This window comes from Dermacentor albipictus, chromosome 5 (assembly GCF_038994185.2).
Source record: "Dermacentor albipictus isolate Rhodes 1998 colony chromosome 5, USDA_Dalb.pri_finalv2, whole genome shotgun sequence".
Lineage (NCBI taxonomy): Eukaryota > Metazoa > Arthropoda > Arachnida > Ixodida > Ixodidae > Dermacentor > Dermacentor albipictus.
This window is the reverse complement of record NC_091825.1, coordinates 72,531,377-72,603,465: the sequence shown is the minus strand read 5'-3', so window position 1 is coordinate 72,603,465 and position 72,089 is coordinate 72,531,377.

The following is a 72,089-nucleotide window of genomic DNA, read 5'->3' as shown; positions in this document are numbered from 1 at the left end:
AAATGCTTGCCGCATGTCGACATCCAGGATGTTGTCCGGCCGTCCACTACGTGAGTTTCTATTCAGGACCCTCCGAAGCAACCAGAGGTTATTGTTGGATTTCATGTTGGGCCTAAACCCGGCTTCGGACGGGTGTAAGCCTGGTTTGCAATATTCGATGTAGTGGGTTATCCTTGTAAGTGTCATCCGCTATCAGTTTGGTGTGTGTGAGCGTTATGGGGATCGGAGATTCTTGTAATCTTTCCGCGTTTAGGTATCGGATTAATTATTGACAAGCGTATGTGATCCGGGACAAGTCCTCCAAACCACTGCTTGTTTAATACTTCTAGGAAATCGATTTCAGCTTCTCCTGGCAAGTTTCGCCACATTTTCCGGGGAATACCATCATGAGCGGGAGCAGTATTGCTTCTATCCTGTTTAATGACGGCATGAAGTTCTCCCGGTGTTAACGGGGCATCTAGTTCAGTGTTCGTAGAATGTAGTTTTGGCGTTTTGGGGGGCGCAGGTGGTGTAGTGCTTGCGTGAGAGAAGAATGTTTTTATAATTTCCTTTTTGTGCTTGTGGAACCATGTCGAATTGAAAGGGTTTCGAGTCAGGATTGTCATCTGCCTTTGACAAGCATTTTGGGAAGGAATAAACTACCATCCCATAATAAAGCCTGCCGCACAACAATAACATTCAAGAGACACACGAAGAAATATTTACCAATGACACGACTGGCTACAGACTCATTACTACGAACATATATTTGCATGCAAATTTATTTTAGTTTTCAATGCTTGTGTATATGCCTAATGTATCACTTTAATTCTCTATCTGCAATTTCGTTCTCAATTTTTTCTTAGAAATTATATGTTTTTTGTTGCATAGCATACATTTGGCAGGGACTTGGCATATTGTAGGCATGTTCCTGTTTCTAGTTATTTGCTACATTAACCTCGCGCTTCTTTATAGGTGGCCTTCCTATGTTTCCTCAATGTGTCAATTACTACATTATTATTTACTGAAACCCAGTGTCTATTTCAATTGCTGGTTTGACTTGAACTTCAACTATATATTGTAAGCCACTTTCTTGTATTCGATTGTCTGCTTCACGAGCTTCGTGTAATCTGATGTCTGTCACTGCTATTTTGCCATAATGTGACAATTACTATATTGTTAAATTACCGATAGGAGGTCCCCCTGAGAGTTTTTGACTCTCAGCGACCTCTTTCTGTGCTAATGATGAATGATGAAATAAAACAAGAAACGTGGAGAGGGATTCGTTGGGCCGAGCCAGCCCAGTCAAATTGGACAACTGGATGAGGGGGGTGTGGTGCCGGTGCCTGTGGTTGGTCCCTTTCGCTTAATTTAGCTTGCTGCGGCTCGTAGAAAATCGAAAGTTGTCGGTCGCTGCTCGAAATGGAGGGTCAAATACGGGGCTAAAATGAATGTCGTATACGTGCCGAAAGGCCTCGTTACCATTTTACTTCTACGCATTTTTTTTATTATTATAGCATTATTATTTATCATTATTTATCATTTATTATTATCATTCGGAACCACCGCAAATAGGTATACGCACGAAGTGAAAACTAGCTTTACTAGCACCACTTCCGATGTAAATTATATGCTTGAATGTTGCTTTTGTAACAAATGTTATATAGATCAAACGGGGCAATAAATAAACGTTAGGTTAAACAGGCACCACGCGGACACCGGTAAAAATCTTCCCCAAAGGCGTCACCAAGCATTTGAAAGAACCAGGTCCTAACTTTGATGGACTTAAACTCTACATCCTACGATTAAATTTCCGTTCTGCGCGAAACAGAAAATATGAAGAATCATGCCTCATCCATGAGTTCAAGACATTGCAACGAGTGGACATAAACGTTTCAAAGGGAGCCATAGATGAGGATAGCTATAGGGGCTTATTGGTATGGATTATCTTATTTTGTTGTAGCGAAATGGGAACAAGGACAACATAAAGACGCATCTGACCCACACAGCGCTAACTTTCAACAAAATATTTATTTCCCCTTCTGATCACTATATATACACTCTCGAAATGTCATGCAGCACGTGCAATATTTCGGTAAAAATGAAAAAACACTGGGAACCACACGGAAGCAGTTTTTTGACCCACATATTCACAGACATGTGATTAGCGATAGAATCTATTCGGTATGATAAATTTCAAACTACAGGCAAAAGCACTTAGTTATATTTCATTGGCTTGCTAGGTTATTTTGTGTGTGTGTGATTCTTGGTCTGCCCATATTATTCCAACCTCACCACCTCCCTTTTTTTTCGTTCTTTCGTCTCTCTCTCTCTTATGTATATATTGACACGTGTACTTATCTTTATCAGGCGACCACGTTTCGCCGCTTAACAACTGTAATCGCACAGCGAGGGACGCGCCTGCATGCATCCGACGTTTCTGGCAACTTATCGATGCTTCTACCCGGCTGTCTGTTGTCGCCGAACCCTGCGTTATCTGATTTCATCGCGTAACGCGAATGGTGTAGAACTTTGTGGAAGGCACGCGGGTCCGAACGATTAGACTGGAACATTCAACAACTGCCCCCGGAGCACGGACTTTTGCCTGAAACCAGGAAGATCACCACCAAGTCCACCCCAATGGCAGCCCGGCATCTCCCATCGTGCTGCAGCAGCCCAGGGAGCCTCCGACGTTCCGCGGTTCAACGTTCGAGGACGCAGAAAGCTGGCTTGAGACATACCAGAGGGTCGCTGCTTTTAACAACTGGAACAGCGACGACAAACAGCGACATGTCTTGTTCGCATTGGAAGACGCTGCCAGGACGTGGTTCGAGAACCGAAAAGCCACCTTGACGACCTGGGAGCTGTTCCGAAGCGGCTTCCTGCAGACATTCGCAAGCGTCGTACGCCGAGAACGAGCCCAAGCGCTATTAGAAACCCGGGTGCAACTACCAAATGAGACCACCGCAATTTTTACAGAAGAAATGAGCCGCCTATTCCACCACGCCGACCCGGAAATGTCCGAGGAAAAGAAAGTCCGCCTACTCATGCGTGGTGTGAAGGAGGAACTTTTTGCCGGGATGGTACGAAGCCCACCGAAGACCGTCGACGAGTTTCTTCGCGAGGCCACTAGCATCGAGAAGACACTCGAGATGCGAAACCGGCAATTCGACCGCCGCCAGAGCGCGACAAACTACGCCGGACTTCAGTCACTGGCCACCGACGACCTATGCGAGACTATCCGAGCTGTCGTGCGGGAGGAGCTACAAAAGCTGTTCCCATCATCACAGCCTCAAGTGGCTTCGATTGTCGATGCCGTGCGTGAGGAACTCCAACAACAACTTGGAGTAGCCCCTGAATCGCCTCAGCCCGAGCCGCAAGCGATGACCTACGCCGCCGTCGCATGCCGTCAAGGCCCCCCTCCGCGACCGCGCCAGGGCCCTGTCACGCCGCAGTTTCGTCGTCCACTGCCGCCGCCGCCAGCACGACCACCCGTCGCCCAGCGCACCAACCCGAGGAAGACAGACGTTTGGCGCGCTCCTGACCACCGCCCGCTCTGCTACCACTGCGGGGAAGCCGGCCATGCGTACCGCCGATGCCCATACCGGGAGATGGGACTGCGAGGTTTCGCCGTTAACGCGCCGCGGCCACAGATTGGCGAACGACCTGGCGATATCGCCAACTACCTCGCCGCCACTCAGTGGAGCCCTCGACGAGCTTCCCGTTCGCCGTCACCAGGCCGCTACCTGTCGCCGCAGCGCCGACCATACACTGGCCCAGCCCGTGGCCGGTCCGTCAGCCCATATCCGGAAAACTAAACGCAGCAACCGATGGAGGTGCGGTTGCTGTTCGTCGAACTGACGAAGATCCTCCGCCGCCGACGAAGACGACGAAGAGACCATCTCGACGACATAATGACGACACGCCGCCGTCCCGACGAAGTCAGGAAGCCAAGACTACACCGACGAAAGACGACTTGACGACGCGACGTTCAAGCTTCAGTTCAACACGACGCAGCCGTGATCCGACGCCAAGACGCAACTGCAACGCCAGACAAAGAACCACCGACCTCGACGTGCTTCTCGACGGACACGCGGTTACCGCCTTAGTGGACACAGGGGCTGATTACTCCGTCATGATTGGACACATCGCCGCCCAGTTGAAGAAGGTTAAGACTGCATGGGAAGGCTCTCAAATTCGCACCGCAGGAGGACACCTCATCTAGCCGACTGGAGTCTGCACGGCAAGAATAACGATTCATGACCGAACTTACCCTGCCACTTTCATTATCCTCCAACAGTGTTCACGAGACGTCATTCTCGGTGTGGACTTCCTGAACCAACACGGCGCAATCATCAACCTGAAGTCACAGTCAATAAGGCTGTCGGAAGATAAAGAGATACCGCCGGAGAGCCCTCGTAGTCACCACGCCTTGAGTGTGCTCGAAGATCAAGTGAGCATCCCGCCTCACTCCAGCATTGTTATTTTGGTCGGCACCGAAACACCCGCTGACGTAGAAGGCGTCATCGAAGGCGACCAACGTCTTCTGCTCGACCGTGAAATTTGCGTCGCAAGAGGGATCGCTCGACTGCACGAAGGAAACACGAAAGTGTTGCTGACAAACTTCAGCAAGGAGTTCGAGCACATCAACAAGGGCACGACCATCGCATACATCGAGGAAATTGTGGAAACCAGCGATGCCTTTGTCCTCTCGGATTTTGTCGTATCTACACCGACGACTGTAGTTCCCGAGCCAGACTTCGACATAAGTCCAAGTCTCCCCGTGATTAAGCAGCAACAGCTCAGAAGTCTGCTTCGACGATACAAAGGCTGCTTTTCGACATCATCAAGGATTCGACAAACACCAGTCGCAAAGCATCGCATAATAACCGAAGAATGCGCTCGACAACTACGCCAGAGCCCTTACCGAGTTTCGACGCGGGAACGTGAAGCTATAAGAGAACAAGTCGACGAAATGCTGCGCGACGACATCATCCAGCCGTCGAAAAGCCCGTGGGCATCCCCTGTCGTCCTGGTAAAGAAAAAGGACGGAACCCTACGTTTCTGTGTCGATTATTGTCGACTGAACAAGATCATGAAGAACGATGTATACCCCCTCCCACGGATAGACGACGCATTGGATCGGCTCTGCAACGCTAAATACTTCTCGTCGATGGACCTCAAGTCTGGCTATTGGCAAATAGAAGTCGACGAAAGAGATCGCGAAAAGACCGCCTTCATCACCCCAGACGGCCTCTACGAGTTCAAGGTTATGCCACTTGGACTGTGCTCGGCGCTTGCAACGTTCCAGCGCGTGATGGACACGGTTTTAGTAGGATTGAAGTGGCAGACCTGTCTCGTTTACATGGATGACGTCGTTGTCTTCGCCGAAAATTTCAACGACCACCTTAGGCGGCTTGCAACAGTACTCGAGGCCATCAAGTCCTCAGGGCTCACTCTGAAGCCAGAAAAGTGCCGCTTCGCCTACGATGAGCTTCTGTTCCTAGGCAACGTCATCAGCAAGTCTGGAGTCCGCCCCGACCCACAGAAGACAGCTGCCATCGCAAAGTTCCCGCAGCCCACCGACAAGAAGGCAGTGCGTAGATTTCTTGGCATGTGTGCCTACTACAGGCGATTTGTCAAGGACTTTTCACGCATCGCTGAGCCGCTGACACAGCTAACTAAATGTGACATCGAGTTCAATTGGGAAACGCCGCAGGCCGACGCATTTGAAGAACTCAAACGACGCATGCAGTCGCCGCCCGTACTTGCGCACTTCGACGACCACGCCGATACCGAAATCCACACTGACGCCAGTAGCCTAGGCCTCGGTGCCGTCCTAGTCCAGAGAAAAGATGGACATGAACACGTGATAGCTTACGCTAGCCGGTCGTTGTCAAAAGCGGAAGGCAATTATTCCACAACGGAAAAGGAATGCCTCGCCATCGTTTGGGCTACAGCGAAATTTCGCCCCTACCTTTATGGCAGGCCATTCAGAGTGGTCAGCGACCATCACGCGTTGTGTTGGCTAGCTAACTTAAAGGACCCTTCAGGACGGCTGGCACGGTGGAGCCTCAGACTACAAGAATACGACATTACTGTAACATACAAGTCCGGACGAAAACATTCAGATGCCGATTGCCTATCACGCGCCCCCATTGACCCGCCGCCGCAAGATAACGAGGATGACGACGCCTTCCTTGGAATAATAAGCGCGGAAGACTTCGCTGATCAACAACGAGGGGACCCGTAGCTAAAAGCCCTTGTCGAGTATTTGGAAGGGCACACCGACGTCGTCCCTAGGGCCTTTAAGCGTGGATTATCTTCGTTCACGCTTCAAAACAACCTACTCGTGAAGAAAAACTTCTCACCAGTCCGCGCCAACTACCTTATTGTTATTGCGTCGGCGCTGCGTCCAGAAGTACTGCACGCCTTACACGACGATCGAACTGCTGGGCACCTCGGATTCTCCCGGACGCTGTCGAGAATACAGGAAAGGTATTACTGGCCGCGTCTGACCGCCGACGTCGCCCGTTACGTCAAGACATGCCGAGACTGTCAACGACGCAAAACACCACCGACAAGGCCGGCAGGGTTACTACAACCGATCGAACCTCCTCGTCGACCATTCGAGCAGATTGGGATGGATTTGTTGGGGCCGTTTCCGACGTCAACATCCGGGAATAAGTGGATCGTCGTGGGGACGGACTATCTCACCCGCTTCGCTGAAACAAAAGCTCTACCGAAATTTTTCGTCGAGAACATCCTGCTGCGACATGGCGCCCCAGAAGTCCTCCTCACCGACAGAGGAACGGCTTTTACAGCAGAGCTCACCCAAGCCATTCTGCAATATAGCCAGACAAGCCACAGGAGGACAACTGCCTACCATCCGCAAACGAAGGGTCTCACGGAGCGCCTGAATAAGACCCTCGCCGACATGCTAGCGATGTACGTCGACGTTGAGGACAAGACGTGGGACGCAGTCCTGCCGTATGTAACCTTCGCTTACAACACGGTGGTGCAAGAAACAACACAGATCACGCCATTTAGGCTGGTTTACGGCAGGAACCCGACGACGACGCTTGACGCCATGCTGCCGCACGTAACTGACAAAGAGAATGTTGACGTCGCTAGCTACCTCCAGCGCGCCGAAGAAGCCCGACAACTCGCCCGCCTGCGAATAAAGAATCAGCAGAGGACCGACAGCCGACACTATAACCTCCGACGACGCTTTGTCGAGTACCAGCCTGGCGACCGTGTGTGGGTGTGGACCCCGATACACCGACGAGGACTCAGTGAGAAACTACTCCGACGCTATTTCGGACCCTACAAGGTCATCCGACGTATTGGCGCTCTGGACTATGAGGTCGTGCCAGACGGCATTTCGCATTCACAGCGGCGCCGCGCGCGATCTGAAGTGGTCCACGTGGTGCGCCTTAACCCTTTTTTTTTTGCAAGTGCAAGTGCTTTACTTTCTTTACATGGTAATACAGATATCTGGACCGATAGCCAGGGAAGGCTAGTTTGCGGTCCAGTGACAAATTACAAAGACAGGTCAGGCGCAGTTTTGAACAGCACAGTATTCCGGAACATGTCATGAGTTATACAGACAACAAACATTTTGAAAATACTCGTACATAATGAAAGTAAGTTAGAGATTCTGGTTATCAAGAAAAAAGAATTTTCTACATTGCTTGAAATTACGTGCGGTTTTAACTTCTAGGGGTAAAATATTCCAGATTTTTGCACCAGTGAATTCAATTAACCTTTCACCGTATACATTGTAACACTTGGGTAAGTTGAGGTTACCTTTTAAAGCATGTCTTGTACTGCGAGTTGGAAATGAAAAGACGTTTCGAGGAATAGGAAAGTTAGTGCATAAAATATTATTAACTGAAATTGAGATCTTGTGATTACATAGTGCATTAACGGATAACACATGTTGTGTTTCGAAAACATCATTAAATGTATCACTGGCATATTTTTAAGGGCCAATTATTTTCAGGGCCCTTTTCTGTAGTTTTTGTAAAGGTTGTAAGTATGTCATGTAGGTCACACCCCATGATTCTAAACAATAACTAATATGACTATGGCAAAACGCATAGTAAAGGGATTTGAGTACATCGTGGGGGAAATATTGCTTCGCTTTAATTAGGGAGTAACAACCATATGCGACCTTCTTGCATACACTATGAATATGTGCTTCCCAATGTATATGCTGGTCAAATATGACGCCCAGATATTTGAACGAATCAACTTCTTGGATGGGGCTTTTATTTAACATGATATTTATTTGACTGGTGTCGACATTGTTTCTCCTCGATCGAAAAACTACATATTTTGTCTTATTGCTATTTAAAGTCAATTTGTTTTCTAAGAACCATGAAGAAATGTTTGATAACTCGGACGTCACATGCGTTTGCAGTGCAGAAAGTGTGTCTCCTGTGAATAATAAAGCTGTGTCATCTGCGTACATTAGAACGTTTGAGTTCTGAAGAGCATTAGGGAGGTCATTAATGTACAATGAGAATAACACAGGACCGTGCACTGAACCTTGTGGGACTCCGCTGGTGACTGTGCTGTATGTAGAATAATAATCACCCATTACTACCATTTGTTTCCGTGAGGATAAATAGCTGGAAAAAAATTTTAGGCAGTCCTTTGTGACACCATAACATTCAAGTTTTTGCAGTAGTATAGAGTGAGAAACGGTATCAAATGCTTTCTTTATATCCAAAAATATTGCTACAATTATTTTATGATGATGAAGTGCAGAATTTATTAATTGCGAAAGTGTTAGCACTGCTGTTGATGTCGATCTGGAGGGAACAAAACCATGCTGCTGCGGACAAATTACATTGTTTTCAGTTAGAAATTGCTTCAATCTCTTGGAAATAGGTTTTTCAAAAACAGTGTTTATCACACTCAGAACAGAAATTGGCCTATAATTCTCTGGTTGGTTCGAATCTCCGCACTTGTATACGGGAACGACTTTGGCTGTTTTTAATATATCTGGATACGAGCTGGAAGCTATCGCTAGATTGAATACTTTGCATATGGGACTGCAGAGAATGTCGATATTGTCTTTTAAAATCCTAGTGGATATACCATCATGACCAGCCGCTTTCTTTAGATGCAGTTGATTTATTGTTGATATGAGTTCATCATGAGTTATTTCTTCTAGCTGAAAGTCGTTGTCAACTATTCTAGGTAGGGCAGGTACGGGATTACAAGATAAAATCTGGTTAGCCAAATTCGTTCCTACGTTAGCAAAATAATAGTTAAAATCATTAGCTACTTGTGTCGATGGTTTATCAGGTTGAATGCTCTGCGTTTTGCTTTTTCCTATTACTTCTTTTACGATTTCCCATATCCTTTTCGTATTACCACTCTCGTTCTTAATAAGGTTAGTGTAGTATTGCTTTTTCGATTTTCTAATCATACTAACTGAGATATTTCTAAAGTATTTAAAGCTCTCCCTGTAATATGAATTTGATTTGTTGCGTTTCCATTTACGGTAAAAAGAGTCTTTCTGCTTTAATGTTTCCAGTATAGTGTTGTTTATCCAAGGACACAGTGGTCGCTCGTAATTGCGGCGCACATATACCCTTGTAGATTGCTTAATGGCATTGCAGATGCATTGAACAAAATTTTCACATTGAGTGTGAACATCACGCAAATCGAATACTTTCTTAAAGTCTATGCATTGGAGCAATCGTCGTACTTCTGCATAATTTATACAGGAGGATCTTCTATCGCGTGTATTACACAAAGAGGACATGTATTTACGAGGTAAAAAGAGAAACGTGGGGTTGTGATCTGCAATGGTAATATCGTAATCACCAGCTGATACATTAAATTCAAAATTACACAAGATGTGATCAATAAGAGTTTCGGAGTGGTTTGTAATGCGTGTCGGAGAAGAAATGACATTTTTAGATTGAGTGATTCAAGTAAGAACATGTAATCATAACACTTCTGTTTTAAAAGGTCAATATTAAAATCTCCGCAAACGACTATAGTGTCATCTGTGGAAATAAGGGGTACCAATATTTTCTCCATACTTGCAACAAAATCATTCATGTTTGAAGAAGGAGGCCGGTACACGACTCCTACTTTGACACCGCATTTCAATTGAACAAATAGAATTTCAGCATGAGACTGACAGATCGAGCTTTCAGGGAGCTTAACATATTCAATGTCACTTTTAATAAATAGTGCCACCCCTCCACCTCGGGTCGTCCCCAGTCGCGGTTGCGACACAGTAACGTATCCTGGTAGCTGGACTGTTTCACCTGTTTTTAGCCATGTTTCTGTTAGAGCTATAATGTCATAATTAAATGTATGCTGCGATAAGTATGCTGATAGGCTTTCAAAGTTTTTTCCGATACTGCGTACGTTGCAGTGCAAAAGTGAAAAATTATCTTGCTTACGATGTAAGTCTTCAAGTTCGTCAAGGTTATAGGCCATCAAAACCAATTAACGTCATTAGCGAGAGCTGCTAATTCCAAGTGTTTATACAATTTGAGCAAAATCTTCGGTGCTTGTGATATGGACTACACGTGAGTTTTCAGATTTCCTCATTAGAATTTTTCCGTCCGATACCCATGTGAATTTCCAGCCTTTTTCTCGTTTTGCTTTCAGTGCAAGACCCAAAAGAACTTTATTTGCATGACACAAATGTTCATTTATAAAGATCGGGGTGACTTCGCAATCAAAACCCAGGTGACTCGTGTTAATTCTTTGTTTTTTTGCCTTTTTCAGAATTGTGTCCCTAATTTTTCGAGAAGCAAGCTTGACAATGATGTTTGGTGCAGTTGTATTATTCTTCGTAGGAACGCGGTGTATCACATCAAAGTCAGAGTCTTTAATTTCTACGTTCAAGCAGCTAGAGATGGCTTGCATTGTGGTACCGAGGTTCTCTCCAGCCTTAATTGGAACACCTTTAACTTCCAAGTTGCTATTACGACTGTATTGTGCAACGGCAGTCAGCTCTTGTTGAACATTCTTCAGTTCATTTGACAGGCGACTGTTTTCCTTTCTTATTGCAATGTTGTCCGACTTGACTGCAGCGACTTCCAGTTTGATTTCTTCAAAACTCTGATTAATAAAGTTCATTGCTGATTTCACTGATTCCATTTCGCCCTCAATCACTTTGATGAGATCACGTTTTAATTCTTCGTGATTCTTTGCGATTTGTGCAGTCAAATCTGACATTGCCTTAGCCAGCTCCTTTACAGTACTCATTTTGATAAGTTTCACCCAGAGAGCAGTCCAAGAGCTACAGTGCGCGCAAGTTGAACGTTTCAAAATGCTTCAGCACATACCTGCGTGAAGTAAGGTTTGCGGTTAGTAGCCGTCCTATCTTGCAGCTGCCTGGACTGCTCTCGAATGATCCTTTTGCCCGGTCAGTACATCGCTTTTATAGTCCTGGGATGACGTCACGGTTCCGTCCGGGGGCGTTGTCCGCAGCCTCCAGCGTAGTTTCCAACTTGATAAGTGTATCGATGCGCTGACACGTGCGAGACAAGTCACGATGTGACGGCGATATGAAGTGGATGCACTGGCCTCGTTGCAGACGGGTTCCCTAGGTGGTGCCGTGGAATGCACTGCGTGAAGTAAGGTTTGCGGTTAGTAGCCGTCCTATCCTGCAGCTGCCTGGACTGCTCTCGAATGATCCTTTTGCCCGGTCAGTACATCGCTTTTATAGTCCTGGGATGACGTCACGGTTCCGTCCGGGGGCGTTGTCCGCAGCCTCCAGCGTAGTTTCCAACTTGATAAGTGTATCGATGCGCTGACACGTGCGAGACAAGTCACGATGTGACGGCGATATGAAGTGGATGCACTGGCCTCGTTGCAGACGGGTTCCCTAGGTGGTGCCGTGGAATGCACTGCGTGAAGTAAGGTTTGCGGTTAGTAGCCGTCCTATCCTGCAGCTGCCTGGACTGCTCTCGAATGATACGGACGCTGACGAACTTCGCCATTTTTTTCTTTTCTTTGCTACGAGTGCTTTTGTTTATTACCTTCGTTTGTTTGCAGCATCGGGACGATGTTTTTAAGAGGGGGGGTATTGACACGTGTACTTATCTTTATCGGGCGACCATGTTTCGCCGCTTAACAACTGTAATCGCACAGCGAGGGACGCGCCTGCGTGTATCCGACGTTTCTGGAAACTTCTCGATGCTTCTACCCGGCTGTCTGTTGTCGCCGAACCCTGTGTTATCAGATTTCATCGCGTAACGCGAATGGTGTAGAACTTTGTGGAAGGCACGCGGGTCCGAACGATTAGACTGGAACATTCGACGACTGCTCTATAAAAGCCGACGCGTTTGACCCGCTGATCGGATTTTCGACGATTGCCGACCATATTCGCCGCTATCGTTGGGCTTTAAGTGTAGCCTGTGTTGCGGGCACAGGTTCGCCCAATAAAAGCTAGTTTTGTCTTTCACAGTACTGCTACTGTGTTCTCTAACGTCACTACCTACCACGTGACAATATATATATATATATATATATATATATATATATATATATATATATATATATATATATATATATATAACAGAGAGAATTAACGTAGCGGCAGAAAATGGGGCATGTGCAATATGAACATATATATATATATATATATATATATATATATATATATATATATATATATATATATATATATATATTTATATATATATATATTCATTTTCCAATTGCACCTTATTCTACCGCTACTTTTATTCTCTCTTTCAGAGAGCCGATAGTTCACTGACCATAAGTGGAGCACGTAATCCCTCACCGCCATGTCGTCCAGGCCACTTCTACAGAAAGAGGAACGTAGAGTGACCCGTCAACCGGCTGGCACACGACGCTATCTTACATTCCTCCGCCGATGTTGAGTAGCACACCTTTCTTTTCAGTTACATACCCTCGCCGCTAGCACACCCTCAGTCGTTGCGTCGTCCACTCGCCTTACCCCCGGTATTCTTTGGAAGAACCGTAATTATACATACAGCGCCAACAAAGGATATCTTTCCTTCAAAAAGGCAGCTACACTTGTCGAAAACGCTGGCTTCTGCTTTCACCTTCTCGCTTTTCTCATCGTCTTGAACTTCCATCTTGCGCCTTCCCTGTATTTTCCCTGGATTTAACGCGTAGATGTAACTTTGACCCGGTAAGCTTTGGTGTTTTTGTGACGTCGCGTGACAGACAGGCGAAGTGGGCGCAGCCCGAAAATGTTTGATCAATAACAGAGGGCTTTTGGCGAAAAAGGCCTCAAATCAGAGAGTGAGAAAGAAACGTTTATTATACGAAACAGTGTCCTGAGTGAGGATGGGTATCACCCTAAGGTGGGAAGGCTCCTTAGTCCAGGAACCCTCTGGCTTCGACTGCCCTCTTGGCCCTGGTGACGAGTTGTCGTTGGTCTTCCAGGTCCCCGAGGGTTAGCTTGGCCTCCCGCATTTCGAATAGGTCGTTTGCTTCTATTGCTCGTTTTGCGTGCGTCTCTGGTTGCATTTCACTGCCTTCCTGCCACGGGCATTCCAGGAGCAAGTGTGCCAGAGTGTCGGGTACGTTGCAGGGTGGGCAGAGGTAGCCATAGAGCGTCGGGTAGAGGCGATGCATTATCATTCCGTGCGTGTACGTATTGCTTTGCAGGCGTCTGAGGATCAGGCTTTTTTCTCTGTCGAGTGGAGCGTGCGGTGGAGGGTATACTCGATGCTCGAGCCTGTAATGTTGCAATATGGCCGAATAGTTGGTGGGTACGACCTCCACTTCTTCTGTCGCGGGTCCGAAAGCGCGTGGGGAGCGGGGAGCCCGGCTGACATGCTCGCGGGCAGCGGCGTGGGCCGCTTCGTTCCCCTCTAGCCCCTCGTGTCCGGGTACCCACGTTACGGAGGCGTATGGGAGCGGAGTGCTTCATTTTCTTAGTATCTTCAGTGCATCGGCCGAGATGCAGCCCCTCAAGAAGTTTCTGCAGGCGGCCTGAGACTCGGTGAATATAACCGCGGAGTCTGTGCATGTAGTGGTGGCGAGAGCGATTGCCGCTTCTTCAGCCGTTTCCGGGTTGCGTGCCTTGATGGTTGCCCGATGCTAGCTCGGAGACTTCGGTGTCTACGACGCTGAGAGCGTACGCGTTTCGATGCGGATACTTGGCCGTGTCGGCGTAGCGGGCATTCGCGTCATGCTTGAAACTTCGTTTGATGGCGTTGGCTCTAGCCTGTCTTCTACGCTTGTGATATATGGGATGCATGTTGCGCGGGACACGTGCGATGCAAATGCACTCTCGAATGTCCGGTGGTATTCGCTCTTTCTTGTCCGTGTGTGCGACATACGACTCGCTGTATTTTAGGTGTCGCAGTACTGATCTCTCTGTGGGCGTGAGCTTGAGTCGTTCTAGCTGGCTGTTCTTGTGCGCATCGGCGAGCTCTGGCCACGTGTTGTGGACGCCCATCTTAAGGAGACGGGATGTAGAGGCCATGGCGGGGAGTCTCATGGCGACTTTGATTGCCTTCCTTATTATGATGTTGAGCTTTTCTATCACGCCGTTCTTCAAAGCCAGGTACAGCGTGCCGTATGTGACACGGCTGGTGAGCAGTGCTTGTATTATGCTTAGAGTGTCTTGCTCCTTTAGCCCGCTTCTTTGGCTTGAGATCCTCTTGACAAGGTGCGTAAGTTGCGAAAGGGTGCGTTCTAATCTCGGTAGGCTTGCAGCTCCCTATCCGTCCTTGTGAATGTGGAGTCCAAGTATTCGTATGGTGTCGACTTTCGAGATTGTTGTCTCGTTGAGTGTGATGGTGGGGTCGGGCTCTTCGTAGTTGGGTGGTCGGCCTCTCGTTCTTGCTTTCAGGACGAGGTGCTCAGACTTCTCTGGGGCGCAGCGGAGACCACATTTCGGAGACAGCTTTCGATGGTATCGACGGCTTCTTGTAAGCTACTTTCCTGCCTTCCAGGGTTCGTAGCTCTGGTCCAGAGCGTGACGTCATCAGCATACATCGCGTAACGCAGATCTGGTATGGTCTCGAGGAGTGGGGGTAGCTTGATCATAGCGACGTTAAAGAGTAGCGGTGAAACAACCGACCCTTGCGGGGTGCCTAATTATTTTTCTTTAGCTAGGTATAACCAGCGTGTACATATTGTATCAGATGGGAGCTTGTGCTCTTTTTGTGACGTTGAGTGACACAGGCAAAAGTGGGGGTTGCCCGAAAATTTTTTGACGTGTCGTGGCGGTTGATCGCAGAGTTCGAGTAGAAAAGTTAGATATAGCTTTACCTCATAGCGCCCTTAATCAGGTAAACAAGGGGTGTTGCTCGCCTGACGGTTAAGTGAGGCCTGGTTCTCTGTATGCTCAACTATATTATTACTAGTGCATCATACGCTTACTGCTGTATGTTCATAACAAGCTTCTAATATCCAAGCTAAAGAAGACATTGTCCAGCCTACATTTTAGCGAAATCAACCTGCTTCTGATGTTTCGTGTGGTGGGTAAAACGTCCTCACTGACAAGGATACCTTTGGCTTTAGGCTAACTATGCGCGCAAATACATGCTTTTTTTGTAGCTTCAAAATATAGCCACGATGGTGCGGGTTTTCTTAGGCTTAAAGTTTGTACGTATGCACTGAGCTAAACCATACAATACTGACACCTAAGCAAGTAGCCATACTCGCACAAGATTGATTAGGCAGGCTGCACGCATGCGTGATTTCCAGTCTGATTTATCACAGTACACTCCAATACAATAATGAGACACTGCAATCGCAGTTCTATCTGGTGTGCCTTCGCTAATCATAATTGGAATCTCCAGGTTTTTATTACTCTTCATATTGGAAAGACAGTATTCATCCTTGCCTTGCCATTTGTTTTGTTAAAACATTTGGTATCGAAAGCATGCCTCTCCAGGAGACTTTCACAACAAAATATTCTTAGAAATTGGCACGCATTAAGCATGAAGAGGCCCTTAAATGTACCTTGTGACCGTGAGAAAAACGAGCGAGAATTTTCGCGTAAGCTACTCGAGCAAATGACTACAAGCACTGCACACACGTTCAAAGACAGGCGCAAACTGCGCTTTTTTTTGGTGCTGGAAACCAAAACGTTCTGCAAATGCGCTTGGAAATGGGCGCACACCCGTTGAAGTTTTGGTCGCCATTATTCGCACTTCCACGTTGGCACGACGTGCTGTCCGGAGTGCCGAGGTAACAATGTGTCCCTTTCACCTAGCATCTGTGTCAGAACGCAACAACGGCAACAAAGGTTCATACAAATAGAATGGAAGGTACGAGCGGACAACATTACTGGCAAAAAAAAGGCGCGTTGTGTCTCTTCCTGGGCTGGGTTCAGTTCGTGCACTTTCTTTCGCAATTGTCTGGCCCGCGGAAGCATTCGTTCCGCGGTTATGTTGGACCATTTACGGGTGTATCCTGTTTCATTTTCCTTTTTGTTATTTTATCTGTAAAGTGCTGGCATGTTCTGACACAGTGACTGCAGTAGAAAGCAAAAAAAACACTGGTGTTCTTTTTCAATAGAGCACAAAGGGCGAGCCAGGAAAATGCTACGACAGAGCTCTCACTGCTCACATCGAGGAGGTGCGTAATACAATAGACCTGTTCTGTCTTCTATTTGGAAGTGTGCGAGTGCTCTACATAAAAAACAAAAAGAGCGAGGAGGAGGGATGAAGATATAAGCTTCTACATTTGTATACTTGTATATACAGGAGGAGTTTAAGCGGTATTACTGCGTTCTGCTGCCCAACATATATATTAGACATCGTGAGGATTCACCTATCAAATGCCGTCCGTCTTGAATTTTGCCCAGTTGGTGCGTATCTCTGTCCTTCAGTACCCTGGAAACAATGCCATAATTATTGTGACTGTGAATGAAGGCAAAGTATAATGCTAATAATGCGTCTTTATAGAAATATGTTCTTGATTCAATTAATGATCTAATACCGAAGTAACTTTCACCGTCTAAATACCTTCATCTACTTGGTCTTCTTCCACTTGCAGAGCGTCGCAAACTTCAATGCGTAAAATTTCGTGACACGTTAATCAATTCTCCTCACTTCTCCTCTCCAGATAACTGTTTCACTTTTTCCAAGCCCTCATGTGCGAGAAGTCATCAACGGCTAAATATCCCATCCCTTATTGCCCACACCGATTCCTTTAAGAACAGTTTTTTCTTTCATCAACTGAAGTCTCGAATTCATTACCGGACAGCATCCGTTCACTACCACTGAAAAAATTCACGCAAACTTGTTTATAATTGTTTGTATGTTTGTTGTTCATCCCACTCCTGCAATAGCCTCATTGAGGCTATGTATGTATGTATGTATGTATGTATGTATGTATGTATGTATGTATGTATGTATGTGTGTGTGTATGTATGTATGTATGTATGTATGTATGTATGTATGTATAAATAAATACATAAATAAATAAATAAAATAAAATAAATAAATAGATATCTGTAGTGGATCCGTATTTACTACCGGGGTTACATACATGTGTGACAGCGTACCGGTGCTCGTAACGCTATAGGAAAACCAAAACATTGAAGACAAATTTTCCCCCGCAATCGAAGTGTGAACATGAAACTGTGCATTTTGTGTTTTCCTTACGAGCAAGTATAATGACCACAAAATATAGAAACAGTCCTCAAAATATATCAGTAGATATAGCAATCAGAATAAAAAGTCGACGCCTTCTTGGTCTCACAAAGATGCCAGTAACATCGAACATCCGCAGAGGAAGCTCCTGATTAGGGAACTTTACCTGCATTAAACCTTAGGAAAAAAAGCAGCACGAAATTGTGGATTTATTTCTGCTCACAGAAGGCATAGGTAACACTATATAAATACAGAAATGCTCACCCACTGAATTTCGGGTGCACTTCGAAGAGCTACAGATAATGAGATATCAGTGGGTACTCTTTCACTATGATATTTGTGACAGCCCCTGTGCTCCTTCACGACGTTTAGAAACGTAAATATATCAATGAGGCACACCAAATCATGTGCAGTTGCGTGCAGGCATAGCATAACCACGTCTGGCAAGATTATTAGAGGTTCATGAGTATGCGCGAAAAATTTGATGTAGATGCTTCGTTCGTTAAAAGCTTCTCTGTGTGAAGTCGCTGAAGTTTATACCTCTGACTACACATGAGTGGAGCATAACTTTGGGGGAACTACAGCTAAAATCGAAACAATGTACGCCTTGCATGGGAACCAAATGAACAAAAAACTGGCGATCACGCCAAGCATTTATCAGCCCACTAAAACATAAGAAACGAGAAACTGGTGAAATCGTCGACGTCTATTGTCAATGTAATCGAATAGTCAAACGCTTCTAGAAAGCTTTTCACTTCATGAAAGCAAGGACGTGCTTGAAGGCACATATCTGTAGCAGTGACGCTATTTAGGTAGCGTTTGTTGTTTCACTTCGTTATTCCGTAGAGAACAGGGCTCGCTTTCACAAAACGCTTTTAAGCTAAGAGCGTCTGTGGCGGCCAATAGTGATGTAAAACATATTACGGGCGAAGGCAATCAGCCAAGGAAAAACAGCACTTAGAAGCTAAAAGCTTTGTGAATTAAGCCCCAGACCCATTGATGAGCGTAACTGTAGTTGTAATATAGGTAGCTATACGTAAAATCCGATTCGTTACATTTGTGTTGTCTCCAGCATGACGAGTGACTTAGTGGAAGGTGACTGCCATTCTCCTTTCCGGATGGAACCCACTTCGGCCACGTCCACCATTGCTTCGCCACAGGGGGAGAGTCCGGTAGTAGGAGAGGAAGGACTGTATTCCGCATTCCCCCGCAGCCTCTAAATAATCAGACACCCCGAGAGTCCCGTGATGCAATTTCTCTTTCCCTGGCGGCACCGAAGGTCCGCATTGAAATGCCTATTTAGGTTCCTGGAAGACACAGGGCTTGTGTCTAAGCTGAAGAAGCACCACCGGCATGCCGCTGTGTGTTGTCTGTACTGCCAACGGAACGACCGTCATTCTCACTGATGATTTTTGGTCGTGTTCATGTCCATCTCCCAAATATTATGCGCTCCTCCACAACGCTCTGAGACGTTGTGGAGCGTTGTGGAGGAGCGGCGAAAATCAACTTCACCAAGGCACTGGTTAAGGCTAGTTGGTCGATCTCATTGGGAACCTCAGTAGCGCTTAAAAGTCAGAGACATGCATAACCGACAGCACGCGGCGTTGTCGTTTCTATGTATGTCCTTCTAGCGCTATTTAGGTTCCCAGTACGGCAGCAGAAGGGAGCGCCCCTTCCTTTATACAGTTTCTCTCTCACATTCGCAGTTCACATTCGCAGTTCTGCTGCGAATGTGCCCCGGAACTTGGTTGTGCGGGAGCACGCGCCCTTTGCAAGGGCGCCTTTGTATCGGCGATGAACGGTCTGCCAACAGCAACCACAGAAACGGGCGAAAGAGCCAAATAAAGCTATTCGCAGTAAACTATCTTGATCCGCGTTGCAGGCGGACAGCGTAGATGTCAGAGAGCCGTGTACTGGCAACACAGTGGAACTCCACGTGCTGCAAATTAGCCGAGAAAGAGCCGCTCGTTGCGGTAGTGCACAATTCGCCGTCGTGTGCCCAGGAGTATACATTTGGTAATGACGCCGCGCCGCTCCCGTACCTCTCTGCAGGGCTCTCTCCTACCGCTCACTTTCGCTCTTGTTCACGCATTCGTCACGAGCTCTCCCTCGCTACTTCCATCATCATCATCATCATCATCATCATCATCATCATCATTATCATCATCATCAGCATCATCATCATGTCTACGCCAACTGCAGGGCAAAGACTTCTCCCATACTTCTCGAACTACCCCCATCACGTGCTAACTGTGGCTACATTGTCGCTGCAAACTTATTAATCACATCCACCTACCTAACTTTCTGCCGCCCCCTGCAACGCTTTACTTCTCTTGGAATCGAGTCCGTAACCCTTAATGTGCGCTGCACGGTACATACATAAAAACGTACGTACGTACATAAAAAGGTGCGGCCATTGCTAGTGGGAACACGGGAGCTCGTACCATCGGTCCGAGGAGCGTCACCAACGGCGCCTCGTGAAGTCTTGGCAGACGACTTACCATAGGGGACGACTCGGCGGGATTTTCGACGAACACTTTGGTTGCGACTTCGCCGCAAGAATTCATGAGGCGCCGGTGGCCGGGCTCGCCACGGAACGATGCCACGACACCCGTGTTTCCGCTATAGCAGTACATCGTCCACTCCTGTACATCGTCCAGCTTGAGCATGTCCGTATATCGTGAAGAGCAACGGTGAGCACGTGGAACGCTACGCTTCATTTGTAGGTGGAGGGTACAGGCGTCGCGCTCCCCATATTTTGCTAAGTAGCAGTCGTGAGAAGCTTTCATATGCAGACATGAAGGCTCCGCTCTCTACAGGGATGGGATGGATGGATGTTATGAGCGTCCCCCTTGGAACGGGGTGGTGGGTTTCTCCACCAAGCTCTTGCTATTATACTGTCTAATGTCCTACCTAGGTTAAACAATAAAAAAGGAAAACACCCACTATGAACTCACACAACCAAATTTTCTAATCCCCTATTGCGAACTGGGCTTTTGCATGTCTGTGTTTTTTGTTGTTTCCCTACTTTTATTCCACCAATCCTCCATTGAACTCTTACTAATACATACTGCGGACATGTTTACTTTACCACTGCTCTCGCTGAACCCAGGGGCTTCAAGGAGGCCAGTGGGGACTAAATCGGCCACTGGGGAGACGTCTTCCCATTCTAATAAAACATGCTCCATAGTTTCCCTAGCTTTACCACAGCAAGCACATGCTTCTTCTTCCTTCTTATATCTCGCTTTATAGGTGCGTGTTCTAAGGTATACTGATCTCGCATCGAGATCGTAAGTAACTTAAGACTTTAGGCGGCTGATTTTACAAGACAATAAAAATGTTCATTAGCTCTTTATCCTGCGTATAAGTCGACTTAGAGCGCAGTGCTCACCCATGCATAGACTAAATTTAAGGGCCACCTATAGGCACCACCGAGCACAGCTAGAATTGGCAGCACATAATTTGAAACGTTTTATCAGCCGAGTTTACATTTCTGCCTGTGTTTCTTCACGGCCAAAATCTCGAGCGTTGTTAGTTACTTACAAATCTCTACCCAGGGTCCCGGTAAATACTTCTGTAGCTAAGTGCCTTTTACAAATTTCATATGTAAGCAGAGAAAGTGTGCAAGCTCTTTACTGGAAAGTGGAATGGTATTGTGGTGTATTAACTCACCCTACAGTGGCTTTATAGTGAAAAGTTATTTTATAGTGCCGTAATTCATTATAAAGCCATCGTTGCTGTATTGGTGGTGGACACCACATACGTACTAAAATTCTCTTAAGAACTTAGGCGGGTGATGTTACAAGAAAATAAAAATGTTCATTAGCTCTTTATCCTGCGCATAAGTCGGCTTAGAGCGTAGTGCTCACCCATTTGCATGGTTGCAAAATCGAGTGGTCCCGCGCCCCTCTGTCCCGCACCCTTTGAATGGGGGGAGAAAAACTATTTTATTATCTGGTGCTGTACCGCGTATACTTCCACTGCTGTTTTCTTGTTTCCGCGATTACGTCAAACCTTATTTTCCTCCACGCCACATCGGACAATAAAGTTGCAAATTTATTTGTGGCCCACTCCGTTACAATCTGCCTCTTGAGTCCCTACTTTGTTATTCTACATCGCGTTTCTCTCCCAATTTCGTACAGAATGATTTGCCCAACGTGGTTACAGGTCACGCCTCTGTACTTTCACAAACAGTTATTGTTAGCTGTGCCACAATCATCCTGTGTAGGGCCGCGGTCCTTTTGTTACGCTGTAGCACTGCCACTAGGCGACAACCTCGCCCCAGGTACAAAGCCGAAACCTGTTTACTAAACCGAGTTCGCAACGGCAGCCTAGGACTCCATTGTCACCTTCCTATGCATAGTGTTGCAACTAAGACGTTACTTCGGCAGGGAAAGCGGCGGTCGCCGAGCAAGCTCCTACAAATTATCCCGCCTCTTGTGCGGTACATTACCCTACCTGCACGTACTGTACTCTGCTATGCGTACTGCCTATTTGTTGCCTGGTCTATTGTTATAAAGGGAATGGAAATTGAGTGAAGGCGATATATTCCTACCCTTTCGAACATCACCCACTATTCCTTGCAGAGCTCCCCATTGCCTCGCTGTAATGCGCTCGATAAGCTGCACTTAGAATTTGGTGCCAGCTGATATTCTATATTTTTTGCCGGCGGCAGTATTAGCACTTATACATTAGAAACTTCTCGCTGAGTTTTCTCAGATCACTTATGCCGCGATGTAGTTGGATTTTTTTTAGGGAGGTGACAGGTGCCTTCTGATTCCTTATGTCGCAAAGCTGTCTTCTATATTACATAGACAATTACATTTCCTAGTCGTAATTTTCACAAATGTTCTATGGGATCACAACAAATTATGTGAACACCATATGCGGCTTATAAACCAAAGACACTACGCACACATATTCTCCCTGAACTCGTCCGCGTTAACTTCGCAGCTGTTTGGGGGTGTAGCTTCAGTTCGTGCCCTAACTGTGTGAGATCGCCCTCGTTAATGCGCTTTCACACGTTGCGATTTTCACAGCACCGGAAGTGCGATTTCCATCGCACGTACGGAAAATTCAGTCGCGCACGTCGCACGGGGCCTCCAGCGTGTAACCGCCAGGTTTGTTGCATGTCGCACCGACTGCAGCGATTGTGGCAAACACACACAAAAATATCAAAATAGACGAGGGGAGCAGATTCTTTGAAACTGTGTCTTGAGCTATTGCGCGCTTTGGTTTGGTTACGCTGGTGGTTGGCGAATGTCGACTCTCGTTCAAAAAATCCTAGAAGTGGCAAATATATACTTTTGCCGGGACGTGGATTACCGAATCCATTGCGTACCATCAGCCATCACACACGAATAGGTAGCGTTACCGCGTGAATAGCTAAAAATAAAAACTCATACTTCAGCTATTTTCTCATTTTGATGTGTTTGTTCATATGATATACGTAGCAGATGATATACGTAGCTTCGGGCCCTCCTAATTGCTGATAGTACGTCGTACCTCTGCGTGGATTATTCTCAGACGCAGCGAGCCGCCAATATTACAATGAGATGTTACCTGCGAGACGAGATGGCTCTCTCGAATTTCGTCGCAATTCATTATTTGTGGCATGTCGCTACTCCCTATACAACAACGCAGAAGTTGCAGTCCGTTTACTTTCTTCGGGCACATGTTTTACGATGACATTGCGCAAATGGAGCAGATTAAAGAATTGCAGCAACAGCCAAGTCCGATATCAAAGGCATTATACGGAAGCTAAGCAACTGAGTTTTTGAGGTTGTACTGAACGCGAGACTGTTTAGCTGCATTCTCTTCGTGTCGATATTACAGGTGTAATTTTACCGGTGGATTAAACGCGTCATTGAAACGTTTGATTACCTCAGCTGCGAAAAGTGAGTCCTCACTACTGAAGCTCACCGCATGGTGGGTTGCATACGACGTAATTTTTCGCGATCACCTTCTTCAGTAAAATAACGTCTACACAAAGAGCTTGTTTGCCCTAAGCTATACCAAGCGTGCTCCTCCTGGGATGCCGAAAACACACCTTTAGCAATCAATAAATCGGTACAGAATCGCGCAGCTCATTTCATTCTATAAAATTACTCTCGGCATGCCAGCTTATCATCAATGAATAGAAAACTGGGCTTACCTCAATTACGTCTGCGGCCTGAATGCTTTTGCCAATGTTTGTTGCACAAACCGATTCTTAAAGGCGTTCTTTTTACGCTCTCGTCTTTGTACCGTCACGTTCAGACCAAAACTACAAAGTTGGTGTGCCATCTTGCCGGACTATTACCAACAGCGAATCTTTCATTCCCGAAAGTGGTTGTGAATGAAACCACCTTCCCGCTTTCATCACCGCAATCACCGAAACGGGCAGACTCAAGACTACCTCTCATGAAGCCTTTTGTTAATATGTTTTTTTTTGCTTGCTATACCTGTATTTTTTTCTTTTACTGTGGAAACATTTCTTATTTATCACTCTTTCCGGTAATTTTCTCGGGTCTTAGAAGCATGCTAAATAAATAAACAAATAAATAATTAGGTAAATAAATAAACCAAACGTGCCTACTATATCGTAATACGCTTTGTACAATCGCATAATTAACGCTATCACTTAAATTAAACATTATCGTCAGTTTACATGGAAGCGTTGCTGCAGGACAAGCATTGTTTCAATGGTTTTAAGTTTTCGCAGCGAAAGCTGTATATGGCTCACCTTGAGTCGTTTTTTTCGGCATCCGCCAACAGAAAAAAAAAAACATCATGTGGGCCGATACAGGTTATAGTGCAGGAAGGGCCCAAGCTCAATGGCACACACACCCGTGGGCTCGGGAGCCTGTAACCTGCCCTTCAACTATTCTTGTCAAACGTGGGTCCTAAAGAGGTCCCAGGCACGCTGCAGGTGTTGCTATATAGGTAAACAACGACACTTAAGTGCAACCGTTCGATCTTGGAATGAATAGAATCGTCACCCACTGTGCGGATGTTTGTGCTATACAAACGGAAGAAGTAATCGTGATCTTGACAGTGTAAATCACGCGCGCTACTTCCAAGTACGAACTCAAGGAGTTTATGACCACATATTTCCAGTGGGTTAGAAAGGATAATACCACACCTGTGATCATCAACGGAGACTTCACCGTGGACATTTCTAAGCCAGCGAAGAACTCTTCCATGCAATACATGTTAGAAGAGCTTGACCTGTAATGTTACTCCAACCCCATTATACCTACCACGCGTCACAGCACGTGCGTTGACTGGATTCTAGCCAAGAGCATATTTAGGGTGGCACTCAAACAAGTTAGCGTATATTTTGTGTTTCATAATTGAGTGTTTCACATACATACATACATACATACATATATATATATATATATATATATATATATATATATATATATATATTTTTTCTTTTTTTCTCGTGTTTCAGTCCCGTGAATGTTACTTTGCATTGTATACGCGTGACAAGAACATTTTACTGTTACATACTCTTTTTTTTGTTATTGTTCTCTTTTGTCCAAAAAAAATTTCTTTCTCTTTTACCTTGATTTTGCTCCCCCCTTATGTAATGCCTTCGGGCCTTTAAGGGAAAATGAAATGAAATGAAATATAATAGTGATCATAAAGCAATCGCGACTACCCTGAAGAAATAAAGAGTCTCAATCGAACACCAACCAATTTCTTTACTAAATCATCTCCCATCTAAATAAACTATCATCATCAGACTCTTAAACCCCTTGGCAATTATTCCGCTATATTAAGATGGAATGGCAGCGAAAGCTGACGACAGTCAAAGCTCTAAAACGAATACGAAAATGTATTCGCTGCCATCCCATTCTTACACTGTTATTGGTTGTCATTTTTATTCGGATGCAGTATCGTTCTTTTCGCGTGTGTATGTGAGCACTGAAACAAATAATCTTACTACACTTCAGGAATTGCGCATCCCTACACCGCAGAAATTTCCTTCACATTAAAGGCAATTGCCACACTTATACAGCCAGCGACGTCACGGACTCCTTATTGTGCGTTTTGTATTGTTAAGTATGTGTTATGTATGTTATGCTGTACACCATTTCTGGCACACCACAACTACACCAAATTGTCACGGGGACTCAAGGGTACACGGGGAAACGATGAAACTGCATATTACAATATTTACAGGCTGTTCCTACCGCAGAATGGCTGACAGCATCTCACGCGGCATGTCCCGTCTTCTTTCTCGTCGCGCAGCGAAGTGGTCCTTTAACGGCACGCTCATACGCGATGTCTCGTAACAGTATTATTGAACATTTATTATTAAAGATAGGACCGCGCTGACAAAATAACGTCAATAGAGCTGATCGCTCCGAAACTGAAGAGTTACGAATAGCCGCAACGTCTTCTCCCACTGTGTTTCAGCAACAGCTGTTGCACACTCCAAAACAAACTCAAAACTCGTAAGCATATCTTTATAAAAAGCCGTTCATTATTTGTCCTCATTAAGGAAAATTTAAGCAATATATAGACGCATATATTTTCGCATTATATTTGAGGAATTATTTCGTGCGTCCATCTATCGCTCGCCATGCAGGAGAAACCCCAGCCATCGTAGCAGCAATATCGCGGGCATGTTACAAAGGCCTTCATCGACACTTTCGACCGCGCCGATTTTTAAATTTTTTTTATGCAGTAGTGGTATGAGAAACGGCCTTTTTACGTCTACACGTCGAGACACCGACACCAAACCCTGAGAAAGTGGCAAAGAAGCTGAGCGACTGCAATTCTACAGCATTATACAGATCAAAGGCCTGTACGCAGGCCTTTGACTGCGCTTCCTCCAAGACATGCGTGCCCTATAAGCTAGGTGTCCTTCTGAAGAATTACCATATCGTATTCTGGTGTCAGAAATGGCCCGCCAAGCCACCATCCTTGATTACACATTCTCCGCAGTCAGCCCACCTCACTTGGTTAAATACACAACGACACGGGAGATTCTGGAGATGTAGACAAAGAAAGCCCTTGAATAAATTCGCATCAAACCAGAACTACGCTCTAAAAACTAGGAAGGGTATCGCAGGAGTGAAACGGCCGGTTCACTCTTCAAAGCGTCGTTTTACTCTCGCAAAATGTCGAGGAGAGTGAAATGCATTGTTCACTCTCTCACCAAGGAGAGAGTAAAATGTGCTTTTCACTCCCCCCTTCAGAGAGAGAGTAGAATGCCCGTTCTACTCTTGCGGCAATAGAGAACAATATATTTCGCTAGAATAGCAGCTTGGGCTTGTTGGTTTTCCATCCTGCTAGTAACAGCGCAAAATGTAGACAAGGGATGAGACAAGAAAACACCACAAGCGCTGGAAATGTATTTCGCTAGAATAGCAGCTTGGGCTTGTTGGTTTTCCATCCTGCTAGTAACAGCGCAAAATGTAGACAAGGGACGAGGCAAGAAGACACCACAAGCGCTTGTGGTGTCTTCTTGTCTCGTCCCTTTTCTACATTTTGCGCTGTTACTAGCAGAATAGAGAACAAAACGTAGCGTAATCTTCTGCTTCAACTGTAGGTGGCTGGCCCCGAACATGGCAATGTTTCATTCATGCACGCTGAGCAAAGAACACATCGTTTTGCTTCTAAGAGAACAGGCCGCCGCAGTTCAAATGGAACGCGTAGCGAGCGCTCTACTTTTTCACTCAGATTTGCTCCACCGCGCGCGCGCGCGCGCGCGCTCAAGATCGCGGAACAACACAGCACCGGAGAAAGGTGATCCGCAGCATAGGAGCTGCGATTGCCAGCCAACAAAGATCGTGTGGCAGCCATCTCGCGTCGCCACGAAAACACGACAGTCGTTCGTCATGCCTTAGATATAACAGCAAATCCTCCACGGTAAGTGAATTCTAACTTAGGTGCACATTCTCCGTATATGTCATGCTATCGCCAGGAAGTCGTCGCTGCGCTTAGCCGACGCGATTCACAAAGGACGGCATACGCGCTGTGTCTCTCGATGTCAATCGAAAAAGCCAGTCGTCGCGATAACTGCATGTGATTTTATCACTTTGCCGTTGTCCGTAAGAGCTTTAAAAATCTCAAACGCTGCCAGAACTATGGTATGTTCAATAAGACACCAGGCGAGAGGACGCTTAAAATGGTTCGTTCACCAGCCCGTGATTCCGAGCCTGTGCGGAGCGTGATTAGCGTGCGTTTTGTGTGTTTGAATTTATTCAGTTTGGCAGTCTACTGTGTACGGAACGCTGTTGAACTAAGGAATCACATAACAGAAGGCGTCGTTTTGCTGGCAGCATGCTTTTTTATAATTAAACCGCGCGCCTGACGGTGTCTCGCGCAGGGGGAATCTGCGACCACTGAAGTTACGTGCAGCACCAGTGCTAGTTAGAAACTTTGCCGCAGGCATTCAGCTGCATGCTGCAAGAGGTCAGTTGGGCGCGTTAGCTTGAGCTTACTGAAAACGCATGAGGAATCCATTTTTTATGCTGAAAAAAGTATAAACCCCATATAAGCGATCTTGCGCGCGGCTGCTACAAGCGACGCGATGGAGATCGCTGTCGCGTTCGCTTGTCGCCTACAAGTCGTACTCCGTGCGAGCGACGATATTGAGCGACGCCTCCCCAGTGTTGCCGGCATGAGGGCTGCAATCATGCGTGACGCGTGCTTTAGTAATTTACGTTGATGTATTTTACGATAAAAAGTAGCATAAAATATTTCCGGAGGTATTGCCGTAGGTTCTCATCCTTGCACGTATAAAAATTGAATCATTTGCTCGTTCCGCACGACAATCGGTAGTATTTGAGCGATGTACTACATCCAGTTCCGGCTTCGCGCTATTGGCTAGTCGCTCATAGCACTTTCGGGCGACGAGCGATGATTTATAGATTTCCAGAACCGTGCCATCTGTTCAAGCGACGGCCCGTTTTGTCGCTCGAAGCCGTCGCTCGTCGCCGTCGCGCACTAAATCGCTCTCATTGTTTATCCCTAAGACTGAACTGTTCTTGCTCATGTATTGAAATGGTGTGATTATAGGTGGGTCTGGTTTTGTCTCCTGTTGCGGTTTTCGTGCACGGTGCGAAACTGAAAGGATGCTTATGTCTACGAACTCGGTGAATTGTCGAGCTGCTAGTTATGCATCGGCATCGAATATAGCGGCTGCTGTGTGGAATTACAATTGCAAGGGCGCTTTGCATACGCTTATTGTTTTGGACATGCCTGTGCATTTGCTAATATGAGTTGGCGTGTCAGAGTTATGTCATTTGAATAGCTAAATCAGCCTTCCTCTGGGGGCTACAAGCGTAATGTGTACATTTTGCTATTGCATGGCAGATCACAATGTGTTTATCGCTTGAAAATTTTAGTATAGAAATAAAATATCAAAATAAAATTTTGCTTTAATTCCATGTTACCAGTCTGTCGTACACAGAACAATAGGTTGGTCTAATAAACTAATAACTGCGGTTTAACTGCAACTTTTACATGCCTTCAAGAATCTAAAATGCTAGATTTCAAACTGCAGCAGTAGTCGGCTCTGTCAAAAATGAACTCCATTGCGCACCTCGTACATGAAAATAAGTTCACGCCTTTTAGTAAGCTTAGATGCAGGCCGCAGTGAACTTTCTTGTTAGTATTGAAATGTGGGTAAGCTTGCCATAATAAGCCTTGTTGCCCTTTTTTATAGGCACATCCATATATCCATTGAACTGAAAAACAATATTTTCATCCCTACTCAGCATCATGTTTGCAGCTATAATCCTCAAATTATGGCTTCAGCAGTGGCACAACCAGGGATGGTGCGGGAGGCACACTGGGCGCGTTCTTAGGATGTGTCACAAGTAGTGTTTGTGATACACCAGACTCATGACAGACCTATGATGTCTGAAAATGACCAATATTCTATTCATTAGCAGGAGTATTCTAACATTCGTGCTGAACGAGGATGAACTGTCCGTTATTTCTTTTTTGTGTAAATCTAAAATTGAAGTTAATTTAGCAGTTGACTGTTGCAGTCATTTGGATGTTTTGCATGCATTTCACTAAGAAGACTAAGAGCTAAGACTTTTTTTTATTGCCATGGCCTTGACTGTCTTGATGTTGTTTTGCACCATGCCCTTGTGTTGACTTTTGCGTACGATATTTTTCAGGCACCCGCTTTATAGAACACAAGAAGGCAGCTGCAAGGACACGAGGATGTGAAAGAGCCAGTGCAGCATGACTTCACGTAGTGCAGAGGAGCCAATGCCAAAAAATCTAAATACATTGGCATGCAATTTGGACAAGAAAACTAGTATGTGGGTATATTGGGTGTACCATTTGACCAAATGTAAACAAAATCAAGATACAGTATGTTACACCAAGATGAAAATTCTCACGTGCTCCAGGCAGTTATCTTAACATGGTACACTTATGTAATGTCTCCGATTGGAAAGTCAAATCAAGTATGCTCTCTGGAGACAAACACATAGCAGCAAGTGTCATTGAAAAGTTAGAGATGTGTTTTAAAAAGCTGATTAGTTCTGAGAAGTGACTGCTTTTTGTCTTGCCTCTCAACAGATAGATCCATGTGATAAAAAAATAGTTGTACAATGAAATTGCATATTTGCTTAGTGACATGATACATACTTGCAATGAGCACGGTGCCTGTGTTTACTATAAAAAGCAACAGCCCATGCTTGGTTAGGTTAGGCCCACTGCAACATACAGGCATGGGTGATTGGCGCTTTTTTTTTATTTCGGTGTCGTGAGGTTTATTGACATGCGTATAGGTGCAATGGCACGCAGTATGGCTAGTACAGAAGGGGGGGGGGGGCAGATATATGTAGCTCACTATACACGACACAGGGCAAAGGAAATCCGTGTTCAGCAACTATGTTAAATGCCATGTGCATAAATTTTACAACGCTACTTATTCGAAGGGTGCACAGGTGCATATTGAAGAAAAGTTTTCCAGGGTACATAATTTAGTGCGTAATTTACACTGATTTTGCTCTAACCACAAGACATAATAATTTGAATATACTGCACGGAAAAACCTAGAGCGAATTAAATTGTGTGTCAGCTTCGTGTGTATACATATAGTCTTTCCTATGCGTTAGGTTTTTCGTGTAATGCATTACTAGTTGACAGCCTATCTTATGTGTACTCTGTTTACATTACAGTTGTTTATTAGTTTACTCATAGTTTTGCAACTTATGAAATGCCGGTGTATATATATTTTCAACATTTGACATAACCCTGTATGTTTTGTAGGGACAACCCAGGACGTGCATTTCTCAGCACCCCGTCAACTGCCAGAAGTGACTCGAACACAGGCCACCAGTAAGTGGACATCAGTTGCAATTTCACATTATGCAGTTGGCTGCTGCCTTGTACTGAGGCTTTTTTTTAATGAGATGGTGGTGTCGTTCTAATGTACATTTTGACCGCAAAGGTGCGATCATGTCTCACAGAGGCATATATGGTTGCTATTCTCTGCGAGGGACGTGTTCTCATGTTCGTGAAATATTTGTGTTTGGCAGTATTGTCGCCCAATGAGTCAGATATAAACACTGTAACTCGCCACTGCCGGCAAGTAGTTGCGAGAAACACAATATATTATGACGCTGTAAAGTTATTTCATTCATTCGAAGGAAAATTTTGCAGCAGGAAGAAAGGTTGCTATTCCAAGTAAGCATGTCTTTTTCTCACAAGTTATTTAACCAAACTGTGGATGCGTGAAATTCGTGACTTATGAATAGATTTTAATTCATCCTTTAGTAATGCTTCTAAAAGGGACTAGAAATAGCATGTTACTACCTCTCCAATCAGCAGATCCTACACTTACAGTCATAAGTGGTAGTTCCATGCAGTCTCGCACTGTATATAACCTTTCCTTTCAGCAGCATTGGAACTGGCGGCTGCGTTTTCAGAAGGAGTGCACTTGGCACTGTATATGTATGTGTGTATTCAGTTTTCTTTGTATGTGTCGGCTCACTGACACAAACAGTACAGGAATCAGTTGTACTATGAGGCTGACGACGCCTTCTGGTGCTAGAAATGCGGCACTTCATATTTTATAGTACTGCATGACATTTAAATCAAAGCTAGCACATCAAATGATCAAGAAAACTAACCGCTGTTATAGCTGTTTTCCTCAAAGAAAGCTTGTCGTTTATGGGCTGTGTTAATCTGAGCTCTCCACCGATGTTTCAGTAGTATTTTCCCTCAGTGAGTGAGAGATTGGGGGAATTAATCGTGTTAGTCTTTAAATGGTGTCCTAATTATGTGTATTTGTTCCAACAAAGTTGTCTAGATTACTTTATTGTGTAGTGTAAAGCTTATGAAACCATCAGCAACTAGTGAGTTGCTAACATGCTTATGCATTTGTCACTATACAGGTGGCACTCGGCTGTACAACTGCAGTGCTGCGGAAATTGCCAGCACCAGCGGCTTTGCAACAGCTGTTTCACAGCATGTCGGTATGTGCTGATATATAGTTATGTTGGAATGGGTTAGTAATATGGACCACTGCTACTCTGTATTGTGACAGATCCATGTGATAAGTGATGTAATGGGCTCAGTGAAAACCTGTGAATGTTTTACTATGGTACATAAAAAGGCTCTCCTTTTCGTCACTGGAGCAGGGGAGAAGAGCATGCAGGCACTCCTGAATGTACATATATTTCAAAACATGAGAGAGACATATATATATATATATATATATATATATATATACATACAATTAAACTAAAATCAGGGACATTCTATCTTTTATTTCGAATTGACTTGTACAGCGCAAAAATACAACACAGACCACAGAGAAGCCCGCATGTTAACAGGTATGATACACACAATAATTCAACAGGTTTGATACTTCAGGTGTGCTATTTTCTGCAAGGGGGAAGGGAAAGGGGATAAAACCAGAAAAAAGAGTGGAGTGGAAAATAAAGGAATCGTGCCAAAAAGCATGAGAAACATTGTGCAGCCAGGATTGCCAGCAGGACATCTAAAAAGCACTGATAAAATTACATACAGGGCAACCTTACGTATTGTTTGTTTCAATAAACTCAGATCACATGCAGCCATTACTGCAATCAAGTTGTTTCCTTATGTCATGAGGGAATGATGTGGGCCCAAAAAACTGTTTCGAGCTGAAGGATTATGTTCCATGCTAGCCTCATTACCTGCTTTTTATCATATTGTTATCAGCTGCTTATGTTAGGGACAAAAAGTAAGAGTACGAGCTTTTTCCTGATTCGCCATTCCACACAACATGTCTTTGTGACTAATGTACATGCAGATGATCCATAGATGAAAAATATTCAGTACAATAGAATCTCATTACAAGATACACTTGGTTGTAAGAGACATCTGAAAATGGTTTGGTTGGTTTTCCAATGCTTCCCACTTTAACAACACTGTACACAAGAGACACCTTTGTTACCAACGACTTTTTAAGTATTCCCTACTTCGAAGGGACACAACCCAGACACATTCACTTCATGCACCTTGTGTGCTGTGAAGGGCCTAAAGATCACGCAATTCTCACTCAAGTCAATTGCGCATGTCTCTTAAGCATGAACTAGAAAAGGAGGGCAACGAGGACAGTGCAGGGCAGAAAGTGTCGACAGTTGAAGCTGACGAGCGTCTAAGAGCACCTCAAAGGCACTGCGAGCAACAAGGCTTGCAAAGTGAAGTGTTTAACTTCCAGAAGTTAGGAAGGAAGCTAACACAATCTACAGTCACTACAAAGCTGTGAATGTTTTCTTTAAAGGGCCCCTAAACCACCCAGGTTGAAATTTAGTTGCGGTGTTGCAGTTGTACATGTTAAGGCAACGAACACGTAGCCACGAGAATTTTTCGAAACGGTGCAGTAAGAGTGGAGCTACGTGTTTGATTATCGAAAAGTAGTCCCCGCTCATTTTACTCTTTCATCTGGTACACGCCATCTGGACAGTATCGTCTTTTCCTCGCCTTAGTACACCTCCAAATGTTACGGGACAGGCCATCACCAACGAGCTCTGTTGCTGCCACGCAGGCCCGTCGTCCTGCGAGGGGTGGCGCTAATTACCTCGCCAATACAATGGATCTGTATGGTGACTATAGCTGAAGAGCCTCATAGGGAGACCCTCCTGTTGGCGTTTCTGTTCTTTGCCCCCATTGGCTGCCCACAATAGCATCGCGAGCAACGCGACGAGGAAGAAGGAGTGTGTATTTGCTTGCAGGCCTTGCCGGCAGTCGTACACTTTCGTTGGACCACTCGACAGCACCGGAAACTGGTGACATCATCAGAGACAGCCTGGTGATGTCAGGACAAATTGGGGGTGCAGGATAGGTCCAGAGATGCGCACGGGGTCGTTTTCTTCATTTTGTGGTGCTCCCACAGGTGCTAAACACTGTGGCGTTTGGCATCGTCAATTGTGACGGCATTCTGATTTTGATGCGTGTGTTTACTTGAAATGTTCAAAAAATGTCGAGAAGTGGTTTAGGGGCCCTTTAAGCCACCCTGAGCAATTATTCCTTCAGATATATCTAAACATACTTTAGTGATGATGCATAATAAAGTGATCTAGTCTGGCTCCTCCGTGTTTTAAAATTTTTGGTTTCAAGAGACATGTTTCCCGTGCCTCTTGAGTATCTCTTCTAATGAGGCTTAACTGTAATGTACACACACAATTGTGTAACTCCTCCTGCAAGTATTATTCAATAAGCCTGGTCACTGATGTGCAAAGCTTGTGGTTAAGTTTTGATGTCCATACTGTTTAGAGCTATGTTTATTAATTCAGGCTGTTCTTATTGATTCTTCGATGCAGGAGACAATGCCTACGAAATTATTGGCCCTGATGACGAGAGCCCTGAAGGGGCAACCGACATCTCTGTTGCAGAAGAGAGCCCGATACCACCTGAAGTTACCATGACAGGTGGCACGGCAGCAATAGATACAGAGACGGCCATGTCTACTGCAGCTGCAACAGTGTACGAGGCAAGCAGCAGTGTGTCAGCATCAGCAGCAGTGTCAGAAGGAACCGCACCAGGCCTGGTAGAGCAACATGTGTGTTATCAATGTGACTTTTTGCTAGTGCATACAACTCATTTGCTCAACATACAAAAGCTTTTCACCACGACTGTGAGCCAGTGTTCTTGTGCAGCAAGTGCAAGACTAAGTTAAGTGTTATAACACAGTACAAGCATCACTTTCAGATATGCAAACATATTACAGTTGGCTCCCCAGCCAGCCCACATAGCGACAACAATGTGGAACACATGGTGGGACACACCTCTTCCCCATTAGAAGATAGTAGAGACTGTCAGTGTTCTTGCTAGATTAACTGGTCTTTGTAGGCAACTAGAAGGAGAACACAGGTGTCATAAGATTGTTGTTTATGTTGTTGTTGAAGAGGTAAAATAGAAGTTTGATGCAGCTGAAGTGCCAACTGATATTGAGCAAATCAAAAACAACCGCCTGAGAAATCAACACTATCTGAATTTGAGTATCTATGTGCCGCCAACTCTGGTAAGGATGGCATAGGACAGAAGTGTGATGAAAATCACACAGACACTGCTGTTCCAGCACTGGTCACAGTGAGCAGTGACTTGTAGGGCAAGAGAGTGAACTGAAACGAACATTATGGCATAGTGTCATGCTCCCATGTGACCACTTTCCATGTTATTTTGCATGATACAGCTCAACCTTCAGAAACGAGACTGCAACTTGTCTGTAAAAAGCTTTCACAAAAAATTATTCACAGCACTATTAACACAGCAGTATCTTCTTTTTTGTGGGTTCGAGGTTCCCGGGTGTCCATTAATGCAACAATTCTGGAAAAAAAGAACATGTGTCGTACTTGCACCTTTTTAACAAGTACAAGGGGGACAGAACTTTTGTAGTCATGCATCTTCATCATACTATCAAGTTTTTAAATGACTTTTATAATTATTATTACCAGTTATACCTGAGTGCATTCTATGCATTTAGCAGGTGTAAAATCAGGTCAGTTGGATCAGATGCCTTATCTGCAAGGGAGCCCTATATTCAAGAAATGTGAATTAAAATAGGTACGTTAGAGACGCAGTCTTTCAGCACTTTATTGCGTGTGGTTTAAGCATTGCTCAATACTTTTGTGGATGGCAGTTTCAACCGGCACAGCACTGCGATTTGTCACGGTCACGTGTCTTCAAAGCGGTGTTTACCATTTGTGTTGATCTGTTTGTGTGTTCATAGAGCAAGTTTTTAATTTATTTTTTTTCCGCATTCTTGTGCTTGCACTAAGCTTGTATAAGGCAGTTACAAAATGGGCATCACTATAACGAACTGTTCTGTTGAGCTTACACTTGCAAATAATAGTGTTCAGATGGCCGCACTTCTATGTAGGTGCACCGATAAAGCTTATATAATCTAGTTACAAAATGTATGTCACTAAGCATTGTGATATTCTTTAAAGACCTGCTTGGTTGGTTTTACACTTGCGAATTAGTATTGAGGCGATGGTATTTCCATGTAGGCCCACTGCTAGCTTTCTGTGTGCTCACGTGTTTGCATTAAGCTTTTACAAGGGAGTTACAGCATGTACGTCACTAAGCGCTGTGATATTTTTAAAGAACTGCTTTGTTGGTTTTACACCTGTGAGTAATAGTACTCGGGTGGCACTAGTCATGTGTAGGTACACAGGGACCATTTGTATATATTATGCTCATGTAAAGCCGTTACAAAGTGTATGTCACTAATCACTGTGATAATTTTTGAAGAATTGCTGTGATGGTTTTACACATGTGAATAATAGTGGTCAGGACACAGTACTTGCGATGTATAGTTGAATTTATACAGTGCCAAGACATGGGCTGTATACGTACCAAAAGAAATGTATGTCATTATATTGTTGTGATCATTACTGTTTGGATTTTATTAAACTCTAATAACGTTTTTTTTCTTGTATCTATTGAGGTATGGCAATTTGTCATGCAACCAAACTGAGGACCTGAACTTGTGCATACAAATAAACAGCTAATTTAAGAGTATACTGCTCATATTCTGCGAAACCAGTTTAACAAATCTTGTACTACAATGCTGGAAAAATGACAGAGCTGACAGGGATGTACAGAAAGAGTTCTGCACTGGCTGAAGGACTGCCCCACATTGGAGTTGGTAATGTTGCGTTTATTGGAGTAGAACAGTAAGTGCACTTCTATTAAAAATGGGACAGTCAATGCAGAAACATAAGGCAGACGAGCAGATGTGGCACATTTTTTTCAGGGCCCTCCATGCCTACTATTGCATTTCTAGTCTTCCTGTGCTCTTCGTATAAGCCCCTGTTCAGCCAAGGTTTTTACTCCATGACAGTTGTTCTACTGGGTTCGTAGCAATATTGAAAAAAAAATGCAATGGTTTTCATGAACTTTCGACGCCCCGACACAGTAACTTCAAGGACCTCGTGCGATTTTTTTAGTAGTTTGGACAGGCAATAACTTGTTCAACAAAATCGTTAACTTTAATGCAAACAAAAGAATACAAAACAAATCGCATTTCACTGATTTCAAACATTTGAAAGACTGCTAATTTGCCTTTCACCGCCCATCACTAAACGCACACAAGGAAGCATTTCAAGAAATTGCTCAAAGTTTTTCTGCAATAGCACAATTAACTACTTGGACCTGCAACATTTGCAGTTTTTGAATACTGTTTGGTTTGACAGTGTATGTGATATCATCTGTTGCCTCAACTTTTCACCACCAAATAAGCAATACTCATTTGTAAATTCCTTTTATTGTGTCTGTAGCTCTCGATTTACTCATCACGGCTTTTATTTGAATGCCTCAACTGTTGAGCTTCCTGCTTCTGCTGCTCCAAGTACATTTGTCGCCGGTTCCATGTGCCTAAAACTGGTATCTGCAGCTCCTTTGTAATTTCAACTTTAAGGATGTCGCTTTCCTTCTATTACCTCCACAGACAATTCTCTGTGACATGCCAAGAGTGTCACAGAAAAGGAAAAAAAAAAACGCTTGGCAATGTCTGCTAAGTCTAGCCAAGTGTACAAATTTAGGGACTTTCCAGTACTTCTAAAAATTCCAGGGTTTTCAATGCCTTGAATATGGCATTTTACAAATTAGGGGTTTTCAAGGATCGCTACAAACCCTGGATTCTAGCACCTAAATAATTTTACAAGCTTATTTTGGCATGGAGTTCGGAAATTCATGCTTTTTAGCTAACGCTGCACTATCTCTGTGCATTGAAGCCACGAGAGCGCAACCATTTTGGAGTAAAGAAAAATACTGAAACCTTTTAATACCACTTTTTCTATGGAGCTTCGCATTGCCTAGTTAAGTTTACGAATGTGCCTGGTTTTGGTTGGCGTTTCTTCGACATTTTTTTTAGAAGTAGATGACTAACCCCCGTATTCAGGAATGTATCTTAATACAAAGCTCATGCTTGACTTTATATAAACGACGCCTGGTGCGAACGTCCCCTAGACGCTCACTGCCTTTCTTTTGGTGCGTTCACGACTTGCGTCATTTAGATCAAGTCAAGCATGGGCTTCAAGTTATGATGCATTTCTGAATATGGGGGTAAGCGTGCGCAATTCCGGGCAGCGCATTGTGCCATTGACAATGAGAGGAAACGGGGAAAGCAAAGTTAACGCCCTATACTCCTAAACTTTCGCCTACCTGTGGTGTGCGTGTATCGTGGAAGAAAAAACAGCGCAAACACCAGGACGAAAAAAAGCATCAACCACACCAGCGCTTCGTGGTGTTGTCCATGTTTTTGCGTCGTCCTTGTGTTGCGCTGTTTCTTCTAAAATGCTCAACCAACTAGCCGGCAAGTCTATCCTGTGCATATATATTGAACACACGTATGAATGTAGATGGTCTTCGAAGCTTTTAGAACGAGCACTGCCACAGGATACGAGCAGTGCACGCGTAACAAGTGGACACATTAGTCATTTAAACATGCGTGCCAATGCATGTGACGCGGCTATCGGCATAAGCAGTCTCCAAATGCTGGAATACATGCTCTTCAAAACGCTAACGATCCGCTGCTAATGCAGGACAACAGCTCACAGCGGACTGAACCAAACTCTAAACTAATGCACTTGAAAAGAACGCCTACACGGCAGCGTGAGGCACGTCGAAATGCCTGGTACTGGCGTCGCAGTTGACCACATACGAATGGAACTGGCGGAAAAAATAAACAGAAATGCTCACCAGTATACGCGCGACTTAAATTCACATACGTGGATGGTTGGCACGATACTTTGTATCCGCGTATTTTCGGAGAACATATAATGCATGAACTGGAAAAGCACTCGATCGTGAGCTGAACGGCACATTTGTTATGTTCCTGGGGTGACGACAAGCCGTGAATAGTTCTCACGTCGTCGTCTACGTTGTATTCCTCCGTTAGTCGTAGCAAGGAATGGAAATGATGCAAACGCAAACGTATTCCAGTACACAACAGCACAGCACACTGCAGAGAAACTCCACCCACTGCAGCATTCCTCAAATACATTTGTTGTGTACATAAGATCTAAAACAACACGACTGAGCGTGGTGGCTTTGTGGTGTAATGGTTAGGATGTGTGCTTTGAATTGTATAGATGCGAGTGTACGCGGGTTCGAATCCACGTGATGTATAGAGCAGTATGGTTCACCAGGTAAGTGTGTGATTCCCTCGGCTACTGGGTTCTAATTAGACTATGTGTCTCCTGATTGTGAAATATGCGAAGATATTTGCGGATTGAATATGCATTCGCTTTTGTTTCTCCGCAGTGGCGTTCGGGACGCATACGCATAGGCCGATTCCGAGCAGTCACGCCTCATGGTAGGCAGCAAAATAGCCAGCAAAAATGACTTTAAAATCCTGCATAACTTTGCCCACGCCTATTCTGAAGGCCGCTTGGAATTGGGCCACTGACTCTGAGGAGCCGCCTTCGGAAGGTGTATCAGCGGTCCTAATTTGATCTGATTTCCTGCCTGCATGCGTGGCCAGGACTTCGCTACGAGGGTATTGGGAAGAGTACTAGCACTCTGTTTGGGGGAGTAGAAGTACTCGGTCTGGTGGAGTGCCATTACCCCTGCGGTGAGAGTATTAGCACTCTGCGGAAGAGTACTAGCACTCCCTGTGGGAAGAGTATTATCACTCTGTGGAAGAGTACTAGCAATCTCTTGCGGTGGAGTAACAAAACTCTGTCAACAGGAGTTGACCTACTCTCTCTCAAAGAGGGTCGATCTACTCTGGAAAAGAGAGTGAAATATGGGACAAGCCGCTACTCCCTCAAAGGGAGTGCCCGGCACTCTCTTAGTTTTTAGAGTGTAGGAGGCTGATAATGCATCAGCCGATATCTGGGTTTCGATAGTAGCACGTGCCCTGGATGTGAGAATAAAACAAGTCATCTAAATACTGTCTGCAGTTGCGCCCATCATGTGTTTCGTTACTCCTACTTTAGACACAACTTCTTTCCGTGTTCTGACATTCATATTTCTCGATATATTTCCCTTTCTCGCATTTTAGTTTTGAAACTAACATGTAATTTTTCATCTACGTTAATTTCATTCAAGTTTATTGTGTTGGACAAGTTTACATTGATTACTACGAGGGAGCACAATATTCCATGTAAAGCAGCACTAAGCAAACAAGAAATAATTAATGCGACCTTGACATTCGTTATCGTTTGCTATGTGATTAGCGAATTGTCAGGATACGCGCGTAGTAATAATGTCTACATCTGCTGACATATACAGCATAGTGTAGTGTCTGTAAGTACCGTTTTTCACACTGCGCAGAGAAAATCTACTTTTGTAGGTATTGTAAACGCCTTTTAAACTGCACGTGATGAAACCTAAATTGAACAAGTGCATCCCAATCTTCTGCAGTATCTTTTCAGTTCTTTTGTCTGACTTCAATGCTCTAGTACGCAGCACTTAACTTCACATTCATTCCTTTAGAAGGGGGCCCCCTCCTGGACCACATCTTCAGCTGCCAATGACTGCGTGCTCATTTCACACATGTTCTGTTCCTCGCATGCAAATAGTGTGATCTGAAGAAGTAGTTTTATTTTTCGACTCGTATTGATGTAATTGTATATTTAAATACCGGCCCATTTAAAAATGCCGTGTAAACCCATGAAAAAATGAAATAATCTATCCTATAAATAGGTTTGGCGTGTAGACATGGAAAGAAGAAGACGAAAACGGACGACACATTCTCCTCACGAAGTAATCTAGCACTCTGCCTACAATCACCATAAAGCGTTTACGCTCTTCTGGATGTCTATTTCACTAATGACTAATGCCATTGCCATTAAGGCTGTAAATAATGATCGTACACGACAACGAACTCAACAGCTGCAATAAGAGAATTACTATTTGTAACCTACGTTACCCTGATTATCTTGTGCACACTGAAACATCTAACGTAAGGGTCTGACAGCGATACCTATTAAAATTGATTTCATGCAGCTTTCTTCTCTGTCTCATCCATCGTAAGGTTCATCTAGCACACACAAAAAAATGCCCCTTATCCCTACCCCCCACCCTCCGCCGACACAACAAAGCGTCATTTCTATGTATAGGCTATAGGATCTTACGGGCTCAAGTGTGCATACATGCCATAGGAAAAAAAGTAAGCACGCTTTACGCACACATAAATGTGTTAAACAATGTAGAAAACACTGCACTGAATACTTCTTTCGATGACAGAGGTGGAAAAAGCGAACGTCGCCAGCTTATGATCCCAAAGACTCAACATGTAGTGATACATTGCGTTACTCCATTCTTCGCGCCATCGAAACTTTTCCTTTCGGTTCAGCGACTTTCTGCAGCAGCATTTCCTTTCTTGTCGACACCAGCTTGGTCGTCTCGCCGTCTGGAGTACTTATTCTTTGTACTCTGAATTTCATACTTTTTTTTTCAAGATTCTCGTCGCCTTCCACTTGACCCTTCGTGGCCACTGACCTCTTCACTGCGACACTCCACTTCTTTGGAATGATAGAAACTGCATTTCTACAATGAACAAAAAAGCTCACTTTTACAATGAACAGGAAGAAAGGCTCTCAATGCAGCCCCTGTTTCGTCAGTGCTATTTCTGCAAACCTCTATTGACTGCATGGGTCAGGCGGTCAACGCGGGCCGATGCTCTCACTGTAGCACCAGCGCGCAGTAGCGCATCTCTGCGTCATCATGTCAGTTTCTCCGCATTGCAGTAACATTTTTCTTGCTGCATATGATCTTCAATTTGATAGATACATAACAGTAGCAATAAACTTCATACTCTTCACCTTCATCTCTCCTTGTTGGCGTTCTTTGTTTTGGTTCACGCAGACAGTCTTCCTCTCTTACAGGTCGTTACATCTGAGCTTGACGGTTACTTTATGCGCAGTCACAGAACAAGTTTAGATATGTCGTTTGTTGTAAGCAGCAAACTTTCTAATCAGGTAGATTTGGTTTATTTTGGTGTCTGTCTGGACACCACTGATATTCGCAGGCGTCGTAGACACAGTGGTCTGTGGTGATACAAAGTGGCTGAATTAGTGCGACTTGGATGTGAGCTGTTCACCATGTTTATTTGTATTATCCACACGGGAAAGTGGTTCAAAAGAGATGGAGGCTCCTGAAGCACGTATTGGCGCTGGAGCCATAGTTTCAAGAAAGGCAGTTGTGTTCACCAGGCAATCTAACCTTGTCGAAACATTGGCTTCGGTTGCATTTATTGTTCGACCAGTGTTGGTTTTTGTTTATTACATGCCACGATGACGGTGTACATATTTACCCGTTACCAAACAAACAAGAGGCGTGCTGCGTTGAAGTCGTTGATTTGCTGCTTACACAACGAATGAAATGATAGCGCATGCATTTATTTATCCTTAACGTGCCCGCACATAAAAAAAAAATATACAGCGGCATCATTTATACACAAGGCTGACAGAAGAAGTAAAAGCACGCAGTTATCCCATTCACTCGCAGTTTCAGCTAGCTTGTAAAGCAGTCACCGTCATATTAAGGAATATTGAAGAAAAAGAAAGATACTTAAAAAAAACGAAAGTCATTATGTCGCTGACTCGCATTCTGCGAAAGATAATGCATATCATGAAGAAATTTACATGGATCTTCAGAAACAAGTTCATGTAGGTTCTCTGCAAGTCAACTTTGAAAGTCCGAAGCATGACCAATTGTACATGAATGTATACGTATCTATAATTCACTATGATCCCCGCGACTTCCTAACCAATGATAAATTTGGGCTACAGTTGTAGTTGAACTAGTTTTGGGTATCAAGACTAAGTCTCAGTATTTGTTATCACTTCAGAAATTATTCATTTCCAATCTAATTCATTACACGCACTCTTCGTGTAAACTGAATGCATCTTCTATGCGTTCGTAGTAAGATACTGTACTGTTAGGTGTGTACAAGTCGGATATCATTTAAAAAAACAACCAATGTGCCCCGGTGCGGTACTAGATGTTCCGCCTGCAGTGTGGTCATTCTCTTTCAAAGTTTTCAAATGCTGCAACGATGCCTACCTCATGCTACGCTGAAATGAGATGATGTCTTGCTAATATGAGTTGCGTGGACAAGGGAAAAAAAGGGGGAGGGGGAAGAGGGGGCTCAGCCTAAAGGAACTAAAGCGACTGACATGCAACGACTGGAGAGAAAGTTTAATTCATGGAGGCGGAAACATTCGTCGTTAGCCCTCTCTGAGTTCTTAAGAAATCAAGTTAGGCTCACATTAAGTCCGGACGAAATATTGGGGAGCGTTTAGCGTTTAATAATTTCGGTGCTCGTTCTAGCACCCCGCTCGAAGGGTGGAAAGCAGGCTAGCGTATTTGCTTTGTTTTTCTTCGCACAATTCGAGCGATTCCGTGGCGCAAACGAGTCTGACTGTCCTTTTTTCTGATGGGAGTTCAACGCGTGACAGCTGGTGGCTCTTTAACGGCCCAGAAAAGCAGCCAATATTAGACGGACCGCTGGCACGCTCGTAAAACGGTCTGGCCCGAGGAGCCATCTGGCCTCTTCGTCGCCTACGCTGCGTAGGCGCCCCCTAATAAAGTTGCTGCTCTCGCGAGGCCCAACGGCTACTGCAAACGAGTCAAGCATTGCTGCGTGGACTGAATGTCATTTGGCTGCAGTTTCCCGGCCTTCGTGGAATGTCAAGCATGCACAGCACTGTAGGCAATATCAGGCGACACAGTTGGCAGTCGGCGAAACTGAGACTCGAGAGCACATTATCTAAACCACTGGGAGTCTTGTCCCAGCAGCTATGCAGTTTGCCTTCGCGCTTTGGATAGCGCGCTAATGGTCAGTGCTTGACGACTGTGGGCGAAGGCAGAAAACGTCTACAATAAGAGAAAGAAAGGCGTAAATTTATATCACCAGCATGGTGATATTCTCACCAAGTGCCCGTTATCCTCTATTGAGACAAGTAAAGGAACTCATGCGGCGATAGTTACCACCCAGAAGACTTCGCGACATGTGCATAAAGATTTGTGTAAAGTACACGCACGTAAGTCATTTGGTACATTCCAACATAAGAGCATGCCTTCACTGCAAAATTCCAAAGTCAAAGCTAGCGGATATTGTTCTGCTTACGAAGACACCTTGTATTGTTTCTATCGAGCATCATACAACGATAAAGTACAAGAAAATCATCATCCAACTTAGAAGAAATGAATCGCTGCGACTTTGACGAAGATAGCGCAGCGGAAGAAAAGTTCTGAAGTGAGATTCAAGAAGGATTCCTTCAACGAGCTTATGGAAGCTGATTCCAAGCCACAAAAGAAAAAAAAGGAGAAAAAGAACATGGAAAACCAAATAAAAAATATAGAGAATCCAACACAGCATACCATTCGATGTTTTTAACATCGTATCTGAGCCTCGATAGCTCAGGTACTGTTTTTGCTTTCTTTATCTGGCGGGATATGTTGGTGGGCTTTCCTCGCGAGACTACAGATTTAAGCTCGAATCTCCAATATCTACGCATACATTAGACATTATCTTGCTTTCGCCGATCCTAGTCACCTTATTCGCTTCTGGATTTTGTTTCTCAGCAATTCTGTGGGATATGGCGCAGATGAGAACTGCTGAATAAAGCCAAATGGTCGCTCATATGTAGAAAAGTACAATAAAGTAGCACAGGTTGTGCCCTGCGATTGGCAGCTACGTGATATCATTTTGCTCACCCATGTTTGTTTCATAACACGTGGCATCACGGTATTCCGGTCATCGTCTACATCAGGAATGTGATTTTCTCCCACAGTGTTGTTTCGCCTCCTAGAGACCGTGAACATCTGCGTAGTTCACTTGTTGTCCAAGCTCACACAGAAACGAGCGTGTAGAACGCGAATATATATTTCCTCGCTGAAAATTAACGCTAATCTGAGAGGAAGTCGAAATGCCTCGAATGCTTGAAACACAACTGCACACCGCATTCTGATAGATGTCTTTACCCCTAATTAAATCGCAGGACCACAAAGACAACGTACGGCATCTTAACTGTGCTTTAGCCAACGTTTATTCAGAGAATGTTCAGAAGATGTTATTTAATTCAAACGAACAAATTCAGGCTATCGCGTGGAAGTGCTGTTACTTCTTGAAAATAGTTCACCGCCAGTATTGTTGCAGGATAAAATTTAATTTTTCGAGCTCATATCAACTGTTACTTTGTTCGCTTTCTCTTCCCGCGTTGGTGTAGAAGTTACAGCGTTTAGGCGGCGCTGGCAGTCCCTAAAGATAAAATCTAGCGTAATGCTGCAAATGATGCGGAGATCAAGATTATGGCTAACATATTGCACTTGCAATGTTTCAAATACTTAAATTTACTACGGCAAACATAACACGATGTGCTCAAGCTTAGGTGAGCAAGGCACCCAGAGCCCACGCGTGCTGCGTCGTTAATCGGTGCATGCTACTAGGCGTAGTAAATCATTCAAAAAAGGTATAATTCCCTAAATACCTGCACGCTCTGTACACCGAAACTACAAACTCTTGATATTCATTAAATAAAACACAAAAAAATGCAAAGATCACGTGTAGCTGGACATAACTAAGGTAAGGTTGTTTGTCGTCGCTTGGAGATATATACTCAGATTATGTTTCTTTTGCATTCCGCCTAATTACGCATTCAGTCTTAATGAACTTCTCAAATATTGTAATTAGATGTTAAGTGTCGGTTGGAAATTTGTAGAGCAACATCAGAAATTCCCGATAGAACTTTCTGTTGCTGAATACGCGCCAAATTCAAAAGTGTTTTTCTGAGCGTGAAAGAAGCCCGCGAATACACGCACAGTGCCCCGAGCGGCCAGTCGCACGGAAATTTTGCGCGCATATGCGAGCTTCTTTCACTCTCGGAAAAATACTTTTGATTTAACGCATATTCAGCAACAGAAATTTGTATCTGGAGTTTTCAATGTTGCTCTATAAGGTTATAATTGAAACCTTTCATCTAATTGTAATATTTGAGAATTTAATTATTAAGACTAGATGTGTCATTAGGCGCAATGAAAAAACAAAACAATCCGGATATCTCCAAGCGAAGGCAAACAAAATTACCTGGGTTAGGTACTGCTACGTGGCATTTGAATATTTTAAGGGTTTGGCTCAAGTCACGTTAAACACCATTTATTGAAAAAAAAGCTTCAAATTCAGGCTGAACATTACATCATGCTATGAATATCCGCTTGTTTGATACGAATTACCAAGTAAATGACTTCCCATTATTTGGAGACCAGTTCGAGCTAGTTTGTCAGTACTTTCAAATGTGTCTACAAAACAGGCTGGTTTATGTACACAGCTTGGGTGATATCATCATCATCTTTCTATAAAGCATGAAATTAACACTTTGTTGCTATTTCCTTTCTGCATCATGTAAATAAAAGCAAATTACTCTCCAAAACGTTTCGTTGAGGGTATTTGCGCGAGGCGAGATTCATGCTATCATGCGGTACGATAGTAAAGACTCTCCACGCAAATTCAAAAAATATCGGGTAGTGTGTATATAAGGAATGTAATCCTTCTTACATTATTTTCAGACCACGCCACGTTGCACTTCTATTCAGACAAGTAATACATTCTCCGTATGCAATTGATTGCTCATTTGAGTGGATCTTAACAAAAATATGTATGTCGCCGATCTCAGATCTGCAGAAAAACCATTTCATGTTTGCAGTGCCGGTCTACACACAGCAGTTGCACATTACTGATGATGCTGCTCGTGGAAACACCGGGGTCACCACGGCGTGCCGCCAAGAGCGGTCTCACCATCATGGCATTCAAATTTTGGGTGGGACCATCGGTGTACTTATAAGAGGCATTACTTCCTTCTGTCCCCTTACGGTATCCTATGTGCAGTTTCAAACGCGCTACTTTAAACCAAAGGAGAAAGAAAGCCGCTCATTGGTCTGACAACTACGTCATACTTCACTTGTGCTTGAAGGATACGCAAATTGTCGCGGCAGGAGATTCGTGAGGTGAGGAAATTTAACAGGCACGTCATCCTATTATTGCTTAGAAAAGTGTTTAAAGGCTACTTTAACCTCCAAGGTTCTGGCGACTATAGAGGACTCGGAACAGTTTATTGGTTAACTTAGCCCGACGAAGCTTGAAAGAAATCGCGAAGATGGGAATGCAGAAAACTGGGGTAATTTTAAATAATCTAGCAACAGAATGAGAAATCGTGGTTTGCGACAAAACTATGAAATTTTCACGAGACTATTTATCCAGGTCAATTTGTCACAGCCCACCGACATCACGAGAAGCAAATACGCCGAAGAATAAAAATGGGTTCCAACGCATTTGGTAGGTATCACCTAGCCGTGTCAGGCAGCTTAACGTTGACCTTGAAAATAAAAGCGTACAATCATGGTTATCGTGTACCTCTAGACCATTTCAATAGAATGCGACCCTCTTCTTCCTCCTGAGGTGGTAAGTACACAGACGGGAGATCGTACCAGCATACAGGAAAGAAACAATATTACTACGACAAGCACCGCATTATATTAGGACGTACATTTTTGCAATGACGCGTATCATGCATGAATTAGCCTAAGGTACATCTTTGTGGGTTCTGCTGGCTTGATATAATTTGCACCTTGACATTTTTCACACATACATACATACATACATACATACATACATACATACATACATACATACATACATACATACATACATACATACATACATACATACATACATACATACATACATACATACATACATACATACATACATACATACATACATACATACATACATACATACATACATACATACATACATACATGCATACATACACACATACATACATACATACATACATACATACATACATACATACATACATACATACATACATACATACATACATACATACATACATACATACATACATACATACATACATACATACATACATACATACACACATACAAACATTTTTATTTCAGTAGCTCACATTTTAGAAAGCTATTACACTATAAGTGCATGAAATTCGCAATGAATGTGCACGCATGTGCCCAGACTTAACTTGCCTTCAGTGTAGAGAAAAAAAGAAAAAGGAAAAAAGACTGCCGCGCAATGCGAAATATTGCAGCACAAGAACGTAAACTGCGCCGCAAAGACGTCCGAAAGCACAAGAACGTACATTAGAGAAAACGGTGCAACGTCCATCCTTCTAACGATACCTGAACGATCGCTTGGCCACAGTTTCCTGTAGTCATTTTTGTGAGGCTGTGCGCAGCAAAAAAGCAAGGGCACGTAAAAGGCACGTTATCGGTTTAAGTTAACCATGAACACTTGCAGCTAACGTACATATATAGGTATATCACATCGCGTTACATGCAAGGGACGACCGCTGAAAGGAAGCCCACAGGGCGCTGTGCGCCTTGTTTCTGCTATCGTCACTCGTCTATGTTGCGTTGTTATTTACCTGTAGTAATGCAAGATCGCCTAGACCTGACTGCGGTTATAGTCAAACACACTATACGACAGACACATTGGCACCGCCAATTGCCGTAGGCGGTTTTGACCGTTCGCGCGAACATTCCACGAAAGCCGTGGTGCAGAATGTCGGCGCCTGCTCGCGACAGCTCCCAAAGTATAGAGAGAGGGAGAACTTAGAGACCAGGAAGGCAGAGAGGGGGACCTGAACTCGAAAACTAAATGTGCAAGCAAGTGGAATTCTACGTGGCCAGCGTGTCTGCCGTTAAATATAATTGAAGTATTTATAGAATTTGAATGCGCAGTGACTCTTTCTATCGTATAGTATTATGGACGGTTACTGCATAGGATGACAGAAATTGTTCTATTGTTTTGTAAAAGAAATGCACTTCTAAGGTATATATAAAGAAAACATAGGTTTGAGGCCGCGCACCTAGATGGCATATACATCCGCTGGGGTAGTTATATTGCAACATATGCGACTGAAATATATGTGTATTTCGATAATTCTAACGGACTCATGTGAGAAAATACATTGCAGCTGAGTAATACTGGCATTCACGTAAACGCTAGAGCATCATTTATTACGCTCGATACAGATACCACTTCTAAATGAAGCATTAACTGTCAGACTAGCATGCTGCTTTTTGTAAGCAATGTTCGCCCGCGTGAAGCACGCGCTGCATCCCCACACACTCCATCCTTTTCGCCGCGATGGGCACGTTCCAAGCAATCCTCCAGAGCGAGATGGCGTTATTTTTCAGCCACATTAACTGATTGCGCGTACGCTATACTTCTGACTGATTTATTCTTCCTAGCGTACCTGAATTCGCGAACCTTTTCACCATCAGCGAGAGTTTTTGCAAGTTTCCTGCTTCCAGCGCTTGAGAGCGTTCTCCAATTAGGCGCTAGAGTTACGCCCAACTTGGGCCCTGCATACTTACGCTCTAAAGCATGGGCAGTAACTGGTTAAGCGTGATGAAATACCGCGACCAAAACGTGAACTCGACGAAAACGAAGAAAGCATGCGCTACCACGAACGCTTTATGTGACAGGCGTACTACCTGTGGAGCTATGTATCATCGTAGTTGAGCACACACGCAGGGCCGAGAATTACGTGAGAGGCGTGAGGTCGCGCAGCGTTCGTTGCTGCCTTTATTTTCTCTTTGACTTCTGCCGCAGAAGAGCGTCTGGTTTCCACAGGTCAGAATGGAGAGATATATATAGAGCTCTGGCGTAATCATGCTCGCTAGCGTGGACGAGGCACGTTACAATTTATCTCGCAGGCTTTCAAGCCTGGCAGCCAGAGCTATCTTACGTCTCCTCTAGTTTGCTCTGCGGCTTCGCCGATTGCCACCGGCTGCTGAGGTTGCAGATGGCCGAAAAAAATAAACCATTAAAGTTTGCCACAAGGCCAAAAATATCCTAAGTACTTTCTAACGTACCCCTCGAGTTATACTATTTATGAATGTTAACGCCCATCGGTTCTCTTTATGCAGCGATACCGAGTGAGGCAATGCTTCCACCAGCACATCCAGGATGGCCTTGCTGTGTTCCTGCATTCCCGCTCAGTAATGAGCTTTGAACACGGGCGCGACGGATGCCCTCCTGTGCGACTACAAAAAATAAATGTGTGGCGTCGTCATCATCACCGCTGTCATCATCATAAGTATTATTGGTCGCGCTGCTGTTCCTTGTGAGCATAGGCAATTTCGTTGCTTTGTACCGTAAGACTTACGTGGCCATTGTACCATTTATTTGGGCGCTGTTTTGGCGTATGGATCCATTGTAGGCAACCTGCGCATTTCACACCTCTTACTTCAACCTCTACGTACATTTAAAAATCAAAGTGGTTTGCAACTCTTTTCGCGCTTGCACATAGCCCTAGCTAAGCTTCCGATGGACAGAGTAGAGAAACAAATACCCTACTATGCCTCTTGTGCTTATGGCACGCTGCCTGGTTAGGTTTTGGGCAAATAAATGATGGCGTTCTACACGCCAAAATTTTGGAGGATGCTTAAGCTTCGCCTTTACGAGTGGAACCTGATAGCATTAAAATATCCCTCACTGCTTCTCACGCTTCCCGGCGATAACGAGCGTAATACCGAGCGTGATAACGAGCGTGATAAACTAGGGTGTAAAATTTAGGCGCAATATTGAAAAATAATGCAGTATGTTTTTTCCTTTATTCTACAGCTGAGCAGTAAATGAAATACTTTGGCCGTTTTGATTGTTCTACTAGGTGATTGATCTATTTGCGTACCAACAATTGAAAATTCTTGTAAGTGATTGGCATTTTCAACAACATATTGCTTTGTTCTGCATTTATGATGAGTTCCACCGTAATGTATAATTAAGTTATTTGTACTCTATTTACGATGAGTTCCACTGTGAAATATAGTTAGGTTGTTGGTTCCTCTGTGATTGGTCTGTCGTACGAGTTACCGAGGGGAGTACGTTTATATCATACCTGCTCCTTTGTGCGGTGGCTCATTGGATTTGAAGTTAGCTGCATATAATATTGAAACGATACAAATTTCCCAGCTTTGTAGCTCGGTTTCTCGGACACGTCGTATGGCAAACATAAGCGATTGTTTTATCACTTTTAGTCTCACTTGCGAACAAGGGTCCGGTGTGGGAGCTGAAACGTCAACTCTACTTAAATATATTGTGGTCGCTGTTTTGTTTTATTTCACCATAACTTATACTATATAATACAAATATGGCTAAGCTTACAAAGCAACTACATTTGAGTGCACTAAATTTCAAAGGGACAAGGTAAAAAGATGAAAGAAGAGACAGCTGAGGAACGGGCGAACGAAAACGCAATGGCGACTTTGAGTGACTCTAGCAGCGCTTACTCGTGGGTGCATCTTGCCTCTACTGTACGTTGGAACTTCCCGGTATTGTACCAAATATGGTGTGCCAAAAAGTAATCTAGACATTTTTCTCGCGCTATGGAAATGCAGTTACGAGAAGCAGAACATTTTCACTTGCATTTATTACGTATGTAGAAAATTCTAAAAGAGGATTGGTGAATAAACACACTTACAGACCACTTTCATGACGCTTGTTTTTTTTTCTATGTCGCTTACTACTAAGCCTATAGCGAATTTTCATATTTAAGGTATATCAACTCTTAGACTGTACAGCGAACACCCAGCCTACTACCTAACACAAGCGCCTAGTTATATCGGTGATAAGATTCATCAAGCGGGGTTTTGGAATCATCGTAACGCAGGTTAGGTAGACGAGATCAATGAAGCTCTATGTCCACTCCTTTGTTCACAAGGCTTGAATGGATGGTACACAATGTTTTCGACTGCCATTCTTTAGAAAAAAAGGTTTGCAATAATAATATTCACTTCTCATTTCTCGTTGTTATTTTCTCATTTATCGAGCTTGAGATCACCTGGTACGTAACAGTGTAGAATATAGCATAGAAGAAGAATGAAAAAAAGCACTCATTTTTCGATACCACTGCCACAGTATTTAGGATATCGGAACTGGGTGTAATGTGTTCACTCAACGAGATGTTCGAATACATTCCCTTAGGTTCTCGTGGCTGTCTTCTCGTCATTATTTTTCCATAGACGTCAGGCCACGATTCATTGTCACGTCAGCCTTTACAGCATGCCTTCAGTGGTGGGCATAGCCTCCCAGCATAGTAGAATGTTACGCACCACTCTTTACACTACACCCATCATACTGTTCGCTGCTTCCCAGCACTGCCCACCATCGTGGGCACAGCCTCCCAGCACTGCCCACTGTTTTCACCCCTATTTCCTTCATGCTGCATGTGATTTACACCATACCCACTATGATTACCAGCGCCCAACATGCTATATTTTCCCACAGGGACATCATAGTCCTCATCGTCATCGTCATCATTACCATCATCATTATCATCGTATTTATGTTTACTGCGCGACGATGGCCTCTTTCAGCAATCTTAAGTTATCCGTGTCCTGCGTTAGCTAACCTAGCCTTATAGACACGAATTTCTTGATTTCATTACATCGTCTAGTTCCCTGCATTCTCCACAACCAATCACTAACTACAATGTAGCTCCGATTACCAGCCTTACGCATTACACGTGCATTACACATTCATATTATATGAAAAAAAACAGATAGTTGTCTTTTCCTATCACTAGCGGCCAAACTCCTTCCTCATTATCATAGAGGAAAGAAACAAAATAAGCGAGAGATTTAGGTCACGTTTTTGAAGCCACTGACACTCACAGACAATAACCACAACTTTAATCACAACACACCGCACTCCAAAGCCAACTTGTCTAGCGAACAGAATGTGCTGCGAGAAAAACAGGGACAAAAACCTCATCTTACTCTTCAGAGGCCGAAAGCAGCAGCGAGAGCTTCAGAAACCCGGTTACTACGGCAACGTTGATGCTTGGGGTACCAGTTCGCGTGCTCCTTTGCGAAAAACAGCTCGTGACTTTCGGCATTCCTTTTCCAACACGTCCATACTGGTAGGGGCTTGTCCTACACATTCTTTCCTCCATGACCAGCATCAATGTGAATTTGGGAGCCATACATGCGAAGCACAGAGTTAATGAGCTTTTACCATTTGTCAAATTCAGCGCGGTTGTACAGTTCATTAGGTGTACCTGCCAACCTCTGAACTTTCCTGCAGAAAGGAGAAGAAAAAAAAAGTGGGGGGAACAAAAGCTGGACTCAGAATTATCTTTCAATGCGCAAGCAGTCACCGTTTAACGTATACATACGCATTTCACTAACAATCATTAAACTTTAGCCTAGAAACACAAGCAGAAGCAAATTCGAAACAACAGAGACTGACAAGAAACACCATATTTTTTTAAAATTTTTAGATCAGTGATTTTTTCCCGCGAATTAGCCATTTACTATCTCGCATGCTTCAGGAAATTGTCCGCATAGTCTTGCTGTAAGCAACCATACTGCTGGCATTCTTTCACTATCAAAGCTCTTTCAATGGAAAGTTGGGACACTGAGGAGCAAAAGTATTACTTCGTTAATTATTTTTACCAATGAAGTTTATTTTCATTTATTTTTCGCAAAACTTGACGCAACATTCAAAAAATCGTAAAACCAGTCAAGATTTGTTAATTTAAAAAATAGGCAGCGTTGGCAGTAATAAACTGATCCTCTTTGGAGAAACAGTATATGCACGCACTTCAGTGGTCATTGCCTGGAATAACTAAGCTGAAGAAAGAGATGCTTGCATTGCAAATAAGTTCTCGAGAAGATTCGAACGTTTGCTGTGAGAACCCGCTGCGGTCGCAGTAAACAAGCTCACAGCCGGAGAAATGGCTGAAGTGTATTTTTTATTTTGTTACCTACTTATGCAAGGCATCCAATGCTGCGGCCACAATGCACCATCTGCGCTCTGCTTACACGTTAGAAATTTCTGTTTATCCGCGCAGCACCTCCTGCGAAGAGGAAATCTGCAGGACGGTGTGGAGAAACCAAATTTTTCTCTGCGCTCCTGGTGTGCGCTGAGCCATTTAAGATCTCCTAGCCGGCTCAGCCCTTTTCCTTCAAGCTTAATTAGCTGCCTCCTGGCTGGAAAGTTCAGCTTTGCGTATGGCTGTTAACGCAGCAGTGTTGATTGCCCGAGTACGAGAGGAACATAACGCAGGCGAATATATGCTGGTTCCGCAAGTATACTGCCAACGCGGCAAAAGGAAGCAGGAACTTTATCTTACCCTTTCTCTCCTGTATCTTGATTCACGAAACCCATGCCGACTCAAGACAAAATTGCTGATATTTCAATGTTTCCCAAGTCCACAGGAAATTATTTGCCATTTCCATTGCTTGAGTGTCGCTTTCAAAGCTGCTCACATGGCGAGATACTTTTCACTTGAAGGCAAAGTTTTTGTTACCTGTTTTACTCTAGCGGAAGAACACGCGAGCACAATGTTAAAAGTGTCAACCTTGTGCATTGCGAGAACATGTACTCAAGCTTCTCGGACACGCGGTAAGCGTATTTGAATATTTAGGCCTATCTTTAAATTTTTAAATTTTTTATAATGCCGGTTCAGTACACAGTAGATGAACTGAAATAAATGTAGTAGTAAGTACCTTATCTAATAAAAAAAAGCATTTATATACAACCGATGACAGTGACTATTGGTAAAATATGATAAAATACGCCCATAAGGCTGTTTATTTTCTACTGAAACCTTTATTTTATAAAGACTAATCTATGTCAGGGGCCTTATAACGTAAAGCTTATCCAATGTGCTTTTATTGCAATTTCCTGACGCCAAATATACGTAACTGCCGACGCAAGCATGGGGTGGTTATCTGTGCTTTGTCGGAACAGCCCAATCAAACGCTCTCCTCGGTTAAAGAAGGTCACTTTTGGTCGCTTTCAGAACGCATAACATTGCCTACATCGAGCGCTTTTTCTTATCTAATTGGCTGACAAAAGGCGAGGAGCACTCTCAAGTAGAGAGGTGTTGCATCTGGGTCGCAAGCCCCAAGGGTAGCGTTGGCCTGGCGGCCTGGGGCACAGCTGGAAGCATCCGAAGGTCCTGGGAAAGGATGAGTGGACTGCTAACAGAACAACTTATTTATTATAGCATCGCAAAAGAGCGGCCAGTCAAGTCGACCGAAGTGGAGAGACGGGAGAGCACGTTACTCGACGGAAGAAATCGAAGCCGGTCTTGGTGTCCGGGGGCAGCTGCTTTTATACTCTCCGAGTTGAGGGCAAGAAGGAACGGCTCTGGATGGAGGCGCACGTGACGGCGCCGCTCGGGCACGTCGAGACGAGTAGTGACGCATCCTCCCGGCCGGCGCTGGTCAGACCTCCTCGCTTCACAGTTGGGGAGCTCCTCTCCCCGGCTGCCCCACTTTGACAAGTGTGGGCACCAACATGCACGCACAAACACACGCACGCACGAAGACACGTGACATTGAAACATGCCTGGACACGTTTGAAGGGGAGGCGCTGCGGCAGCGCTGAACGAGCGAAATTGTCCGCCGCTTTGAACGAAGCCCCAGCGTCCGTTGCATCCGCACCGGCTATACCGCGCGTCGTAGGCGAAAGGTAACAGACCACCCCGCCGGGAGAAGGAGATCCCGATGGTCCGGGGACTGCATCAGCTGTCCGGAGGGATGCCACTCGATGATGCTCATAACCGAAGTCAGTCATCCCTCGGCGTTTCTTGACCGCGGCGTACAGAGAAGGGCTCCTTCTCACGTTCAGGTTCACACAGGACATTGCAAAGTGACTTCGGGAGAGTTGCCATTTTTGTTTCTCGTTCCCAGCAAGCGTTAGAACTACGCCGAAACTCAACCGCTCAGTCAGCAAGCACGGCACAACCCTCACTAAGCCATGCCAGGCTCTTTCCCCTTTTATACTACTGCCTAGTTCCTTACAGTAGCATAGCAGCAGTCAGAACGCGTCCACAAATTGGAAAATTGCACTTGAAAGCACGTCAAGACTTTGAAACATTAAACAAAAGCAATATGTTAAATATCCTGCCTCAGGAAGAAAACACCAGTAACAAACGACTTTGAGCCTGATTCCTACGTTAGCGGCCTCGACTCAAGTTATCGGCATTACCGTTGAGACTCCCCTTTTTGTAACGCACCTAAAAGGAATATTGTTGCAAAGCGAGGCTCCAGCGCAGGAGGCGGATATTTTTGGAAGACATGGTCTGCAGCCATTGGAGAGGGTAGTGATTTGTCTCGAAGCATGCGAAGCGGAGACCACAGCGAGCGACTGTACACCAGGTCAGCTGGCGAAAACCCCGTAGCCGCATGCGGCGCGGTCCTCAATGCAAACATCACCCCAGGCAGACACAGCTCCCAGTCAGTTTGTTGTTCGAACCACAATGCTCTCAACACGCGCTTCATGACGGAGTGGAGCTTCTCAAAGGAATTCGACTGTGGGTGGTACACTGAGCTGTGTAACAGCTTTACCCCGCACCTTTCGAGAAAGCCTGTCGTCAAAGCGCTCCTAAACACTGTGCCCTGATCTGACTGGATTTCCGCAGGAAAACCAACTCGCGCAAATATGGACAGTAGTGCATCGACTATCTCAACTGAGCTGAGTTCTTTAAGCGGCACTGCTTCAGGGAACTTTGTCGCTGGGCAGATCACAGTCAAAATGTGTCTGTACCCCGTGGTTGTTACCTGCAGAGGTCCCACTGTATCAATACCAAGCCGTCTAAAGGGCTCCGTAATGATGGGTAGCAACTTCAACGGCGCCCTCGATTTGTCCCCTGGTTAGCCCACCCGCTGACAGGTGTCACATGTCCTCACGAAAACATCCTCGCCAATAGTACTCTTGCAAGAGACGGTCCTTAGTCTTCTTAACTCCTAGGTGTCCGGACCACGAACCTCCATGCGACAAGCGCAACAGATCCTGACGGTAGCACTGAGGCACGATCAGCTGATCGAACTCCACTCCCCTGGGGTTTAGATACTTCCGGCACAGGACCCCACCTCTTTCCACAAAACGAGAATTTTTCTTGCCGATACCTTCCTTGACATTGTAGCGTATGTTTTCTAGGCTGCCATCCTTTTTATTGCTCGGATATCAAAGCCGACCGACTGACTTTTAGCAACCTATTGAGTTCATCTGACGTAGGCGTGATGAGCAAATCTGCAGATAGGTCTTCTAACTTTCCCGTGTCGGGCATTTCCTCTCCAGTATCTGGTGCCTTCAACGCTACAGGCTGAATTTTATTCAGTTTGGACGTGCTCTGAATATCACCTTGCTGCGCCTCCGACTCTTTCTCATTGTTCGGCAACGACGGCCCCGCAACTGCCGCCTTTGCCGCGAGCTCCCGAACTCTCGGTCTGGTTAAGGCCTGAACGCTAGCCTCAGCAAACAAAAGCCCCTTCTCGCGCAGGAGGTGATCGGACTTGTTCGAAAATAGGTACGGGGACTGGGGGGGGGGGGGAGGGGGCAGCATAGATGACATGGGAGCCTCCGTCTCAAGTGCTCCGAAAGGCCCTTCAATAAGCACTTTTGCTACGGGCAGACACACGCTATGAGCTTCCACGGCTTGCTTGATCCATGCGCACTCGCCCATGAACATATCGGGTTCTACGTAACAGGGGTGAACTACATCCATGGTAGCTGCGGAATCACGAAGCACTCGGCCCTCTTTCCCGTTCACGAACAGGTCTCGCATGTAAGCCTCGAGAAGCTTCATGTTCTCGTCAGTGCTGCATAATGACAAAAACACGACTTTTCTTTTTGTTTCTGGACACTGCGCCGAAAAGTGACCCGGCTTCTGGCACGTATAACACACGCGCGCTTGCCTCGTCTCGAACCACTTTCTGCGTTCGGCTTCGGCTGCCGCCGTCTCCTTACGTTCGGTCGGACTGCTTTCACTCGCATCCGCACTACGTGCGTCGCCCCTTGCTCAGATCGGTGTGAACTTTGGCCTCTCAAACTTGGAGCCAAATTCACCCTTTTGACCGTCCTTTGCTCCGCGAGCCCAACGCGTCACAAACTCTTCGGCTAGCTCAGCGGCTTTAGCCACCGTACTAACGTCTGGCCTATCCACGAGCCAGTACCGCACGTTCTTAGGTAACTGACTATAAAACTGTTCCAGCCCGAAACACTGCAGAACTTTTTCATGGTCACTAAACGCTTTCTCCGCTTTGAGCCACTCCTGCATGTTTGACATAAGCCTGAAGGCAAACTCTGTATATGACTCACTTCTGCCCTTCTCATTTTGCCGAAACTTCCGACGGAACGCCTCCACTGACTGCCTGTACTTTTTTTGCAGACTCGATTTCACTTTGTCGAAATCCTCTGCCTCCTCTCTCTTCAAGCGAGTGACTACGTCGGCCGCCTCACCGGGTAACAAAGTGAGCAAGCGCTGTGACCACGTTTCCCGAGAGAACCCCTGCTTCTCGCACGTTCGCTCAAAGTTAACCAGGAACAAACCAATGTCCTCTCCAAGCTTAAACGGCCGCATCAGGTCAGTCATTTTGAACGATACTCGTTCTCCTGCACCGTGTGCCTGACTTCCATAACGGGCGCGCTCCATCTCTACCTCGAGATGCTTCATTTCCAAAGCGTGTTGATGGTCGCGCTCTTCTTTCTCTTTATCTCTTTGTTCCTTACGTTCGCGCTCGTGTTTCTCTTTTTGCTCTTTAAGTTCGCGCTCGTGTCTTTTTGCCCGCTCCTCAATGGTCTCAAGGCATTCCGACAGCTCGTCATCCTGAGCTTCTAACTTAAGAATAGCCCTTAGCAGTTCTGGTTTTCTGAGTTTGTCTGAGACATCCAGACCCAACTCTCTTGCAAGCTCCAGCAATTTCGGTTTGCGCAACGACTTCAAATGCATGGCTGCTCTGAATGCTGCTTTCTCTACTGCCTACTATTGTCTTGCCGCAAACTAACCCGGCAGGAACGACAACCACAATTACCAGCTCTGTTTCTGACACTAACAAAAGCCTGGCAAAACTCAGAAGAAGAAAGTCGTGCACTCACCATACCTCGCAGCCAAGAATTCAACGCAGTCGTTCCGCTGCAGGCAACCAGTCACCACACAGGGCTCGTTGCACTGCTCCCGGATGGTCGTTGTGCTGCTCAGCATACAGTCGACCACATATCTTTGCTGCTGGCCTCCGTTGTCGCGATCTCACCGCTGGCAAACAGTTGTTGCAATTGTTGATCTCACCGCTGGCAAACTTGTTGCAGCCCCAAGGGTAGCGTTGGCCTGGCGGCCTGGGGTACAGCTGGAAGCATCCGAAGGTTCTGGCAAAGGATAAGTCGACTGCTAACAGAACAACTTGTTTATTAAAGCATCGCAAAAGAGCGGCAGGTCAGGTCGACCGAAGCGGAGAGACAGGAGAGCACGTTACTCGACGGAAGAAATTGGAGCCTCTCTTGGCGTCCGGAGGCAGCTGCTTTTATACTCTCGGAGTTGAGGGCAAGATGAATGGCTCTGGATGGGGCGCACGTGACGGCGCCGCTCGGGCACGTCGAGACGAGTAGTGACGCATCCGCTGGGCCGGCGCCAGTCAGAACTCCTCAATTCACAGTTGGGGAGCTCCTCTCCCCGGCTGCCGCGCTTTGACAAGCGTGGGCACCAACATGCACACACACACACACACGAAGACACGTGGCATTGAAACTTGCCTGAACGCGCTTGGCGGGGAGGCGTTGCGGCAGCGCAGAACGGGCCAAAATGTCCACCGCTTTGAACAAAGCCCCGGCATCCGTTGCATCCGCGCCGGCTATGCCACGCGTCGTAGTCGAAACGTAACAGAGGGTTTTGATGGGGCCGAGCCAACAGAGTGAAAATAGATAATAGGATAAAGAGGGTGGTACCGGCGTCTGCGATTGGTCCGCTTCTGCCTGCCCTTTTCGACCAGCTTGCGGTGGCTTGTGGAAAATCGGGGCGGCGTGCAACGGAAGGGTATGAATGCTGCTAAAACGAATCCTCAGCAAAGAATAGTTGGCAGAGCGGCGTCGTAAATTACCGAAAAGGGACGATAGCGTTACACGGCCACGCAAGAAGTTTTGTTGTACCGAAATAGACCCATGCTCTCCGGCAGTAGCGAGTAGCCAGTGCCTGAGCGATCGGCACAAAAGCATGTTCTATTCCTTTTGGAATGGGTCAGTATCCATCTATTCTGAAAGAAATTCAGTTTTGTTCGGCAGAATAATTCATTATAATACGCGCACGTTACTTTGACGCGGTGACGTTTCGCGGTTTTGTCACGTGGCGTGATAGACAGGCGAAGTTGGCACAGCCCTAGGATTTTAGACGAATAGCAGAGTGCCAATGGCGAAAAGGTGTTGAATCGGAAATAATTATTTTTCTTTTGTTTGCTCTAATCATGCATAATCAGTGTGCACATGCCATATCAGATGTGGAGCTGTCGTGGTTTTCGTGACCACGAGGGACAGACAGGCAATGTGGGGGTGGCTCACAGAAGCATTTGATTGCAGAAATGAAAGAGAAAAGTTTACAATAGCTTTACGGTACATCACCCAGTTCACACCTTAATATGTGCGCATATAACCTCAAACGCAAGATGAACCGTAAAAATAATTGTGCACATCCCATGCACATTGGGAATCTGTTACATGTACAGCATGTTGCAGGTACTTGGCTATGCAGTATTGCACCGGGTTCCTCGAAATGACGCTCGATGGGCCAACGTGTTCCTGTAAGTTGAGTAGTTGTATAAATGCATCGCGAGCGTAGGTGCCTGTGACGGCAGCAGCATGGGCACGTTGAGGAAGATCAAGTGGAGGCTACGGAATGATCTCTACGCCGGCCAGCGAACGCGTGTTGACGACATGGCAGTTGTTGGTTATTGCAAATGAGAGTAAAGAAGGGTTATGTCATCAGGAACTGTGCGTTACGCAATCGTACATATTGTTTTGGGATAGCCAAGTGTGACGCCAAAGTCAGAAAAATATACGAGAGTGGTTTGTTGGGCTAGTTGATACGCCTTCCTGTCGCTTTGTCTATGTCTGCTTCTCGATTTTTTCGACTTTCAAGTTTGCTGGCATTCTCCTAGTATAACCAGACGACGATTTGACGTGTCGAGTTGAAATCAGTCTCAGCAGCCATCGTGTTTGTGTACCTTTTCCTTTCTCGTAAATATTGCAAATACATATTTATAGATGATTTCCGCAACTTAACAAATTGGTCAAAAGTGCTGGGATACCATGAGAGACAACAACGGAGCTGCGCAGTGGGCGTCACCTTGAACTATACAACATCACGGACGAGAGATGGCCCGAAACATGGCTGCCCACATCAATGCCATCAACCCTGATGGTTGCCCTGACTCAGCCGCGGGATTCAAGAGCGTTCTTTGGCACCGACAACATCTACATGGAAAACAGGATTGCCACATATAAGCGTGTGAGTGCCCACAACAAATGGGATCTAATGGGGTTGCTGGCGAACTTGTGTTCTACTTACAAGGCATGGTGAAGGTGTGGTGTGATAACCACGAGGAAGAGCTTAACGACTTGAACACGTGCAGACAGGAGCTCAGAACTAGCGAACCGCGTCACACGTCCGAAGATTCATGCGTCTCTAACATCCAGGACGTGCTGCCTCTATGCCGTAAAGCCGACATCTATATGCCTGAGTCAGTCAGGTTGGAAATCTGCTGAAAGGGATCGCTGTTCGTGTGGAAAAATCGTGAGACAGTACAGGACATCATAAGAGAGTGTCAACACTTTCAGCAGGCCAAGAGACGCCGCCCTGCAGCGCTGTTCGCACGCCTGCGGAACACAGCTACGACATCGTCTTTTGATGACTGGTTAAGAATGAAGCGGCCATCATCATCAGGTGACCTGACGCGGATAGTGCCGCAAGAACTTAATTAGACCCATATCTCTGCCCCCTTTTTTTCTCACCCCAGGTAGCCGAACAACTTGCCTACACTACCATTTGTAAAGGCAGTAGATAGCGAAAAGCTCGCTGATCTTGCAGTTCATTCTTTAGGTGCCGTTACGGCTTGACAGCTCTCTAATACTCTTTCTCCGTCCACTGGTCAGTGGTATCCTGCACGTTACCGGCATCCAGCCTAGAGGCGAACCGCAGACGATGGGCAAATATGTTTTACCTGCCGGAGTAGCTGTTGTGCGGCTCGCTATTGTAATAACCGCACGGTCTCCTGCTCTATGCCACCACCATTCGGCAGTTATTATCGCACGAAACAGAACGGGCGTCGCTATTATCCTCCATGTGAATGGCAGCAGCCAAACGCTGATGATTTTTCCGTTTAGAATAGTTCCTTGTAATTTTGCTGCAACCAGGCTCGTTTGGCACCACCTAGTCGGCTACCATCCCCATCCCCATCGGAAAACTAAGCGATGAAGCTCGCACAAGTGAAGCTGTATTGATGACTCGACCACAAAAGCTTCTAATCTGCCAACCAAACAGAAATTGATGGGCGCATTGTATCAGCACTCATTGACACTGGCGCGCACATATCGGCGATGAGTGCCGAATTGAGCTGACACTTGAAAAAAAAGTTTTTATATACGCTGCATCATGCACCCTCCGCGTCGCCGATGGGGCAGCGCCTACTATGCTTGGTATGTGCATTGCTTGCAATGGTATCCCGGGGTGCCTAACCACTGTTTTGGTTGCCATATTGGAAAAACGCCTTTAGGACGGTATACTCGGCTTTTATCGTCCTATTCACCCCTCCTTGACTGCTTGTGTAGCGTCATTCAGCTAGAACTACACCACGGCTGCTATGGTCGACCAGCCACACAACCACGGCTATGCTCTCCCGTGAACATCTGCCAGTCGCTTCAAGCTGCTATGGGCGACACTGTAATGTCGTTCACACTTCAGTAGGACGTTCTTCAGGGCTAGTTGGGTCGTACTCGAAGGATGGTTAAAGCTGTGCGATAAAAAACAAGGACAAGCTGAACAAACACCCAACACACCACGAGCGTGAACACCTGTTCCTGACGGCATCTATATGCTAAGTCCCACTGCTGACATACTGCTTGAAAAGCATTTGGCCGTTCCCCATACCGTGCTCACATACACCGACAATCATACCTAGTTCAATCATAATTTTAACTGATCGACTCAAGTCATTATCTGAGAGATGTCCTTGGGCGACATCTCGCCTGTCAACGATTGATGGACAGATGATGCAAGGATTGCGAAATATCTGCGCTTGACGCCGAAATTTTTTTGTCCTCTGCAGGAACCCCCAATTCACTGACTATAGTCACAAAGTAAGTTGTCCCGATGATTCCACCTGATCCCCTGCCGGCACAAACTGCTTACCTCCAAGGTCTCTTGGGTACTTACCGCGACTTTCTTTACCTTCACGGCTGTTATTTAGCGCAGACATTGGTGTCCACCTATCGTATATGCACCGGAGACGCCAGTCCGATACGCTGCTGTTCATACCGTGCTTCACATGCTGAACAACAAGTGATGCAAGGTGAAGTCAATAAGATGCTGACTAAAGGCATCATCGAGCCATCTTTCAATTATTGGTCATCGCCACCTGTCACAGTTAAAGAGGAGGAAGCCAGTTGGCCCTTTTCTGTCGACTACCGACATGTTAACAAAATTACGCGCTAGGATATCTACCTCTTGCCGCGCATTCATGAGGTCATGAGGTGCTTATATGGAACCAAACGCTTCTCGTCATTAGGCATTCAATCTGGCTACTGTTCCGTCTGAAAAGATGACATGGACTTTGAGAAAATTGCCTTCGTAACAGCTGACGGCATCTGCAAATTCAATGCCATGCCGTTTGGCCTTTATTCCTTACTTCGCAGCTATAAACTGTCGACATTTCTGTGTTATCTAGACGATGTGATAGTATTGTCAACAACTTTTGCGAGTCACCTAACCCGTGTCAGGGTGACTCTTGCAGTTTTCCGATGTGCTGGCCCGCAAATGAACTTATGCAAGTGCTTCTTTGGACGTCATGATATCACTGTTCTTGGCCATCTCGTCAGTGCTGCTAGTGTTCAACCTCATCCGGACCGGACAAGATTTGCATTGTCCAGAACTTTCCAGAAGATGTAAGACGCTTTGTTGGAGTATGCTCAGATTTCCGCCGTTTCACCAAGAATTTTGCGACATGGCTCCCCCGCTCACCCACTCACCGGCTTAAGAAAGACGTTGATTTCACAAGAGGCGCTGTTTAAACCAATGCCTTCTGTGCCCTCGTACGCCTCCTAACGTCTCCCTCATCGCTGGCTCAATATGATCCATCTACCACCACTGAACTTCACATGGGTGTCGGTGGCCATGGAATTGGGGCTGTACTCGTTCAACGTCCTCGTAAAGCAGAGCGCGTAATTGCATACGCCAGCCGCCTCCTTCTACCCACCGAGAAGACTTTTTTTCAATCACTCAACGCGAGTGTTCGGCGCTAGTTTCGGAAGTAGCCAAACTCTACTTCTACATGTACGGCCACACATTTTCCGTGGTCAGCGTTCACCATGCCTTGTCTTGGCGCTCGTCACACAAAAACCCTACTAGATGACCGGGTCGATGGACAATATGGCTAGAAGGATACCCGTTCGTTGTTTTACACAAGCTAGGCCGCTTGTACTCGGACGCTGAATGTCTGTCCCGTCATCCTGTCGACCACCCTGAATACATTTATGGTGCTCATTACACCTGCGCTTACGTCCTGGCCATTATCTGCGTGACATTCGCAATGAACAATGACTTAATGACTGCTTACGTGTATTCGTCTTACGTGCCGATCGACTGACTGCTTACCTGTCGATCGTCTCGATTCGGGACATTTGGATCCCGCCCTCCGCATGTTCGTACTCTGCGACGGCGTCCCCTACCGTCGCGGCTTATGCCCTGAACGACTAGAATTTTTACACTTTCTACCATGCCATCTCCAGATCTAAGTTCTTGAATAATTGCATAAAGGAACTGCTGTGGGCCACATCACGTTCTTCGTACTTTCGACGGCGCACTGCCAAAGTTTGCGCCGCTCCGTGCGCCACTACGTCACAGCCTCTGCGCTCTGTAAGCGGAACCAAAAAAAGAAAAAAAAAAAACAAGAAAGCTGTGTTGCTCCCCGCTAGGCGGCTTCACCCCGTTGATTTGCTCTCAGATCCATGATTTGGTGTCAGCCGCCACCTTCTCGGCACTTTTCCGACGTGGAAATGTGGGGATAGAGGGCGATAGCTGAGCTGGCTTGCGGGCCAGTGCTACGAGCGGGTCAGTAGGGACGGCAGCGCGAGACATTTAGTCGAAGTAACATGTCTTAGAATTACCACTACACGTGGTAAAAATACGCGAGTTCAAAATAATATGGTTTGTCGATAAACTGGTTGATTGCTAGTCGCATTACCATCGACAGTCACCTCGAGACGAGACCCGCCGTAATTTTTTCATGCTAATAAACATTACTCTCCTGTTCAACATACAAATATGTATTATTCACGTATTCCCCTTCAGTAAGACAGCCGGATTTGTGATTGACAAGCACATAGCGCATCCCACTGATGAGTTCTAGAACAATATTTAAGGGATGTCAGCTGTAATCAAACGAAACATGACACATTTAGTACAGGCAGTTCAAGCTTATACTCCACCTTGGAGAAATAAAATGTTCGATCAGCCTGTCGAATTACTAATATAAAAAAATGGAAACTCAGTATACTATAGAGATGCCAGACTTCATGTGAATGCAGAAAAAGAAGCGCTCTTGGGTGCGGGCAATTAAGGCATTCAGTCTACAGATACTAGCGGAGGTGCGAGAATTTACGAAAAGTAGCTGACTCGTAATAATGAGCACCTTCTTCCGGAATGACAAAACAAAGACATGGACCAGTACGCGCTCTACGGTAGAAAAAGTAAACGAAATTTATTTATTGCTTTTCTGAGACCCAAGCACTGTGCCGGACATATAAGCGCTAGGTTGCGTAAAGGGCAGGGATCATAGTTTAGTAAGGTCAGGGAATCGTCTAAACTTGAAGCGAGAAAGAGCGTAATTTTTCAAAAGAAACAGTTCAAACTGGAAGAAAAAATTGGAAAAGCAGAATTATTCTTATATATGCTTGTGAACAGACCTGCTGTTCTAAAATAGAAAGATAAAGATGATACAGAGATAATAATGCGACCGGTCAAGTAGAGTGGCTTCAGAGGCCGTAATTTAAGCCTGAAGGCAAGGCACGAAGACAACAAGTAGGCCATCTCCCCCAAAGAGCGAAAGGCCTAATGGGTAAAGAACGAAACATGAAAATGTCTAGCTCTGCATATCAGATAATCATGGCTTATCTGTCGAAGCTGACAGAAAAGAAAAAAGTAGGCGAAATTCAAGATATTAAAATAAAAACATTTTGAGGAAATAGTAAAGAAATTAGGCAGCATAAAAACTAGACGGAAACTTGACATAAGAAAGAGCAAGTTCTACGTTAATGTTAACGAATTAATGTCAGCTGAAATTTTGATGACAGCTTAAAGGCAGGTGAGGAATCATATAATGAACGGTACAATACCAAAATCACCCACGTAATCTTGATTGGAAGTAGTAATGCTACAGATGCACGAGCTCCATATAGAATAAGCGGTCAAGGTTAGAATATCATTGCGAGACATGTCCTGGTAGACGACAGGAGGAGAATATGGAATGATAGTACATATCGCGGAATACCGGGGTATGGTCTACTCAAACAGCTGGCGACCGTTTATTCGCAATGCCTTAAAACTTCAAGTGTACCAGAAAGTTTGAAGAATGCCAACATCATAATAAACCTAGAGAAGGAAAATGCTGAATAATTTATTAATTATAGTCCCCACATATTGCCTTCAGTTTTCTCCAAACTATTCTGTACGAGATAGACCACCTTCAGAAAAGAGATATACTTCGATGGATCATGTCCATGTCATCAATTAGCTAACTGAAAACTCTGCGGAGCATTTCAAACTTCTCCACATAGTTTTATATATTACAAAAAGGCACTTGATTCATTCATAGTGAAACATATGCAGAAGGACTCCAATGCTACAATAATTCTTCATAAAAAAATTAGGAAATACCGCACATGAAAAGAGTCAGGCAAGGAGACACAATCTCTTCAATGCTATTCACTGCTGGCTTAGAAGTCTTGAATATATTAAACTGGGAAGGACTAGGAGCGAGGATCAAAGGCGAACGTCCCAGCAACCAGCGGTTTGCTGGTGAGACTGTTCATTTCAGCGACACTTAGAGGTCCTGCAACGAATAATTGAAACATTTAGCCGTCCAAGTAAAGCCGTACCGTTTAGGCTCAATATGGACACAACTAAAGCTTACCAATTTAGTTAGGATGTGTTTCCAGGAAATTATCAATGTCTATATGCACAGTGCACGGTGCAAGAGCATCTACCGTACGTAAATTACTTGTACTGTGATTTATGCAGCACAATACAGTGCTGCATAAAGTACTGCCAAAAGATTGCTATGATGCACAATCGTACAAACACAAAACAGTGTTTTCGTTTACCTTGGTCTTACAGCGAGCTATTTAAATCGGTCGGCTTATCTTCTTCGAGGGACACAAAAAGTTCTGCGAGACAAACCTTAAAGTGTTTCTTAAGAGAGTGCGTAGTCACCGGTTCTCTGTAAAATTTTCACTAAAATGGCAAGGCGACAAAAAATCAACAAGAGTGGCGAACATTTTTTGTTGTTGTTGTTGTGACGAAGATAATTGTAATAGATAAATCGCTGCTGCTGGTAACTCTACGAGCCAACCTTTAAAGCAAACGGAGTGAGTCCTATCAAACAGGTTTCTAGAGTTTGGCCTTCGTCTAAGCTTATATAAGCAAGAAGCCAATCATGCGAGCGGAAACGCAAAAGCAGCCTAATAAATCAAATGAAAACACCAAGAACGCAGTAATCCTCAGAGATCGCTTTCTGCCAGAATAGCAAGGGAGATGCACCCGGTTTATATAGTCCTTAACTAGAATCGTTCTCCCCTCTGTTCGAAAGACAGCAACGAGAATGCTCGGCTGAGCTAATCCGCATCATACTGGCTTAGAACACGGTTTCCTTCAGGTGAACGAAATACGGTAGATTGAAACAACACATCGTGTTCAAAGAAAAACATAAAATCGGTCAGCTTTCAAATATTGCCAAGGCGGAAGCGCTTCAGCGAAGCGTTCAAGCATGGCAGGAGATCGAATCCGTCTTCAGGGAAAACACTCAGATTAATCTTTTTGTCATATGTTCTATATCAAACTTCTTCAGCCATAAAGATTCCAAGCTAGGGAAACACTGTGGCTCACATCGTGAGTCTGAGTTGCTCCTTTAGGGAAAGCACTGCTTCCTTTTTGTGTGGGGCTATTAAGCTACTCACACGACTAGGCGGATATGGACCCTCTTTCGGGGTCGGGAGGGGATGGATGCGCCTCGAGTCCATTAATACCAAAACCTGCCCCCTCTGCCCACCTCTAAACAATCTCGCCAACCTGATTGCTTCGCCTCTGCGGCGAAATGAAGCCAGTCGAGTTCCCACCTCCAACCACTCAAGAGCGTGATGGGTCTTCTTTCATGGCTTCGCTCACCCGTTTGGCAGCTGCCGCGGCGCTTGGTGTGATGACTACGCGAATACTTTAGAGGAATACACGAGGAATCCTAGGGCTATTGCTTTCGCTGTGAAGAGAGTACTAACTTGAATGACGCGTCGCGGGATTCACTATCAGATGGCAGCCCGGAAACTGAGGGCATTAACCTGGAAGCCTTGTTTCTTCGTTGTTGTTCTCGCGAGCTCCAGTACGGAAAGCTATATGCTAAACGATTTAAAGCGAAGCGAAGATTGCTTTGCCTTTATGACCAGGTTTTTTTTATATCTTCATGTTTTTCGATCCGTTGCGAAAAATAAATTTCCTTACGCACATAACTCGGCTATCTTATTGGCAGCATATTTTGTCATGCTTGGTAGGAATGTGCTGAATGTCATACGAAAATCACTTTTCTGAAAAAGAAAATCGTTTTGTACTTGTCGTGTTTCTCTCTTCTAATGCATTTTTATTGCTACAGTATCTTCGCGCCCTCCCTATAAGATAGAAGCTATCAATTTAGGTATATAATATTTAACGACTGCCATTTTTGTTGGCTTAACTCCTTCCGCATAATGAAACTAACGCCAAGGACGCACAGAAGGCATCACATTATTGTATTTTGTTTAAAAACGTTCGTGAGGGAGAACGTAATTAGCGACGAGATGTCGAAGCAAAACAACTTAAGCCTTGCTGATGCTACCACACGAGGAAAGAAGACATTCAGAATAGAAATTGAAAATAAAGAATCTGGATGCCATAGTCTCGCCGCGAAGTGATGCTGCTTAACGTTGGCAGTACAAAAAGGAAATGTTTAGAGTTTTTGACGGTGAAAGACGGGAAAAGAATACATAGACCTACAAAGTTAGAATCTAGAAAAACACTGTCGCTTAGGACGGCAAAGTACAGCTGATTTCTCGGCGTCAGCTTTGCCCCAGGGGTTGAAAACTACCTGGCGAATTGTGTCTGAATATAACAGTAAACAGAAAATTATCCTGTCGATGCAATTTGTATAGCGTTTTCGGGCTTTTATTTTTAATTTGTTCATTGCAGTTTTCCTCGTAACTAGGTTATCTCCGTTTCTGCCAATGAAGTTTGAAGTCAAGAGCTTGTTCCTTGTGCTTTACAGTGTTTTCACCTGCCATTTATTTTACCAGTATTTTTGATCACAGCTCTCGCATATGAAGTTAGACTCAAAGAATCATGCCTTTAGCTTCGAGTAGGTAAATATTTGTTCCTCTTCTTTTTCTTGTGTCCTGGCCTGCTCAGATTCCTTCACTATATTTGCAATATACTCTACAGACGTCAAAGAATCATGTTGATGAGAAGCAAGAGGGCTGGCAATCACTGTCGGATGTAAATAAACGCAAGTATGATTGTTATTTAAATTCAGAGGTACTTGAAAAAAAAACGAAGCAATAGAAATATGCAATAAATATCAGTATACAGTCGTCCGTTTACTTGTCGTAAGAATTCTGTCATTAAGACAAATCTGCGAAATTTCGGGCTTCTAACAACAGAATGTGATTATAGCACCACACGCGAAAGTTGCAGAAAATATATGACTACAGGATGGTACAAGGAGAACAGCCAGATTTCATCACGTAAATAGAGCTGACTTTCGCTGCACTCCGGCGACGAAGAAATGATTTAGTCCTGCACCATAGTCAAAAGAAATATCGTTTTCGGGCGCTAGTGCTGTCCAGGGTAGAAAATATCGCTTCTTTGTTTTGCTGTTGTAACTTTTGCAATTGTGCGGGCGTAATGTATAAACAACATAGTGTTACTTATAACAAAACCCGTCTATCGTGGATAATTCAAGTGGGTTTTAGACATGTACGTTCCTCTGGGCTGGTGTTCTGTACCTTAATGTAGCGTCGCCAACTACAGGTTTATCTGACCAAGCTATCTTGGGTGGTTGGTTGCTATAGCCAGACGTTCAAATCCCTTTCTTTTTTCTTTTTTAGGGAAGGCAGATGCCGCTGGAAATTAGTTTTTCCCTAGCACGGCGACATTCTTGCTTTTGCTGGTCGCCTGTTTTAAGTTCTTGTGGTGGTGTGTGATGGTCACTAATGCACACTTGACTCCTACAATCAAACCGTGGCCCTCAATTACCTAGCGGCTGCGGAGCACATGACCAATGCAGTGGTCACATCTGCGACGCGGCCGAGGGTGCTAGCAATCTCTGGATCTGAACAGGCCACCACTGGAAACAACCTGGCAACGTTCAACACGCAAACCCTCTCGAGCGAATCTTCCTTAGCAGGATTTTTTGAGGAATCAGCAGGCATTGCTGGGAATATATTCGGCATTACTGAAGTTAGAAGAACTGGTGAGGCTGCTTGTACAGTGTTGACTAACGGTAACGTCCTCTGCTACAGAGGACTTACAGAAGAGAGACAATACGGAGCAGCACCTTTACTCCATAAGGACATAGGGGCAACATTGATGAACTCTGCCGCATTAATGAGAGGGTAGCAGTAGTCGCAATAGAGCCAAATAGGATGTATCGAATAAAGGTAGTACAGACCTGCGCTCCAATCGCTCGTGACGATGACGAAGAAATAGAACAGTTTTATCAAGATGTTGAATTAGCGATGAGAAAAGGAAACTCAGTATACTGTTAATATGTCATGGGCGAACTCAATCAGAAAGTGGGGAAAATGCAGGCTCGTGAACAAGGAATTCCCCACTATGGCATCGACCTTAGAAACACTAGAGGAGAGATGCTGCTAGAGTTCGAAGAAAGGAATAAGCTACTAATAATGAATACCTTCTTCAGGAAGCGTAGCAACAGGAAGTGGACCTGGAAAAGCCCTAATGGAAAAACACCATATTAAATAGAGAGACAGAGTAAAACTTTATTCAATGTAAATAAAATAAGGTACGATGGTTGGAGCCCCTATTCCAGGGCCCCACTGGCATGAGCGGCTCGCTGGGCTTGGTCCAGAAGAGCCAGCTGGCGCTCCCGACCCTCATCCGCAAGCTATGCCTCCCACTGCCTATTCCTCGTTAGTGGATGTTGGTGTAATATGGGACTGTCTATGTGCGGAGGCCTCCTGAGGAAGTCCCATGTGATGTGTTTTAGTGTGGGTGCGTCTGTGCACCACGGGCACTCGTGAGAGAACCTCGTGGGGCGTATTCTGTGTAGGTGGTGCAGGTTGGTGTATGTATTCGTCTGAATACGACGCCAGTCCCTCTCCTGTTGGCTGTTCAAATCGGAGTGAGGATGCCCAAAACGTCTCCGCTCCTGCATTTGCTGTAGGAGGATGTCACGCGAATTCGGTGGAAGGTCGTCGCTAGGCGATGCCGTTGCTCGGACCTTCAAACCTCGAGCAATATGGTCTGCCCTAGCATTTACTGCCAGTCGCTCGTGTGCCGGACACCATGCGATAGTGTGGTGCCTCTCGAGTTGAGTGCCTAAAACTTTGATTGTTGATTTGGGTGCCGTTCCTTGTAAAAACGGGTGGCAAGCCGCTTGTGAGTCGGATAATATGACAGCCAAATTGGTTTGGCGCTCGGCGTCCTGAATGGCCAAGGCGATGGCTGCAGCCTCTGCCAAGCATGCCGAGGGGGTTTTGAAGGATGCCGTTGTTATGTTGTTGTTGCATGTAGAGACTATGGTGAAAAC